Source organism: Bubalus kerabau, chromosome X (assembly GCF_029407905.1).
Source record: "Bubalus kerabau isolate K-KA32 ecotype Philippines breed swamp buffalo chromosome X, PCC_UOA_SB_1v2, whole genome shotgun sequence".
Classification (NCBI taxonomy): domain Eukaryota; kingdom Metazoa; phylum Chordata; class Mammalia; order Artiodactyla; family Bovidae; genus Bubalus; species Bubalus kerabau.
In genome coordinates, this window is record NC_073647.1 from 162,735,330 (window position 1) to 162,807,418 (window position 72,089).

At 42.5% G+C, this 72,089-nt stretch overlaps 1 protein-coding gene across 1 annotated transcript; it reads right to left on the reverse strand.

The window, feature by feature from the left end:
* Positions 1–26,002: 26,002 nt before the first annotated feature.
* On the reverse strand, positions 26,003–36,034 carry LOC129639361 (odorant-binding protein-like). The gene is made up of 7 exons (XM_055564467.1): positions 35,871–36,034; positions 35,263–35,402; positions 31,574–31,641; positions 29,783–29,893; positions 28,063–28,164; positions 27,807–27,847; positions 26,003–26,204 (listed from the first exon to the last, which is right to left on the reverse strand). Exons 1-6 carry the CDS (start codon positions 35,943–35,945, stop codon positions 27,828–27,830), a joined length of 516 nt encoding a protein of 171 aa, XP_055420442.1. The 5' UTR covers positions 35,946–36,034; the 3' UTR covers positions 26,003–26,204; positions 27,807–27,827.
* Positions 36,035–72,089: the final 36,055 nt, after the last annotated feature.

A 72,089-nucleotide genomic window follows, 5' to 3' on the forward strand; every position in this document is an offset into this window, starting at 1 on the left:
AGAACAAGACAAGGGTGCCCACTCTCACCACTACTATTCAACATAGTTTTGGGAGTTTTAGCCACAGCAATCAGAGAAGAAAAAGAAATAAAAGGAATCCACATTGGAAAAGAAGAAGTAAAACTCTCACCATTTGCAGATGACATGATCCTCTACATTAAAAACCCTAAAGACACCACCAGAAAATTACTAGAGCTAATTAATGAATATAGTAAATTTGCAGGATATAAAATTAATACAAAGAAATCCCTTGCATTCCTATACACTAGCAATTAGAAAACAGAAAGAGAAATTAAGGACACAACACCATTCACCATTGCAATGAAGAGAATAAAATACTTAGGAATATATCTACCTAAAGAGACAAAAGACCTATATATCAGTCAGTTCAGTCCAGTTCAGTCGCTCAGTCATGTCCGACTCTTTGCGACCCCATGAATCACAGCACGCCAGGCCTCCCTGTCCCTCCCCAACTCCCGGAGTTCACTCAGACTCACGTCCATCGAGTCAGTGATGCCATCCAGCCATCTCATCCTCTGTCGTCCCCTTCTCCTCCTGCCCCTAATCCCTCCCAGCATCAGAGTCTTTTCTAATGAGTCAACTCTTCGCATGAGGTGGCCAAAGTACTGGAGTTTCAGCCTCAGCATCATTCCTTCCAAAGAAATCCCAGGGCTGATCTCCTTCAGAATGGACTGGTTGGATCTCCTTGCAGTCCAAGGGACTCTCAAGAATCTTCTCCAACACCACAGCTCAAAAGCATCAATTCTTCGGCTCTCAGCCTTCTTCACAGTCCAACTCTCACATCCATACATGAACAGGAAAAACCATAGCCTTGACTAGACGAACCTTTGTTGGCAAAGTAATGTGTCTGCTTTTGAATATGCTATCTAGGTTGGTCATAACTTTCCTTCCAAGGAGTAAGTGTCTTCTAATTTCATGGCTGCAGTCTATATATAGAAAACTATAAAAACGGATGAAAAAAATCACAGATGACACAAATACATGGAGAAATATTCCCTGTTCTTGAATCAGAAGAATCAGTATAGTGAAAATGGAGTTTACTATGCAAAGCAGTCTGTAAAGTCAGTGCAATCCCTATCAAGCTACCAATGGTATTTTTCAGAGAACTAGAACAAATAATTTCACAATTTGTATGGAAACACAAAAAATCTTGACTAGGCAAAGCAATCTTCAGAAAGAAGAATGGAAGTGGAGGAATCAACCTGTCTGACATCAGACTATACTACAAAGCTACAGTCATCAAGACAATGTGATACTGGAACAAAGACAGAAATATAGATCAATGGAACTAAATAGAAAGTTCAGAGATAAATCCATGCACCTATGGACACCTTATCTTTGACAAAGGAGGCGAAACTATATAATAGAGAAAAGATAACCTCGTTAACAAGTGGTGCTGGGAAAACTGGTTAAACACATGTAGAGGAATGAAACTAGAACACTTTACAACATCATTCACAAAGATAAACTCAAAATGGATTGAAGATCTAAATGTAAGATCAGAAACTATAAAACTCCTAGAGAAACTATAAAACTCCTAGAGGAAAACATAGGTAGAACATTCGATGACATAAATCCCAGCAAGATCCTCTATGACCCACCTATAAGAATAATGGAAATAAAAGCAAAAGAAAACAAATGGGACCTAATTAAACTTAAAAACTTTTGAACAACGAAGGAATCTATAAGAAATCTGAAAAGACAGCCTTCAGAATGGGAAAAAATAATAGCAAGTGAAGTAACTGACAAAGAATTAATCTAAAAAGCATATAGCAGCTCATGCAGCTCAATACCAGAAAAATAAACGACTCAATCAAAATGTGGGCCAAAGAACTAAACAGACATTTCTGCAAAGAAGACATGCAGATGGCTAACAAACACACAAAAAGATGCTCAACACCACTCATTATCAGAGAAATGCAAATCAAAACCACAATGAGATGCCATCTCATGGTGGTCAGAATGGCTGCCATGAAAAAGTCTACAAAAAATAAATGCTGGAGAGGGTGTGGCGGAAAGGGAACCCTCTTACACTGTTGGTGGGAATGCAAACTAGTACAGCCACTATGGAGAACAGTGTGGAGATTCCTTAAAAAACTGGAAATAGAACTGCCTTATGACCCAGCAATCCCACTTCTGGGCATACACACCGAGGAAACCAGAATTGAAAGAGACACGTGTACCCCAGTGTTCATCGAAGCACTATTTACAATAGCCAGGACAGGGAAGCAACCTAGATGTCCATCAGCAGATGAATGGACAGGCAAGCTTTGGTACATAGATGAAAGGTTCTTGTTGAATCAAGCAAAGACGCCGGGATTCTTGGCCCCTGGAGGAGAAGAATTCAATTGGGGGCCAGAGATGAGGCTTGATCGCTCAGAACTTTTGTGTAATAAAGTTTTATTAAAGTATAAAGGAGATAAAAAAAGCTTCTGACATAGGCATCAGAAGGGGGCAGAAAGAGTGCCCCCCTGCTAGTCTTCAGCTGGATGTTATATAGTCACTAGCAGTCTGTTAATAAAAGAAAGGAATGTCTTAAAACTCAGAATGGCATCAGGCCTCTCACCCATAAGATGCATTTTTGGATAATCTTGGCACCAAATGGTTCATCCTGGGCCATAAAGTGATTAACCTGAATCTTAAAGAAGGGCAGATCACCATACAAATAGTTTCGTTTACATAGATTGGGGGAACAATATCTGAGTATAACATGCTGGTTTGTTAAGTAGGTTCTGAGCCAAGAGACGGAACCAACTTGAAGACAGAGTTTGGGGTAAATGCATAGTACATTAGCACAGCTTAAGAAACATTTCCATAAGAGAAATGCATTGGTTATCTCAAGGTTTGAGAATACTTAACTTCAGGTGAAACCAGGTGTCCTTATGGCAACACAGTATTTTAAGAGATCAGATCAGATCAGCTCAGTCGTGTCCGACTCTTTGTGACCCCATGAATCGCAGCACACCAGGCCTCCCTGTCCATCACAAACTCCCGGAGTTCACTCAGACTCACCTCCATTGAGTCAGTGATGCCACCTAGCCATCTCATCCTCTGTCATCCCCTTCTCCTCCTGCCCCCAATCCCTCCCAGCATCGGAGTCTTTTCCAATGAGTCAACTCTTCGCATGAGGTGGCCAAAGTACTGGAGTTTCAGCTTTAGCATCATTCCTTCCAAAGAAATCCCAGGGCTGATCTCCTTCAGAATGGACTGGTTGGATCTCCTTGCAGTCCAAGGGACTCTCAAGAGTCTTCTCCAACACCACAGTTCAAAAGCATCATTTCTTCAGCACTCAGACTTCTTCACAGAGAAACCTCCTTTTAATATCGCTAGTTTGTTTCCTCCTACTGCTGGAGATAAAAATTTCTGACACGTGCGGCCTATTTCCTCCGTTTGGAGACCCCTGGCCTTCCTGCCTGTTACCCTCTCATATACACAATGGAATCTTTCTCAGCTCTTAAAATTTGAATCAGTTCTAATGAGGTTGATGAAGTTGGAGCCTATTATACAGACTGAAGCAAATCAAAAAGAAAAACACCAACACAGTATATTAACACATATATATGGAATTTAGAAAGATGATAATGATGACCCTATATGAAAGACAGCAAAAGAGACACAGATGTAAAGAACAGACTTTTGGACTCTGTGGGAGAAGGCAAGGGTGGGATGATTTGAGAGAGTAGCACTGAAACATGTATATTACCGCATGTGAAGTAGATGACCCGTCCAAGTTCAATGCATGAGACAGAGCACTCAAAGCCAGTGCACTGGGACAACCCAGAGGGATCAAATGTGAAGGAAGGTGGGAGGGGGATTTGGGCCAGGGGGACACGTGTATACCCGTAGCTGAGTCATGTCAATGTATGGCAAAAAGCACTGCAATACTGTAAAGTAATTAGCCTCCAATTATAAAAAATTCATTAAGTTTAAAAAATAACAAGAAGAGGAAAGAAGAAACAAAAATGTCCTTACTAATATTGATATTACAAACATACTCAGGAGCACATATGTTTGTATTAATTATACATATGTGCATGTGTACATAGGTATATATACATATATATGTGTATGTGATATTTCACAGTTGTGACTTTGTTATGCTAGCTTTAGGGGCTTTAAAGTGTTCACCCTCTTACTCTATATGCAGTTGCTCCTGTATGTATCCACCCATCCAATCCAGCATTTCCACACACTGTGAGGACCACAGTCAGAACTCCAACTGCATAACACTCTGCTATACAAGGGAAGAACTAAGACATTGTCCTTGACCTCCACGACTCCAAAAAAAAGCCATGGAAACATTCATTGCTGCTGCCTCATTTGGCTCTCAAGTGTCAGCTGCCGCCCCATCTTTGATTACTTCTGTTTCACTTGTTCAGAAATATGAGTCCTTCAGCTCAACTGCAGAAGCCCTGGTGATGTCAGGCTACACATTTCCCATCAGTTATGGTAATGTCATCCTGTGCTTTCAATGCATATGCCTTAGTGAGTGGAACATACGTTCGTTTCTCAGAAATGAATAAGATGCTTTTTAGAGAATTTCCCTTAATCAGAATGCTCTCTTCCATACAGGAGACTGAAAGTGAAAATGTTAGTTGCTCATCCATGTCCAACTCTTCACAATCCTACGGACTGTAGCCAACCAGGCTCCTCTGTCCATGGCATTCTTCAGGCAAGAATATTGGAGTGGGTTAGCGTTTCCTCCTCCAGAGGATCTTCCTGACCCAAGGATAGAACCTGGGTCTTATGTATTGCAGGCAGATTCTTTACCATATGAGCCAGCAGGGAAGCCCCTACTGTAAGAGGATCCATAACCCTGCCCCATGCTGTTTTAGCCTATTTTCTCCCTCTTCCCTGGACAACTGAGGACATGTCTACCAAGTCTTCATAAGGATTGTCTCTGAGGATCGCCTGTCCTATGAAAGGCATTGTTTCCTGTATACTTAATGTGGACATTTGTGTGTTTTAAATGAGGTGACTTTTTCACAGACATGCATGTGCTGGGCAGATATTAAATCAATTTATTTAAACCCTCAGAAATCAAATAACACCAACCAGGACATAATTTAGTGACCAGGAGCAATGAGATAGGAGAGGGAGTGTGAGTGTGAAGAGAGCAGGATCATGTTAATCAGGAACCAGGAAAGTCATCTTCCTCTTGTTGGTCTTGATTCCATGGAGATGAGGACATGTTCTTTCTGTAGGAGAATAAAACAGAACCAGAGCTTTAGTAGAGTCGACTGTGTGACAGCTGACAGGGGTGAGCCTCAGGCAATAGGCTGTCCAGGGTACAGGGAGCTGGTAGCTCATCCAATGTCCAATGTCAGGTGGACCTCAACACTGCACATGTCTGTGATGGCAGGTTCCCTGGGGAATTGTCCCCAGGATGTACATATGGTTGAAGATTTCCCACTGGGGATCAACTCTAGGAGTAATGATTTCAGAACGCATGTACATGGTGGTGTTTCATCTAAAGATGAATTTCAGGGTCTGTAATTGGAGCAGAGAACTCTAATCCTGCAACTTTTGTCTTCTGAGTCCTCAAGAATTAACTTCTTTACTTTTTTTTAAATATTAGAGTATAGTTGATTATCAACATTGCATTAATTTCTGCTGTACAGCCAAGTGATTATACATATAAAAACTAGTATCTATTCTTTTTCAGATTCTTTTCCCATTTTGGTTTTACAGAGTATTGCATACAGTCTCCTGTGCTATGAAGTTGGACCTTGTTCTCTATCCATCTTGTACATAACAGTTTGCATCTACTAACCCCAAACTTCTCAGACAGTAAAGAGTCTGCCTGCAATTCAGGAGACCCAGGTTCGATCCCTGTGTTGGTGAGATCCTCTACAGAAGGGATGGATACCCATGCCACTATTTTTGCCTGGAGAATCCCATAGACAGAGGAGCCTGGAGGGCTATGTTCCATGGGGTCTCAGAGAGTCGGACGCGACTGAGCAATGAACCTTTCTTTCACTTTCTCTTTTCAACAGCAAACCTCCCAATCCTTCTCTTTCCAACGCCCTCCCACTTGGTAACCACAAGGCTGTTCTCCATGTCTGTGAGCCTGTTTCTGTTTTGTAAATAAGTTCCTCCATGTCGTGTTTTAGATTACAAGCAGAAGTGATATCTATGTGAAAGTGAAAGTTACCCAGTCATGTCCAACTCTTCGTGACCCCATGGACTAGAACCCACCAGGTTCCTTTGTCCATGGAGATGCTCCAGGCAAGAATACTGGAGTGTGTTGCCATTTCCTTCTCCAGGGGATCTCCCCTAAGCAGGGATTGAATGTGGGTCTCCTGCATAGTTGGCAGATTCTTCACCGTCTGAGCCATGACATTTACCTGCACTAAAGTGAGAGTTGAACTATAAAGAAAGCTGAGAGTTGAAAAATTGATCCTTTTGAACTGTGGTGTTGGAGAAGATTCTTGAGAGTCCCTTGGACTGCAAGGAGATCCAACCAGTCCATCCTAAAGGAAATAAATCCTGAATATTCATTGGAAGGATTGATTCTGAAGCTGAAACTCCAATCCTTTGGCCACCTGATGTGAAGAACTGACTCATTAGAAAAGACACTGATGCTGGGAAAGATTGAAGACAGTAGAAGGGGATGACAGTGGATGAGATGGTTGAATGACATCACCAACTCAATGGACATGAGTTTGAGTAAAACCTGGTGTACTGCAGTCCTTGGGGGTCACAAAGCATTGGACACAACTGAGCAACTGAACTGCAATGAAAACTATAAGTGACATTTATGGTATTTGTCTTTCTCTTTCTGGCTTAGTTCACTCGGCGAGACAAATATCTAGGTCCATCCATGTTGCTGTGAGGGGAATTATTTGCTTCTTTCTATGGCTGAGCAATGTTCCATTGAATATACATACCAGATCTTTGTTATCATATTCACCTTGAAGCTAGTGCTTTCAGATGCTTTTTTTTTTTCTTAATTTTCTTTCTCAACAAAAATGTAAAGGCCATACTTTAGATCAGCTTCCTGAAGTGGTCTTAGTTTAGAAAGTTTAAACATCTCATTTTTTGAAACATCTTCTGAGTAGGAATATAAAGCAAATGCATGTTTCAGACAGTGTGGTTGGAAGGCCTTTACTGGTTCTGTCAGAATCATATGAGATGAAACACTGGTCTTGCAGAAAGCGTGAACGTAGAAGTCGCTCAGTCGTATCCAACTCATTGCAATCCCATGGACCATGACAGTCCATGGAATTCTCCCGGCCAGAATACTGGAGAAGCCTTTCCCTTCTCCACGGAATCTTCCCAACCCAGGGATCAAACCCAGGTCTCCCCAGCTGAGCCACAAGGGCAAGAATACAGGAGTGGGTAACCTATCCCTTCTTCAGCAGATCTTCCCGACCCGGGAATCGAACCAGGGTCTCCTGCATTGCAGGCGGATGCTTTACCAACTGAGCTATCAGGGAGGCCCTGCTTCATGGAAGCAGAGCTCTGTTTAAGACCGATTCTCTTGGAGGAGGAAAGTGTAGGGACAACAACGAGGTCAGGACTGATAGGAAGACTAATAATTTCAATCAACTCATGGGGATTCCTGTTTCTCTCTGATGACTCTGGTCTGCAATATTCCTGCAAGGTAAGACTCTCTCACCACAGCTAGTCAGTGTTAATCAACCAAGGTGTTTGCAATTTTATATGGCTCAAGAGCAGCGAAATTATGGAACAAAACAATTTTTTAGTGACACATTTAAATTGTTGGAACAAACATTTCAAACATATGAAATAACAGTGTGACCTTATTGCTTCATCTGGAAGGGGTAGCATTAATAATGGACTGTGTTTACTTACAAAAGCGTCAGAGTAACTTTTTTTTCACTCCTCTGGACAGGTATCTAGGGAAAAACAAAATGGGAGAAATAATAGAACCACCGATTACTAACATTCCCCAGCATTTCCAATGTTTCGTTCTTTCTTTCTTTCTTTTTTTTTTTTTAAATAACAGTTCTTAAAAGAGATTACTTGTGGAAGAAGAAATTTTGAATAAGTTGGTTTGTTTCCTCATATTTACAAACCAGGTGAATGGTATGGGCAGGGAAAAAGTATAATTCCATTACCATTATCGATGAAGTTCAGGATATTTTCTTCTGGAATCCCTTTTTCTCTCAAGGTGTTGTAGAACTCCTCTATGCATTCTGATCCAACATCATCTCCTGTGCCTGTAAAATCACCGTGCAAAAAGAAGAATTGTTGACCCCTGGAAATCCATAGAAATTTCTGAATCTACAGAACAAGAAAGGGAACATGCCGATAAGATGTTAACTTGTATAATATAAGAGCTTTCAATCGTTCCCAGGACACAGACGTGTGCTTTCTGTCTTAAGAATTGAGCCCAGTCCAACTTGATGAGTAGGACACCCTACTCCTCAGCATCAGGAGCTGGATGACAAAGACTTGTCAGGATCTCCATGAATTTGGGGCTCAGTCCATCCTAATATGGAATCTACTTGCTTCTCTCACCTTCCTCATATGTGTACCTGCCATTCATATCTGTTTCTACACCAAGCTTAGTAGGAAACACCTTTGTCCCCTTCCATGGACACATTCACCTCATCACACATAATAACACAGGGAAATTTACTCTTTCATGAACCTACCATTCTACCCATAACCTTTGCTGAAATAGACCCCTGTTGTCTCCATGGAACACACAGTGCCTTGAGGGGGTGATGTCAGTGTTCATAAGACCAATGCATTTGAAACATGGAAAAGGACAAAGATTTATCTTATGAGTGTCTGTTCCAAGGCTTACAGTGCATCAGAAAAGTGATACCATATACTAACACAAACATATGGAATCTGCATACATCTGGAACCTAGAAAGATGGTACTGATAATGAATTGATTTGCAGGGCATCGGTGGAGAAACAGTCATAGAGTTATGGGCATGGGGAGAGAGGAGGAGATGATGAGATGTATGGAGAGAGTAACATGCAAACTGACATGTCCATATATAAGATAGATAGCCGATGGGAATTTGCTGTATGTCTCAGGGAACTCAAACAGGGGCTCTGTATCAACCTCAAGAAGTGGGAGGGAGATGGGAGGCAGTTTCAAAAGGGAGGGGACATATGTATACCCATGGCCTCCCTTGTGGCTCTGCTGCTAAAGAACCCTCCTGCAATGTGGGAGACGTGGGCTTGATCCGTGGATTGGGAAGTTACCCTGGAGAAGGGAAAGGCTACGCACTGCAGTATTCTGGCCTGAAGAATTCCATGGACTGTATAGTCCATGGGGTCACAAAGAATCAGACACGACTGAGCAACTTTCACACAAGCATATGTATACCTATGGCTGATTCATGTTGATGTTTGGCAGGAAAAAAACACATATTGATAAGGCAGTTATCCTTCAGTTAGAAAAAAAAAATAAAACTTTAAACATGAAATAAAGTCAGCCTCATTATAGACATGGCTTGAAATTTGTTGACATGTGTAAAATAAAATATTCTAGTAAAACTTCATTTTTAACATGTCAACAGATAGGAATCATTTTGAAATGTCTGACGATGTGATATTCTGGACCCTATGACCTCCTGTTTCTCGGTGGATTACCCTCCAGGGTCCTTAATTCGGTGAGCATAAAGATGCAGGCCTTACACCCTGAATACTGTCAGCAGCTCCTGATATTCTGAATGAAAGTCCCAAGAGTGGACGTGTTACATGAGCATGGCAATGGGAATTACAGGATGTCATACCTACCAAATAATTGCACCAGTTCTGTCTCCTTGCCATCTCCATCCACGTTGATAACATGTGCTATGAGAGCGATGTTGTTCGCTCTAACGACTCGAAATTCACTGTGACCCTCGTCTAGGAGAGAGAGAAAAGATACAAATAGCCCCACCTCAACATATGGTGAGTTAGATTATTGTGACACGGCAGGCGTGAAGAACGGTCCGTCGAGTATGGACCCACTCACTCTATGCGTGCACTGAGTGGTACTGTTAACCATGGCAAGGAAAGGATGCACGAGTTTTCCTCATCCCCACCTTTTCCTACCATTAGCCAGTCACTCCTTACTGTCTTACTAAGATGTTTTCTACAACGTGTGTTCTGATAAATCCAACAGATTCTTTTTCTGCTTATTTATTTATTTATTTTTCACTGGCTGAGTCTTCCCTGCTGCCCGTGGGCTTTCTCCACTTGTGGTGAGTCAGGAGTACAGTCTAGGTGTGGCGTGCGGGCTTCTCATTGCCGTGGCTTCTCTTGTTGCTGAGCACAAGCTCTGGGATGCGTGGGGTTCAGTACTTGCAGCTCAGGGTTCTAGACTGCAGGATCAGTAGTTGTGCTGCATGAGCTTAGATGCCCCATGGCGTGTGGGATCTTCTCGGATTAGGGATTGAACCTATGATTCCTGCCCTGGCAGGCAGATTCTTATCCCCTGGACCACCAGGGAAGTCCCCGAGAGTGTTTTAAAACATCACAAACGTGTTATCAAATCCAGATTCAAAAATTCTTTGTATTTCTGTTACCCCAGCCATGGAATTGGTTTCTCTGGACAAAAATTAACCCCACGTCCAAGGAGCCGTGGCTGCACGGGCGCAGGAGGGCCTAGAGGAGCTATCCCACGTTGAAGGTCAGGAAGGGTGGTGGTGAGGAGATACCCCTCATCCAAGGTAAGAAGCAATGGCTGCGCTTTGCTGGAGCAGCCGTGAAGAGATACCCCACGCCCAAGATAAGAGAAACCCAAGTAAGACGGTAGATGTTGCAAGAGGGCATCAGAGGGCAAACACACTGAAACCATACTCACAGAAAACTAATCAATCTAATCACACTAGGACCACAGCCTTGTCTAACTCAATGAAACTAAGCCATGCCCCTGGGGCAACCCAAGATGGGCAGGTCATGGTGGAGAGATCTGACAGAATTTGGTCCACTGGAGAAGGGAATGGCAAACCACTTCAGTATTCTTGCCTTGAGAACCTCATGAACAGTATGAAAAGGCAAAATGATAGGATACTGAAAGAGAAACTCCCCAGGTGTCGGACAGGGAGGCCTGGCGTGCTGCGATTCATGGGGTCGCAAAGAGTCGGACACGACTGAGCAACTGATCTGATCTGATCTGATCTGTGTTCATCACCTTCTGTTCCTGAGTGCCTCCACCAGGCCAGGCAACCTTTTGAACACTTGAAGTATTGTGTTTCCCAAGCCCCTCAGACTGGGGTATGACAACCCACTGCCCTGTCTGTTGGTGTGAAGACAGCTTACCTGCTGGGACTTGTAGGCAGTAACCACCTAGAGGTGACCTCCTTCCCCACCTGGAGCACTGCCCCTCCGCTCTGCCCTGCCCATGTGTCTGGACAAGAAGCATCTCTGAACTACTGCGTGTCACACTATACTCTCTAAGTCCATTATCTCTCTCCTGGCCTCCACCTCACCTTCCTGCAATCACTCAGCAACATGGAATGTAAAAATGCCCATCTGTGTCCCCAAAGCATGCAAACACCACTCTCAGTGTCTGAAACACTGAAAATTATTAGTGTGCTTGGAAAAAAAAAAAGGCAGCTGAAGCAGCTTCAGAGTCTCAGAGCCCTGATAAGATTATGCAATTTTCCCAAGGGCATGCTGAGTCCACCAGCCTTGCTCACGTTGGGACAGCTTAGTTCAGACTATGCATGTCCTCAGATTATCAGTGACCACCTGTGGTTCACCATGGCTTCACCAAGGTGGGCATAGCAACATCACTGAATTGACTGTGACGTTCATGAAGGGACGGGACACTGAGAGGAAACCTATCTTCTGGGCATCAGGTCACCATCAGGCCACTGCTGGTACTGGGCCCGATGTGGGTACACCTCACAGTCACTCAAACAAAGCTGAAGGCTGCAATGGCTGGCCCCCAAGAGACCTTCCAAGAAGTCTTGCACTTTTGTTTTCCCTTGTTTATTCACTGTGTAAAAATCAAGCTAAAAGCATTGCAAAAATGAAGAAGAGTAAAGACAGTGGAAGCATTCATGATTCAGCCAAAGGAAACCATATAGTGGGAATAAGAAAAAAATGAAGGCATAATTTAGAAAACCTCAAATATCAGAAGTTATCAATCAAAGTATAGGGAAATATTTCAGGCATGAATTTTACTAATTTGTGGCTATTGCATATGTAATGTGTGACTACTTAGTTTAGGCAAGGATTGTGATCACATATTGCTGTGTTTAAATTTTAATCAAATATGTTTCCCTTAAGCCATGTGAACATAATAATGTTATTTAGGGCCATTATAAAGAGCTCAGACATACAAAGCTAGCCAGCAAACCCATTGCTTTGTATAGAAGCTGCCTTTATGGTTGAACTCACGATGATTTCCTTGAGTTCAAGTTCATGCATCTCACCTTGAATGGACCAAGATATTATAAGATTGTTTTTAAAAAGTGAATGGCACTAATGTGCCACCTCAAGATAGACCCCAAGACCTCAGTTCATAAGCCTGTTATAAATTATCTGTGAGAACCCTACCAAATATAAATTATACACTCATGCTTGGTAACATTGTTTTTGTTGATATTTAATCACTATGTCATGTCTGACTCTCCATGAAACTATGAACTGTATCACACCAACTTCCTCAGTCCTCCACGATCTTCCAGAATTTGCTCAAATTCATGTCTTTTGAGTCGATGATGCCATCTGGCCATCTAATCCTCTGTCAACCCCTTCTCCTCCTGCCTTCAAACTTTCCCAACATCAGGGTCTTTTCCAATGTGTCAGTTCTTCACATTAGGTGGCCAATGTACTGGAACTTCAGCTTCAGCATCAGTCCTTCCAATGAATATTCAGAACTGATTTCCTTTAGAATGGACTGATTTGATCTCCTTGCAGTCCAAGGGACTCTCAAGAGTGTTCTCCAGCACCACCTTTCAAAAGCATAAGTTCTTGGTGCTCAGCCTTCTTTATGGTCCAACTCTCAAATCCATACATAACTAGGCAAAAAAAAAAAAATACTGTTGAGTAAATGGATCTTTGTGGGCAAAGTGATGTCTTTGCATTTTAATAAGCTTTCTTGGGTTGTCATAGCTTTCCTTCCAAATACAAATTATCTTTAATTTCGTGGATGCAATCACAATCCGCAGTGATATTCGAGCCCAAGAAGATAAACCCTGTCACTGCTTCCACTCTTTCCACTTTCTATTTGCCATAAAGTGAGGGGACCAGATGCCATGATCTTCGTGTTTTTGAATGTTGAGTTTCAGACCAGCTTTTTCAGTCTCCTCTTTCACCGTCATCATGAGACTCTTTCGTTCCTCCTCACTTTCTCCATTAAATTGGTATCACCTGCATATCTGATGCTGTTGATATTTCTGCCAGCAATCTTGATTCCAGCTTGTCATTCATCCAGTCTGGTGTTTAGCATGATATGCTCTGCATGTAAGTTATAGAAGCTGCAGGAGGATATCTTGTACTCTTTTCCCAATTTGGAACCAGTCTGTTGATCCACGTCCAGTTCTCACTGTTGCTGACTGATCCACATACAGGTTTCTCTGGAGCCAGGTAAGGCAATCTGGTATTCCCATACCTTTTAGAATTTTCCACATTTTGTTGTGATCCACACAGTCAAAAGCTTTACCATAGTCAATGAAGCAGAAAAAAAAAATTGTGTTTTTTTTTTTTTTTTTCCTAGAATTGCCTTGCTTTCTCCATGATCCATTGAATGTTGACAATTACATCCGGTTCATCTGCCTTTTCTAAGTCATGCTTATACGGCTGGAAGTTGTCCGATCGTGTACCGCTGAATCTTAACGTGTAGGATTTTGAGCACTACCTTGCTCACATGAGAAATGAGCACAATGGTGTGGTAGTTTGAATATTCTTTGTCATTGTCCTTCTTTGCGATTGAGACGGAAACTGATTTTTCCAGTTCTGTGGCCACTGCAGAATTTTCCAAAGTTGCTGACACATAGCTTGCAGCCCTTTAACAGCAATATTTTTTAGGATATTAAAGAGCACAGCTTCAATTCTCTCACCTCCACTAGCATTGTTCATATAATGCTTCCTAAGGTCCTCTTAACTTCACAGTCTAGGATGTCTGGATCTGGTCTCGTTTAGGTACACTCTGTTGAGGCGAGACATTCCAGTCCCTGACCTCAGATTTTTAGTAGGAGTAGAATTCAGGTGTATGATGTTATTGAAGAAAATTGAAACCAAGATTTCTACCTGCACGTACTCTTTCCAGCACAACATTCATACTTACAGTCAACAGCATAAAAGTTTTCTTCCTTTGTGCCTGAGACATATTTTTCTATGCATTCTCCATTCTCCCTTAAAAAAAAAATTCACGTTGGTTGATTAAGATAATAAAAAGTTGATGTATAATTAGGATTCTTTCTGTATGACACCCAAGAATATGTGTCAGGTATCACCTCAGTGCTGGTGAACAATCTGACCTTCAAAAGACAAAATATGTTGTCTCAGATCCAGTCACTTTCAAGTGACAAGGATGGTTTTTCTACACACTAAATCTGACGACTAGTAGCAAAGATCACCTGCAGATACAAACAGGTCATGTTTACAGCCAGTAAATATGGAGAAATCTAGAATTTTAGGAAGAAAGAAAAAGAGTGAACTTTTCCTTTATATATATATAGTTTCTGAAAACTGAGAGGCATAGCCGTATTGGCAAACCTTGGGGGTCGTCACAAGCCAGGCAGCGATTCATTAGACAATGAATGTGAAAGTGTTTCTCACTCAGTGGTGTCCGACTCTCTGCGACCCCATGGCCAGTAGCCCCCCAGTCTCCTCCTCTGTCCGTGGGATTCTCCAGGCAAGAAGACTGGAGTGGGTTGCTATTTCCTTCTCCTGGGGAATTTGCAAACCCAGAGATTGAATCTGGGTCTCCTGCATTGCATGTAGGTTTGTTTTTGTTGTTGTTGTTGTTGTTTTGTTTTTTACCAACTGAGCTATCAGGGAAGCCCTCTTAGTCATTAGGGAATTGAAATGCATTGAAATCACTGAAAAACAACCACAAAGTGGGAACACAACAATTATCCAATATAACTTCAAATACACAAAATTTTATCTGAGTAGACAAACTCTTTTCATTTGGCGTGAATATGTGATTCCTTGCATATGCAGACACTGATAACTGTTTTAAACATTGTGCTGAGTGATAGAAGGTGGGGGAAATGATTCACAGTGTATACTTTTCTCGCATGAAGAGCCAGAAAAGTTTGCAAAATGCAGATCTGCTCTTACCTATGGCTCTAGGGGTAGACATTTAATGATGAGTGAAGAAAAAGACAGTATGAAAAGGGAAAAACATAGGAGACTGAAAGATGAAAGCAAAATTCTGTCTGAGGAGGCCTACAAATAGCTGTGAAAAGAAGAGTGGCAAAGAGCAAAGGAGAAAAGGAAAGGTGTTCCCATTTGGATGCAGAGTTCCAGAGAATAGCAAGGAGAGATAAGAAAGCCTTCCCCAGCAACAGCAATCAATGCAAAGAAATAGAGGAAAACAGTACAATGGGAAAGGCTAGAGATTTCTTCAAGAAAATAAGGGCTCTCAAGGGAATATTTATGCAAAGATGGGCTCAATAAAGGACAGAAATGGTATGGGCATAACAGAAGCAGATGATATAAAGAAGACGTGGCAAGAATACACAGAAAAACTGTACAAATTAGATCCTTACGACCCAGATAATCACGATGGTGTGATCACTCACCTAGAGCCAGACATCCTGGAATGTGAAGTCAAGTGGGCCTTAGGAAACATCACTATGAACAAAGCTAGTGGAGGTGATGGGATTCCAGTTGAGCTATTTCAAATCCTAAAAGATGATACTGTGAAAGAACTGCACTCAATATGACAGAAAATTTGGAAGACTCGCCAGTGGCCACAGGACTAAAAAATGGCAATTTTCATTCCAATCCCAAAGAAAGGCAATGCCAAAGAATGTTCAAACTACTGCACAATTGCACTCATCTCACATGCTAGCAAAGTAATGCTCACAGTTCTCCAAGCCAGGCTTCAACTGTACATGAACTGTGAACTTCCAGATGATCCAGCTGGACTTTAAAAAGGCAGAGGAACCTGAGATCAAATGGCCAACATCCATTAGATCATCACAAAAGCAAGAGAGTTCCAGAAAAACATCTACTTCTGTTTTATTGACTATGCCAACACCCTTGACTGTGTGGATCACAATAAACTGTGGAAAATTCTGAAAGAGATGAGAATACCAGACCACCTGACTTGCCTCTTGAGAAATCCGTATGCAGGTCAGGAAGCAACAGTTAGAACTGGATGTGGAACAACAGACTGGTTCCAAATACAAATAGGAGTATGTCAAGCCTGCATATTGTCACCATGATAACTTAACTTATATGCAGAGTACATCATGAGAAACACTGGGTTGGAAGAAGCACAAGCTGGAATCAAGATTGCTGGGAGAAATATCAATGACCTCAGATATGCAACTGATACCACCCTTATGGCAGAAAGTGAAGAGGAACTAAACAGCCTCTTGATGAAAGTGAAAGAGGAGAGTGGAAAAAGTTGGCTTAAAGCTCAACATTCAGAAAACTAAGATCATGGCATTCAGTACCATCACTTCATGGCCAATAGAGGGGGAAACAGTGGAAACAGTGGCTGACTTTATTTTTTGGGGCTCCTAAATCATTGCAGATGGTGATTGCAGCTATGAAATTAAAAGATGGTTACTCCTTGGAAGGAAAGTTATGACCAACCTAGACAGCATATTGAAAAGCAGAGACATTGCTTGGCCAACAAAGGTCGATCTAGTCAAGGCTATGGTTTTTCCAGTAGTCATGCATGGATGTGAGGCTTGGACTCTAAAGAAAGCTGAGTGCCTAAGTATTCATGCTTTTGAAATGTGGTGCTGCAGAAGAGTCTTGCGAGTCCCTAGGACTGCAAGGAGACCCAAGCAGTCCATCCTAAAGGAAATCAGTCCTGAATATTCATTGGAAAGACTCATGCTGAAGCTGAAACTCGAATACTCTGGCCACCTGATGCAAAGAACTGACTCCTTGGAAAAGACCCTGAATCAGGAAAAGATTGAGGGCAGGAGGAAAAGGGAACAACGGAGGATGAGATGTTGGATTGCATCACGGACTCAATGGACATGAGTTTGAGCAGTTCCAGGAGTTGGTGATGGACAGGGAGGCCTGGCGTGCACCTCCTGTGCCTGAGGGCAGAGCTCACTGGGCGCACTCCCCTTGATGTCACTTCTGTGCTCAGTGGGAACCGTCTCTTACAAATTCTGCAGGAATGGGTCAAGCCCCTGGTGGGGTCTGTGGGCTCAAGGACATGAGCCTCTTCCCTCTGCCGTGTCCCTCATTACTTTAATGAGTTGAGGCCAGTGGTCCTTCTGGGTGCTCCCTCTAAGCAGAATTTTCAGGACATTCCCTGGAGGCTCATGGTGGAACTACCCTCCCCCAAGCTCACAGACCTTGCCCAGCCCCACAGCTCAGGGAGTCTTCCTCTACCACCCGGACAGCTCCCTGCAGACAGGGAAGAGACACCCTCCCTCAGGCTGGGGTTTACAGGTGTTTTCCTTTTGGGTGATTCCTACTTACTTGACATAAAAGTGCATCAGTATTGTGCCATTTTCTTCATCAAACTCAATGTAACGCATGAAAGCATGGAATGGCCCACCCTCAGTGATCTTCTCTATGTTATTGGCTGCCGTGTAATGGGTTAACCATCTTCCTGTGAACTAAAAGTAAATTCCCTTCAGAAATCTTAGTCCATCTCTGTAAATTCTGCCCGACATCATCCCTCAGGAGTTTCCCTGCCCTTTCACTTAGAAGAAGTTACCTATCTTTATGAACACAGCCCTAGGTATAAAATCATGTGAAAACTCATGTGAGATAAAGGAAATAATTGAGGTATTACTGAGATAGGATGAGCTATCTTGTCAAATGCAAGAGCCCTAATCCAACAGCTGTGAGATCTTCCTTCCATTTTGCAAGAGTAGTGAACATACATGAGAGCCAGTGAATGGATGGTAGAGATGATACAGACATCACAAACAGCAGGTGTAGAGTGAATTGCTCCAGTGAATGGAGCAATTTTTCAGTTGCAGAGAAATGGCTAGACTTAGCAGTCCACATGACCAAACCTCGAAAGCCACACTCACATCAATACATGCTAAGACCTCCTCCCAAGCCTGGACCACCATTCAAATGCCCTTGCTACCTGTGAGGCATCTCCTTGAGCTTCACCTTGACTGGCAACAAGCAGACCAAGGACAAGGCTGAACAGCAGAACCTCCATCTTGTTGGCTCTTGTGACCCTTATTCCGTAGAAGCTGAAGGTGTCCCAGTGGTCGGAGAGGATGCAAAATCGCTGCCACTTTTATAGCCTGCATGTGTTGGCATGACACAACATGAACCAATGGTTGTTCCTCATATGATCACAGTTACAACAGAAGGCACCTTCAGTATCCTGGTTGGCAGAGATACACTTTTCTGGCATTCTGTCATTTAATAATGATATTTGTTTTAAGAGAAGCATATGTGGATGCGGGCATTTGACCTTTAAAGTGAGAAATTGCAGTACATCCAATATTGCAAGGGGACAATTATTTATTTTCCTGTTTATCATAAGATCCAAAATAAGATGAGCTGTCCAAGGTACATAACCCTCACTTCTGCATGGTTCTGTTAACGTGGAGGAGACAGTGTAACATTTATTTTTTTAAAAGTCAAGATTGACTGTGTGCTTTAGCCAAGGGAACACTATTTCCTCAGAGACCCTTGGAAGAATCCTTTTATTCTGAGGTGGGGAGCAGGTCAGCACAAAGCTTTTATCACCTTCTGCTGCCCCAAAGTGGGCTTTTTCCTTCTAAGTACTAAGAGGACGATCTGGTAAAATGCTGCTTAAAGTCATCTGAAGAAGGCACATCAGTAGTTTATTTTCAGTGATTTCTCTCCAACACCCTTTTACCCATTTAATCTGTAATATAATATTTACTCACTAACTCAGTTGTTTCTCCCAGTGAGCAATAAAGCTGGACAGCAGTTCTTGCCATTTTTAGAATTTTGAAAGGAAAAAATAAATTTTGTAACTCGAGGTCACTGAGACAGTGAGTCATTTTTTTGGTTTTTTTTTTTTTATCGAATTTTACTCATTTTCATCTGCATTCATGGTAATTTATCAAATAAACACATTAAAAGATTAATTTTGTTCTGAGTATAGAAATGAAGAAATGATGAGATTCAGGGTTTCTGAGTCAGCTAAGTGAGAACTGATCCAGTGCTGCCTGCTCCTGGGACAGATCAGAGCTCAGAATCCTTCATTTGGGTTGAAGGCAGTGGCACCCCACTCCAGTTCTCTCGCCTGGAAAATCCCATGGATGGAGGAGCCTGGTAGGCTGCAGTCCATGGGGTCGCTAAGAGTCAGACACTACTGAGCGACTTCACTTTCCCTTTTCACTTTCATGATTGGAAAGAAATGGCAACCCACTCCAGTATTCTTGCCTGGACAATCCCAGGGACAGAGGAGCCTGTTGGGCTGCCGTCTATGGGATCGAACAGAGTCATACACGATGACGTGACTTAGCAGCAGCAGCAGCAGACGTTTGAGGAGAGCTTGTCGTCTCAAGGGTGTCTTCAGCTCACATCCTCAGAGGATCACTGCCCTTCATGTTCATATCTCTATTTTTTCCTTTTATTCTCTTTTGTGTCAGTGGCAATACCATGCTATCTCTTCTGTTCAAACATTCGTCTGTATATTATCCTGTCATATTTTCAGCTGTGAAGTCTGCATGATAGAAGGTTTTCATGTCTCAGAATATCCTGAAACCATTTCCTCTCTTTGGTCTTTGATCCAGATATTAATTTTCTTTTTTCTTTTTTTTGGTCTGTTTCTTTATCTTGGCTACACCATGCAGCATGCAGGTTCTTAGTTCTCCAACAGAGATGAAATACATATGGACCTTGTACTCTGTGCAGGGGAAGGTTAGCATCCTAACTACTGGACCCCCAGAGAAGTCCCTGGTTCAGATAAATTTGAGTAGTCATGTGAGCCCAGCTAACACCCCTTATCATCTCATCATCAGCCTTCCATCTCTACTTTTGTACCCCCAGCATTCCCAGGTTTTCCTTTTGGACTCTTACCAACATGTGTCCCCTGGGAGTGTTTCCTAGGACCATCCCAACTTAGGAAGATCTTTCTAACTGCCGATCAAGGGGAGATTAGACACTAGTTCTTCTAAGAGATATTGTAACAGTTGTAATAATCATGTTGGTTTCCACTGGTCTTAGCACTCTTCTTCCCTCACTGTGCTCACAAGTCTGTTCTCTATATCTGCATCTGTGTTCATTCCCTGCAAATAGTATGTAGCTGGTGAGAAGTTGCTGAAACACAGGGAGCCCAGAGAGGCACTCTGTGATAACCTGGAAGGGTGAGATGGAGTGAAGAGAGGGGGCTCAAAAAGGAGGTGATTAATGATAATTATGGCTGATTTGCATTGTTGTATGGCAGAACCCAAGAGAACATTGTAAAGCATTCTCCACCAATTAAAAGATAGGATAGAATGGAAAAAAGTTTTCATTCTTAAGGTCACTGATAAAAAGAAAAAAAATCCTATTGCTTTGTACTCAAAGGACTCATATGCCCTTTAATCCCATCTCTCATTAATATTGGTCAAAATGTAGGCAATAGAGTAATAAACAAAAACATCACCATCTTACAAAAACATTACAGCTGTAACTCCCTCCAAATAATGCCAAGTACTTCTTGCTACATTTTCCTGTTGTCTCCTCAAATTTATTCAGGTTTTTGTAACTGAGAAGTCTCTAACAACAGGTTATTAATTTTGTTTTACTAGTCTCTTTTTTTCTGTAACCACTGCTTTTACATCTTAGATTGCACAACTCCTAACTAAACAGTGCAAGGAGGCTATTGATCTTGGCCACTCAAAATTCCAGGTTCCCTCAAGGGTACATGACCAAGGTTGAAATGTAGTTAGAGTCTAAAGTTGAGACAATAAAACACAAGCCCAGTGTTTTAAAGAAAGTAACTGTGTATAGAACTTTTATTACAAAAATGATTTATTATATTTATGTATTTATCTGTCTGTGCTGGGTCTTAGTTGCAGCACACAAAATCTTTGTTTTGGCATAGCTGGGATCTTTAGTTATGGCATATGGACTCTTTAGTTGTGCAACTGACAGACCAGTGAATCCGAGAAAGGTGGGGAGGCAAGGAATATGACTTTCTTTGGACAGTCGGCTGAGAAGATGGCAGACTAATGTCTCAAAGGAACCATCTCGTCATGGTCTATAGGCCAGGTTCGTTTATAGAGCCAGAGGGAGAGAAGTTATGAGAAACTAAAGTCAAAAGGCAGAACAGAGAGCTAGAGACATTGAGGAAGTAGAGTAAAATGGATTTTCAGTCTTGCAGTACATCTCAATGGGCCAGCCTTTGGAATGTGTGTGTTAATTTCTTCTTTTCATAGCTGGGCAGGGTCAGTTTATCTCCCTGTGAGCTGAGAAAAGGCACATTAGCAATCAGGCTGAAGGGTAGGGTCTTCTGAGGCAGGCCATTATGTTCGATTATAATAACAATGGCAACAACAAGCAAGTCAAAGAAACAGTTCCAACATGGAGTCACCTTTGCTTCTTCGCTCCAGTTTCCCACTGTCAAAGGCCATTCCACAGTCTTGTGGAAAAAGAGGGCAGTGACCATTCTGCTTCATCAGAAGGATCGTTCTGGGAGTGTCAAGGGACAGGGGCTCTGAGTGTGGGTATGGCATAAGTCCTCTTGGAGGAGGTCGCCATTAACCCCATCATAGAGTTGCCAGAACATACAGAGGACTGGGAAATAGACTCTTGGAGTAATTTGTGCACCAGGACCCAGGAGAAAGGAACAGTGACACCACAGGAGACTGTCCTGGACTTGCCCGTGAGTGTAGAGAGTCTTCGGCAAGTGAGGGTGTGGGTCCGTGTTGGCCTGCTACATGGTTAAACACAGGGACTCTAGCAGTACATGCATGGGACCTTTTGAGGGAGGTCACCATTATCTTCCTTACTTCCACCTTAGTTTGGCCCCAGGTAAATATCAGGGAAGGAACACATCTCCACCCATCAACAGAAAACTGGATTAAAGATTTACTTAGCAGGGCCTCACCAATCAGAACAAGACCCAGTATCCCTTCAGTGAGTCTATCCCATCAGGAATCTTTCATAATAAGCCTCTGATCCTTCTCCATCAGAAGGCAGATAGACTAAAAATCACAACCATAGAAAACTAAATAATCTAATCTCATGGACCACAGCCTTGTCTATCTCAATGAAACCATGAGCCATGCCGTGTAGGGCCGCCCAAGATGGACAGGTCATGGTGGAGAGATAAGACAAAATGTGGTCCACTCAGCAGGGAATGGCAAACCACCGCAGTATTCCTGCCTAGAGAACCCCATGAACAGTATGAAAAGGCAAAAAGATACAGCACTGAAAGATGAACTCCCCAGGTCAGTAGTGCCCAATATGCTACTGGATTTCAATGGAGAAATGACTGCAGAAAGAATAAAGAGATGGAGCCAAAGCAAAAACAGCACCCTGTTGTGGATGTGACTGGTGATACTTGCAATGTCCAATGCTGCACAGAGCAATATTGCATAGGAACCTGAAATGATAGTTCCATGTATCAGGTACATTGGAAGTGATCAAACAGGAGGTGGCAAGAGTGAAGGTCGACAGTTTAGGAACCAGCAAACTAAAATAGACTGGATTGAGTGAATTTAACTCAGATGACCACGATGTCTACTACTGTGGGCAAAAATCCCTTAGGAGAAATGGAGCAGCCATCATAGTCAACAAGAGTATGAAATGCAGTACTTGGATGCAGTCTCAAAAATGACAGAATGATCTCTGTTCATTTCCAAGACAAACTATTCAATATCACGGTAATCCAAGTCTATGCCCAGACCAGTAATGCGGAAGAAGCTGAAGATGAACAGTTCCGTGAAGACCTACAAGACTTTCTGGAACTAACACTGTAAAAGGATGTCCTTTTCATTGTAGAGCCTGGAAGGCAAAGTACGAAGTCACGAAACACCTGGGGTAACAGGCAAATTTGGCCTTGGAGTACAGAATGAAGCAAGGCAAAGGTTAATAGAGTTCCCAAGGAATGCACTGGTCATAGAAAACACCCTCTTCCAACAATATGAGAAGACTCTACACATGGACATAATCGGATGGTCAACACCGAAATCAGACTGATTATATTCTTTGAGGCCAAAGATAGAGAAACTCTATGCAGTCAGCAAAAATAAATAAATAAATAAAGACTGGGAGCTGACTGAGGCTCAGATCATGAATTCCTGATTGCAAAATTGAGACTTAAATGAAGAAAGTAGGGAAACCACTAGACCATTCAGATATGACCTAAATCAAATCCCTAACGACTATACAGTGGAAGTGAGAAATAGATTTAAGGGACTAGATCTGATAGACAGAGTGCCTGAATAACAATGGACAGACGTTCATGACACTGTATGCCAGACAGAGTTCAAGACCATCCCCAAGAAAAAGAAATGAAAAAAGCAAAATGGCTGTCTGAGGAGGCCTTACAAATAGCTGTGAAAAGAAGAGACGTGAAAAGCAAAGGAGAAAAGGAAAGATATAAGCATCTGAATGAAGAGTTCCAAAGCATAGCAAGGAGTGATATAAAGCCTTCCTGAGCGATCAATGCAAAGAAATAGAGGAAAACAATAGAATGGGAAAGACTAGAGATCTGTTCAAGAAAATTAGAGATACCAAGGGAACACTTCATGCAAAGATGGGCTCGATAAAGGACAGAAATGGTATGGCCCTAAAGGAAGCAGAAGATATTAAGAAGAGGTGAGAAGAATACACAGAAAAAGTGTACAAAAAAGATCTTCATGACCCAGATAATCACGGTGGTGGGATCACTCACCTAGAGCCAGACATCCTGGAATGTGAACTCACGTGGGCCTTAGGAAGCATTATAGAACAAAGCTAGTGGAGGTGATGGAATTCCAGTTGAGCTATTTCAAATCCTGAAAGATGATGCTGTGAAAGTGCTGCAATCAATATGCCGGCAAATTTGGAAAGCTCAGCAGTGGCCACAGGACTGGAAAAGGTCAGTTTTCATTCCAATCCCAAAAAGGCAATGCCAAAGAATGCTCAAACTACCGCACAAATGAACTCATCTCACATGCTAGTAAAGTAAAGCTCAAAATTCTCCAGACCAGGCAGGCTTCAGTAATACGCGAACCGTGAACTTCCAGATGTTCAAGCTGGTGTTAGAAAAGGCAGAGGAACCAGAGATCAAGTTGCCAACATCTGCTGGATCATTGAAAAAGCAAGAGAGTTCCAGAAAAACATCTATTTCTGTTTTATTGACTATGTCAAAGCCTTTGACAATGTGGATCACAATAAACTGTGAAAATTCTGAAAGAGATGGGAATACAAGCCCGCCTGACCTGCCTCTTGAAAAACCTATATGCAGGTCAGGAAGCAACAGTTAGAACTGGACATGGAACAAAAGACTGGTTCCAAATAGGAAAAGAGTCCATCAAGGCTGTATATTGTCACCATTCTTATTTAACTTCTATGCAGAGTACATCATGAGAAATGCTGGGCTGGAAGAAGCACAAGCTGGAATCAAGATTGCTGGAAGAAATATCAATAACCTCAGATATGTAGATGACACCACCCTTATGGCAGAAAATGAAGAGGAACTCAAAAGCCTCTTGATGAAAGTGAAAGAGCAGAGTGGAGAAACTTGGCTTAAAGCTTAACATTCATAAAACTAAGATCATGGCATCTGGTCCCATCACTTCATGGGAAATGCGGAAACAGTGGAAACAGTGTCAGACGTTATTTCTGGGGGGCTCCAAAATACCTGCAGGTGGTGACTGCAGCCATGAAATTAAAAGACGCTTACTCCTTGGAAGCAAAGTTATGACCAACCTAAATAGCATATTAAAAAGCAGAGTCATTACTGTGCCAACATAGGTCCATCTAGTCAGTGCTATGGTTTTTCCAGTGGTCATGTATGGATGTGAGAGTTGGACTATAAAGAAGACTGAGCGCCGAAGAATTGATGCTTTTGAACCATGGTGTTGCAGAAGACTCTTGAGAGTCCCTTGGACTGCAAGGAGATCCAACCAGTCCATCCTAAAGGAGATCAGTCCTGGGTGTTCATTGGAAGGACTGATATTGAAGCAGAAACTCCAGTACTTTGGCCACCTCATGCGAAGAGTTGACTCACTGGAAAAGACCCTGATGCTGGGAGGGATTGGGGGCAGGAGGAGAAGAGGACAACAGAGGATGAGATGGCTGGATGGCATCACCAACTCAATGAACATGAGTTTGGGGAAATCCGGGAGTTGGTGATGGACAGGGAGGCCTGGCGTGCTGCGATTCAAGGGGTCGCAAAGAGTCAGACACGACTGAGCAACTGAACTGAACTGAGCAGTAATGTCATCCTGCGCTTTCCATGCATAAGCCTTCATGAGTGGAATGTACATTCCTTTCTTGGGAATGAATAAGATGCATGTTAGGGAATGTCTCTTCATCAGACTGTCCCCTTCCATACAGTAGACTGAAAGTGAAAGTGTTAGTTGCTCAGGCCTGTCCAACTCTTTAGGATCCTATGGATTGTAGCCAACCAGGCTCCTCTGTCCATAGCATTCTGCAGGAAATATTGGAGTGCGTTACCGTTTCCTCTTCCAGAGGATCGTCCTCACCCAAGGATAGAACTTGGGTCGTCTGCATTGCAGGCAGACTCTTTACCATCTGAGCCATCAGAGAAGCCCATACGGTGGAGGATCCATAACTCTGTCCCATGATGCTTTAGTCTATTTTCTCCCTCTTCCCTGGACACCTGAGGGCATGTCTACCAAACCTTCATAAAGATTGTCTCTGATGAACACCTGTCGTATGAAAGGCACAGTTTCCTGGACACTTAATGTGGACATTTGTGTGTTTTAAATGAGGTGATTTTGCACAGACATGCATGTGCAGGGCAGATATTTACCATTTATTTAAACCCTCAGCAATCAAATAACACAAACCAGGACATGATTTAGTGACAAGGAGCGATGAGATGGGAGAAGGAGTGTGAGTGTGAAGAGAGCAGGATCATGTTAATCAGGAGCCAGGAAAGTCATCTTCGTGTTGTGGATCTTGATTCCATGGAGACGAGGACGTGCCTGGTCTCAGTGACTCTTTCTATAGGTGAATAAAAGAGAACCAAAGGTTTAGTTGAGTCAACTGTGTGACGGTTGACAGGGGTGAGCCTCAGTAGGCTATCCAGGGAACGGGGACTTGGTAGCTGATCCAATATCCAATTCCAGGTGGACCTCAACACTGCACATTTCTGTGATGGCAGGTTCCCTGTGGAATTGTCCCCAGGATCTACATATGGTTGGAGATTTCCCATTTCGGATTGATTCTATGAGTAATGATTTCACAATGCATATGCATGGTGGTGCTTCATCTAAAGATGATGTTCAGGCTCTGTATTTGGAGCAGACAACTCTAACCCTGCAACTTTTGTCTTTTGGGTCCTCAAGAATATATATATATATATATATATATATATATTTTTTTTTTTTTTTTTTACTTTTTTTAGTATTAGAGTATAGCTCATTATCAACATTGCATTAATTTCAAGTGTACAGCCAAGTGATTATACATACAAAAATTAGTATCTATTGTCTTTCGATTCTTTTCCCATTTAGGTTTTATAGAGTATTGCGTATAGTCCACTGTGCTATGCAGTTGGACCCTGTTCTCTATCCATCCTGTGTATAACAGTTTCCATCTGCTAACCCCAAACTTCTCAGACGTGAAGGATCTGCCTTGTGTTGGTAAGATCCTGTACAGAAGGGAATGGACCCACGCCAGGATTTTTGCCTGGAGAATCCCATGGACAGAGGAGCCTGGAGGGCTATGTTCCAAGGGGTCGCAGAAACCCCGACATGACTGAGCAACGAACCTTTCTTTCACTTTTCAACCGCAAGCCTCCCAGTCCTTCTCTTCCCAACCCCCTCCCACTTGGCAACCACAAGTCTGTTCTCCACGTCTGTGAGTCTCTTTCTGTTTTGTAAATAAGTTCCTCCATGTCGTGTTTCAGATTCCAAACAGAAGTGATATCTATGCGAAAGTCAAAGTCACTCAGTCGTGTCCAACTCTTCGTGACCCCGTGGACTAGAGCCCACCAGGTTCCTCTGTCCATGGAGATGCTCCAGGCAAGAATACCGGAAAAGCTTTCCCCTTTTCCAAGGAACCTTCCCAACCCAGGAATCAAACCCAGGTCTCCCCAGCTGAGCCACAAGGGAAGCCCAAGAATACTGGAGTGGGTAGCCTTTCTCTTCTCCAGCAGATCTTCCCGACCCAGTAATCCAACTGGGTTCTCCCGCATTGCAGGCGGATTCTATACCAACTGAGTTATTAGGGAAGCCCTGCTTCTAGGACTCTCTTGAATACCGATTCTCCCAGAGGAGGTATGTATGGGGACAACTGCAAGGTCAGGATGGATGGGAACACTAATCATTTCCACCTACTCATGGGGATTCCTGCTTCTCTCTGATGATTCTGGTCTGCAAGATTCCTGCAGAAGAAGACTCTCTCACGACAGCTGCTCAATGTTAATAAACCAAACTGTTTGCACTTTAATATGGCTCGAGGGCAGCAAAATTGTGGAGAAAAAGATTCATTAGTGACATGTTTAAATTGTTGGGATAAACATTTCACACACATGAAATAACAGTGTGACCTTATTGCTTCATCTGGAACAGTCACCGTTAATAACAGACCATGTTTACTTACAAAAGTCAGAGTCACTGCTTCTCACTCCCTTGGACAGTTGTCTGGGGAAAAACAAAATTGGAGAAATAAAAGAGCCACCGATTACTAACATTCCCAGCATCGCCAACGTTTCGTTCTTTCTTCCTTTTTTTTTAAAATAATGGATCTTAAAAGAGATTACTTGTGCAAGAAGACATTTGGAATAAGTAGCTTTGTTTCCTGATACTTACACACCAGGTGAATGGTATGGTCAGGGAAAAAAATATAATTCCATTACCATTGTAGATGAAATTCAGGATATTTTCTTCCGGAATCCCTTTTTCTCTCACTGCGTTTTTGAACTCGTCTTCACGATTCGGATCAACATCATCGGATAAACCTGTAAAATCACCGTGCAAAAAGAAGAATTGTTGACCCCGGGAACCCATGGATATTCCTGAATCCACAGAACAAGGAATGGAACGTGCCAATCAGATGTTCACTTGTATAATCTAAGACCTTCAAACGGTTGCCACGACACAGACGTATGCTTTTTGTCTTAAGAATTGACCCCAGTCCAACTTGGTGAGTAGGACACCCTACCCCTCAGCATCAGGAGCTGGATGACAAAGACTTGCCAGGATCTCCAAGAATTTGGGGCTGAGTTCATCCTAATATGGAACCTACTTGCTTCTCACACCTTCCTCATATATATACCTTCCACTCATATCTGTTTCTAGACCCAGCTAATAGGAAACACGCTTCTCCCCTTCCACGGACACAATCACCACTTCACACTTAATGCTAGGGGGTGATTTACTCCTTCGTGAACCTACCGTTCTACCCAATAACCTTTTCTGAAATAGACACCCGTTGTCCCCATGGCACACACAGCTCTCAATGCTCTGCATGTTTACTTGAGGGACTGATGTCAGTGTTCATAAGAAGAATGCATTTGAAACATGGAAAAGGACAAAGATTTATCTTGTAAGCATCTGTTCCAAGACTTAGAGTATATCAGAAAACTGATATTGTATACAAACATACATATTGAATCTGCATATATATGGAATCTAGAAAGATGGTACTGATAATGAACTTATCTTCAGGGCATCAGTGGAAAAACCGTCATAGAGAACAGACTTATGGGCATGGGGAGAGGGGAGGAGACGGTGAGATGTATGGAGAGAGTGACATGGAAACTTACATGACCATATGTAAAATAGATAGAAAATGGGAAATTGCTGGATGTCTCAGGGAGCTCAAACAGGGGCTCTGTATCAACCTAGAGGGATGGGATGGGGAGGGAAATGGGAGGGAGGTTCAAAAGGGAGGGGACATATGTATACCTATGGGCTTCCCTTGCAGCTCTGCTGGTAAAGATTCCTCATGCAATGCGGGAGACCTGGGTTTGACCCCTGAGTTGGGAAGATACCCTGGAGAAGGGAAAGGCTACCCACTCCAGTTTTCTGGCCTGAAGAATTCCATGGACTGTATAGTCCATGGGGTCATAAAGAATCAGACACGACTGAGCAACTTTCACAGAAGCACATGTATACCTATGGCTGATTCATATTGATGTTTGACAGAAATTCAATAAATTCAAACAATTCAATACAGCTGTTATCCTTCAATTAAAAAATACATAAAAATTTAAAAATGAAGTCAAGTCAGTCTCACGATAGCCATGGCATGAAATTAGTTGAAATATTAAATATTTCAACATTTAATATTCAATATTCAACATGAAATATTAAGAAATGATTCTAGTATAACCTCATTTTTAAAATTTCAACAGATAGGAATCATTTTGAAATGTCTGATGATGTGATATTCCGCACCCTATGGCCTGCTGTTTCTTGGTAGATTACCTTCCAGGATCCTTAATTCGGTGAGCATAAAGATGCAAGCCTTACACCCTGAATACTGTCAGCAGCTCCTGATATTCTGAATGAAAGTCCTGTCCGTGGACAGGTAGCATTACCATATCAGTGGGAATTTTAGGATGTCATACCTACCAAATAATCCCACCATTTCTGTCTCACTGCCATCTTCATCCACATTGAGATTATGCGTGATGAGAGTGTTCTCGTCCCCACTAATGACTTGAAATTCATTGTGACCCGCGTCTGTGAGAGAGAGAGAAGATACAAACAGCCCTGCCTTAACTTGTTGTCAGTTACATTATTGTGGCGCACGCCGGGCATGAAGCACGGCCCATCGTGTGTGGACCCACTCACTCCATGCGTGCACGGAATGCTACCGTTAACCACGGCAAGGAGAGGAGGAACGAATCTTCCTCATCCCCACCTTTTCCTCCCATTCACCAGTCACTCCTTGCTGTCTTACCAAGATGCTTTCGAGAACGTGTGTTCTAATGAACCCCACAGATTCTTTTTCTGATTTGTTTTTTGACTTGCTGAGCCTTCCATGGTGCCCGCGGGCTTTCTCCACTTGTGGTGACTGTGGACTACAGTCTAGCTGTGGTGTGCGGGCTTCTCGTTGCCATGGTTCCTCTTGTTGCCGAGCACAGGCTCTGGGGTGCAGGGGCTTCTGTATTTGCAGCCCGGGGGTTCTAGAGTGCAGGACCAGTAGTTGCGTTGCATGAGCTTAGAGGCCCCATGGCGTGGGGGATTTTCTCAGACTAGGAATTGAACCTATGTCTCCTGCCATGGCAGGCAGAATTCTTATTCCCTGGACCACCGGGGAAGTTCCTGAGAGTGTTTTAAAACATCATGAACGTGTTATCAAATCCAGGTTCTAAAATTCTTTGTATGTCTGTTACCCCAGCCACAAAATTGATTTCTCTTGACCAACCTACCTTGTGTTCATCACCTTCTGTTCCTGAGTGCCTACGCCAGGCCAGGCAACCTTTTGAACACGTTAAGTATTGTGTTTCCCGAGCCCCTCAGTCTGGGCTATGACACAGCCCACTGCTGTGTCTGTTCATTCCAGCTTATAATTCATCCAGCCTGGCATTTAGCATGATGGACTCTGCATGTAAGTTATATAAGCAGCATGACAGTGCATACTAACTTATTGTACTCTTCTCCCAATTTTGAACCAGGCTGTTGTTCCACATCTCACTGTTGCTGACTGATCAACATACAGGTGTCTCAGGCGACAGGTAATCTGGTATTCCCATATCTTTAAGAATTCCCCACAGTTTGTTGTGATCCACACAGTCAAAGGCCTTAGCATAGTCAATGAAGCAGGAAAAAAATTTTTTTTTTTTTCTGGAATTGTCTCTCTTCCTCAATGATCCACTCAATGTTGACAATTTGATCTGGTTCATCTGCCTTTTCTAAATCAAGCCTATATTTGTGGAAGTTCTCAGATCACCTACCGCTGAATTCGAGCTTGAAGAATTTTGAGCACTACCTTGCTGGCATGTGAATTGAGCACAACGGTGAAGTAGTTTGAACATTCTTTGTCATTGCCCTTCTTAGGGACTGAAATGGAAACTCACCTTTTCCAGTTCTGCGGCCACTGCCGAGTTTTCGAAAGTTGCTGACTCATTGCTTACAGCCCCTTAACAGCATAATCTTTTAGGATTTTAAAGAGCTCAGCTTGAATTCTGTCCCCTCTACTCGCGTTGTTCATACTATGCTTGCTAAGGCCCACTTAACTTCACACCCTAGGATGCCGGGCTCTGGTCTCACTGATTAACACTGTGCTGAGGGGAGACTTTCCAGTCCCTGACCTCTGATTTTTACTAGGAGTAGTAAAGGTGTATGGGGTAACTGAAGAAAGTTGAGACCAAGATTTCTACCTGAACACTCTCTTTCCAGTGCAACGTTCATACTTACAGTCAATAACATAGATGTTTTCTTTCTTTAGGCCTGAGACATATTTTTCTATGCATTCTCCATTCTTCCTTAAAAACAAAATATATTCAAGTTGGTTAATTTAGACAATAAAAATTTGACGTATAATGAAGAGTCTTTCTTTGTGACACCCAAGAATATGTGTCCGGTATCATCTCAGTGCTGGTGAACATTTTGACCTTCGAAAGAGACAAAATATGTTGTCTCAGATCCAGTAACTCTCAAGCGGCAAGGATGGTTTGTCTTCACACCAAATCTGACTAGTAGTTCTGAAGATAACCTGCAGATTCAAAACAGGTCGTGTGTAAAGCCAATAAACACGGAGAAATCTAGAATTTTAGGAAAAAAGGAAAAGAGCGAACTTTTCCTTTATATATATAGTTTCTGAAAACAGAGAGGCATAAGCATCATGACAAAACCTTGGGCGTTGTCAGAACCCAGGCAGTGATTCATTAGACAATGAACGTGAAAGTGTTTGTCACTCAATTGTGTCCGACTCTCTGCGACCCCATGGATTGTAGCCTGCCAAGCCTCTCCACTGCCTATGGGATTCTCCATGCAAGAAGACTGGAAGTGGTTGCCATTTCCTTCTCCAGAGGAATTTCCCCACCCAGGGATCAAATCCGGGTCCTCTGCATTACAGGCAGATTCTTTATTCTCCGAAACACCAGGGGAGCCCTTATTAGATAATATGAGAGCCACCAGGCCTTATTACACAATAGGAGAGCCACCAGGGAAGCCTTCATTAGACGGTGTGAGAGCCAACAATCACAACATTTAAAAAAAGTTTAATTTTCTACAAACACACACTCTTCCTCCATCACAATGCCATATGAGGATTAAATCTGAAAGACTCATGTACTTATACAGACACATTTCACACTCACACAGACAGGAGCACAAGCAAACACTTAAGTCCACATGATGTGCTTATATGATATTATGAAGACCTTTATGTATATAATAGATGATTAGTATATATTATCACCTCTGTAACAAAAGAGTGAGTGACTTCATGTATGTCCTCTGTACATGTATGTGAAGAAAGGTGTCTTTGGCACATATAAAGAATGTCTATGAAACAAATACTAAAAAGGGAAATAATACTACAGGAACTGGATTACTTTTTGAACAGACACCTTGGAAAAGAATGTCCACAATAAAGCATGGTCAGTGCTTCTGGTCATTGAAAGTGAAAGTACAAGTCACTCAGTCGTGTCTGCCTCTTTGCAACCCCATGCAGTATACAATCCATGGACTTCTCCAGTCAGGATACTGGAGTGGGTAGCCTTTCTCATTTCCACCGGATCTTCCCAACCTAGGGATCAAACCCGGGTCTCCCGCATTGCAGGCAGATTCTTTACCAGCTGAGCCACAAGGGAAGCCCAAATATACTGGAGTGCATAGCCTATCTCTTCTCAAGCAGATCTTCCTGACCCAGGAATTGAACCGAGGTCTCCTGCATTGCACGCAGATTCTTTACCAACTGAGCTGTCAGGGAAGCCCTCTTAGTCATTAGGGAAATGGAATGCATTGAAATCACTGAAAAACAACCACAAAGTAGGACCACAACAATAATCCAATATACCTGCAAACACACAACATTTTATCTGAGCAGACAAACTCCTTTCATTTGGCTTGAAAAACTTGACTCCTTATGCAGACACTGCAATAACTGTTTAAAACATTGTGCTGACTGGCGGAAGGCAGGGAAAATGATTCAGAGTGCCTAATTTTGTTGCATGAAGAGCCAGAAAAGGTGAGAATATGCAGATCTTTTCTTACCTGTGGCTCCAGGGGTAGACATTTAATGATGAGTGAATAAAAGGAGGTGTGCTGGAGAAATTTTATGTCTTTCTTTTTAAAAACAAAACTGGTTTTTTTTTTTTTTTTTGAGTGTGCTGTGTCTTCTTGCCACTCAGGCTTCTCTCTATTGCCGAGGGCAAGGGTTATTACTCTTCAGTTGCAGTGCCCGGAATTCTCACTATGGTGGTTTCCCTTGTTTTAGAGGATATAGCCCACAGGCTTAGTCATCATAGCACATGGGCTTACTTGCTCCTGGGCACGTGGGGTCCATCCAGACCAGAGATGGAGCTCATGTCTCCTGCATTGGCAGATGGATTCTTAAGCACTGGGCCACCAGTTGAAGCCTGGAATTTTATATCTCGAATGTGTAGATGGGGAAACAATTGTGCACATGTGAAAGCTCATTGAACTGTGCATTCCACAAAGGTGCATTTAATTACACATTTAATTATGCCTCTTTGTGTGTGCAATTACTAAGTTTGGTCCAACTCTTTGGAGCCCCATGGACTGTAGCCTACCAGACTCCTCTGTCCATGGGATTCTCCAGGCAAGAATATTGGAGTGGGTTGCCATTTCCTACTCCAGGCAAAATTGACTTCAGAAAGAGTTGCCACATGAAAAATTACATATACGACACAAAAACTGTAAAATACGGCAAAGAGGATGATAACAGATGTTCTTAAAAAATTAATGAAAACAGACAACTGTTTCTCCTGAGATAAGATATTCGTGTCTGTGAGTCTGTTTCTGTGTGGGTGGTTCTAATTTGATTGCAAGTATACTATTAAATGCTGAAGCTGAAAGTCCAATATTTTGGCCACCTGATGCAAAGAACTGGCTCATTGGAAAAGACCCTGATGCTGGGAAAGATTGAGGGCAGGAGGAGAAGGGGACCACAGAGGAGGAGATGGTTGGATGGCATCACTGACTGAGTGGACATGAGTTTGAGCAAGATCCTGGAGATAATGAAGGACAGGGAAGCCTAGCCTAGCATGCTACAGTTCAAGGGGTTGCAACAAAACATGTTGTTTCTTCTCTTAATGTTCTTATTCCTCACAATGCATTGCCGACTCTGCATTTTCTTATTTTCTTTTGAGAGAGGGGGACAGTTGCTGAACAAGCTTGTGTTGGTTTCTGCCATGCTTGCATGTTGTTAGGAAACTGTGAGATATAGTGGGCATTCTATGAATGGTACTTGGGACTGTATGTGTGTGCTTGGTTGCTCAGTCCTGTCCGACTCTTTGCGACCCCTTGGGCTGTAGCCCACCAGGCATCTCTGTCCATCGGATTGTCCAGGCAAGAATACCGGAGGGGGTTGCCATTTCCTCCTCCAGGGCCTCTTCCCGACCGAGGGATCGAACTCCTGTCCCGTGCATTGGCAGGCGCCAGGGAAGGCACTTGGGAAAGTCACTAGGGGTTCTGACGGCTCTGGGAAACTCAGTGATGATGAAAGCTCCTCTGAGGAAGCCCCGAGGGCAGAGCTCACTGGGTGCTCTCCCCCGCCCTCACATCTGGGCTCAGTGGGAACCGTCTCTTACAAATTCTGCCAGAAGGGGTCAAGCCCCTGCTGGGGACTGTGGGCTCCAGGACGTGAGCCTCTTCCCTCTGCCGTGTCCCTTTTTCCTTTAATGAGTTGATGCCACTGGAGCTTCTGGGTTCCCCCTCTAACCAGAGTTTTCAGGACATTCCCTGGAGGTTCAAAGAGGAACTGATTTCCTCCCCCAGCTCAGAGACCCTGCTCAGCCCTACAGCACAGGGCATAATGCTCTCAACATCACCCAGAGAGCTCCCTGCAGAAGGGGAAGACACACCCTCCCTCGGGTCGGGGCTTATAGGTGTTCTCCTTCTGGGGGATTTTTACTTACTTGATATAAAAGTGGAAGTGTATCGTGCCGTTTTCTTCATCAAACTCCATGTAACGCATGAAAATGTGGAATGGCGCGCCCTCGGTGATCTTGTCTATGTTATCGGCTGCGATAAAATGGGTTAACCATTTTCCTGTGAACTAAAAGTAAAATTCCCTTCAGAAATCTTAGTCCGTCTCTGTAAATTCTGCCCGACATCATCCCTCAGGAGTTTCGCTGCCCTTTCACTTGAGCAGAAGTTACCTATCTTTATGAACACAGCCCTAGTTATAGAATCATGTGAAAACTCAAGTCAAGTAAACACTTGAGAAATTACTGAGATAGCTTGAGCTACCTTGTCAAACGCAAGAGCCCTAGTCTAAGACCTATGTGATGTTCCTCTGTTTCTACAAGAGCAGTGAACATACATGACAGCCAATGAATAGATGGCAAAGGTGATATAGCCAACACAAACAGCAGGCATAGAGCCAGTGAATGCAGCAATTTTGAATTGCACAGAGATGGCTAGACTTAGCGATCCACATGACTGGACCTCGAAAGGGACACTCACACGGATACACGCCAAGACTTCCTCCCAAGCTTAGACCATGTTCAAATACCCCTGGTACCTGAGAGGCATCTATCACATCGCCTTGACCGGCAGCAAGCAGACCAAGGACAAGAGTGAACAGCAGACCCTTCATCTTGTTGACTCTCCTGATCCTTCTTCTGTAGAAGCTGAGGGTGTCCCAGAGGTTGGAGTGGATGGAAAATCACTGCCACTTTTATAGCCTGCATCTGTTGGCGTGACACAACATGAACCAATGGTTGTTCCTCATATGATCACAGTTACAACAGAAGGCACCTTCGGTATCCTGGTTGGCAGAGATACACTTTTCTGACATTCTGTCATTTTGATAATGAGATTTGTTTGAAGAGAAGCATATGTGGATGTGGGCATTTGACCTTTAAAGTGAGAAATTGCAGTACATCCAGTATTGCAAGGGGATAATTATTTTCCTGTTTATCATGAGATGCAAAATGAGATGAGCTGTCCAAGGTACATCTCCGTCACTCCTGCTTTGTATCCTTAACATGGAGGTGAGAGTTTAACATTTATTTTCTAAAAGTAAAGACTGACTGTGTGGTTTAGCCAAGGGAGCACTATCTCCTCAGAGACCCTTGGAAAGATGCCTATTATTCTGAGGTGAGGAGCAGGTCAGCACATAGCATTTATCACCTTCTCCTGCCCCAATGTGGGCTTTTTCCTCTTAAGTACTAAGAGGATGATCCGTTCAAATGCCCCGTAACCTCATCTGAAGAAGGCACCTCAGTCGTTTATTTTCAGTGATTTCTTTCCAGACACCCTTTTACCCATTTGATCTGTAATATAATATTTACTCACTAAGCAGTTGTTTCTCCCAGTAAGCAAAAATGCTGGATAGCAGTTCTTGTAATTTTTAGAATTTTTAATGGAAAAAATAGATTTCCTAAGACAACGTCACTAAAAATGTGAGTCATTTTTTTTTTGTATTTTTTAATCCAATTTTACTTATTTTCATCTTCATTCATTGTAATTTAACAAATAAATACATTAAAAGATTTATTTCGTTCTGAGTATAGAAATGAAGAAACAAGGAGACTCAGGGTTCCCGGGTCAGCTAATTGAGAACACCTGGAGGGCTGACCCAGCGCTGCCCATTTCTGGGACAGATCAGAGCTCAGAATCCTTCATTTAGATTGAAGTCAGACCTTTGAGGAGAGCTTGGCATCTCAAGGGCATCCTCAGCTCACATCTTCAGAGGATCACTGCCCTTCATGTTCACGTGGACCGACAATATATCTATTTTTTTTCCTTTTATTCTCTTTTCTTTCAGTTGCAATATCATGCTATCTCTCTTGTTCATATATTCCTCTGTATATTATCCTGTTGTATTTTCAGCTGAAAAGTCTGCATGATAGAAGGTTTTCATGTCTCAGAATATCCTGAAACCTTTTCCTCTCTTTGGTCTTTGATCCAGATACTAATTTTATTTTCTTTATTTTTTCGTCTGTTTCTTTATCTTGGCTACACCATGCAGCATGCAGGTTCTTAGTTCTCCAACAGAGATGAAATCCATATGGACTCTGTACTCTGTGCAGGGGAAGGTTAGCATCCTAACCACTGGACCCCCAGAGAAGTCCCTGATTCTGATAAATTGGAGTAGTCATGTGATCCCAGCTAACACCCCTTATAATCAGCCTTCCATCTCTACTTTTGTACCCCCAGCAGTCCCAGGTTTTCCTTTTGGACTCTTACCAACATGTGTCCCCTGGGAGGGTATCCTAGGACCATCCCAACTTAGGAAAATCTGACTGCCGATCAAGGGGAGATTAGACGCTAGTTCTTCTAAGAGATATTGCAATGGTTGTAATAATCATGTTGGTTTCCACTGGTCTTAGCACTCTTCTTCCCTCACTGTGTTCACAAGTCTGTTCTCTATATCTGCATCTGTGTTCCTTCCCTGCAAATAATATGTAGCTGGTGAGAAGTTGCTGAAACACAGGGAGCCCAGAGAGGCACTCTGTGATGACCTGGAGAGGTGAGATGGGGTGAGGGGAGGGGGCTCAAAAAGGGAGGTGATTAATAATAATTATGGCTGATTTGCATTTTGTATGGCAGAAACCAAGAGAATATGGTAAAACATTCTCCATCAATTAAAAGATAAAATAGAAAGGAAAAAAGTTTTCATCATTAAGGAAATTGATGCCATAAAATAAAAGAAAATCCTATTGCTTTGTACTGAAAGGACTCATATGGGCTTTAATCCCAATTCTCATTAATATTGGTCAAAATGTAGTCAATAGAGTAATAAATAAAAACAGAACCATCTTACAAAAACATTTCTGTTGTAACTCCCTCTAAATAACGCTAAGCCCTGCTTGGTACATCTTCCTGTTGTCTACTTCTCAAATGTATTCAGATTTTTGTAACTGGGAAGTCTCTCTCATCAGGTTTATTAATTTTGCTCTACTTGTCTGTTTGCTCTGTAACCACGGTTTTTACATCTTAGATTGCACAACTCCTAACTAAACATTGCAAGGAAGCTATTGATCTTGGCCACTCAGAATTTCAGTTTCCCTCAAGGATACATGACCAAGGTTGCAGTGAAGTTAGAGTCTAAAGTTGAGATAATAAAATACAAGCCCACTATTTTAAAGAATGTAATTTTTTATGTAACTTTTATTACCAAAAAATGTATTATTATATTTATTTATTTATGCATGTATTTATTTGTCTGTGCTGGGTCTTAGTTGCAGGATGCAAAATCCTTGTTTCATCACAGCTGGGATCTTTAGTTATGGCACATGGGCTATCTAGCTGTGCTACTGAGAGACCAGTGAATCCGAGAAAGGAGGTAGAGAGGCAAGGAACACGACTTTCTTGGACAGTCGGCTGAGAAGATGGTAGACTAATGTCTCAAAGTAACCATGTAGTCAGGGTCTGGATGACAGGTTCTTTTATAGAGCCAGAGGGAGAGAAGTTATGAGAAACTAAAGTCAAAAGGCAGAATAGAGAGCTAGAGACACTGAGGAAGCAAAGTAAAAAAGGTCTTCAATTTTGCAGAACATGTCAGGATGGGCCAGCCTTTGGAATGTGTGTGTTAATTTCTTCTTTTCATAGCTGGGCAGAGTCAGTTCATCTCCCTGTGAACTGAGAAAAGGCACGTTAACAGTCAGGCAGAAGGGTAGGGTCTTCTGAGGCAGGCCGTTACGTTCGATTATAATAACAATGGCAACAAAAAGCAAGTCAAAGAAACAGTTGCAACACGGAGTCAGCGTTGGTTCGGTTCCGCACTGTCAAAGTCCATTCCATGGTCTTGTGGGAAAAGAGGGCAGTGACCATTCTGCTTCATCAGAAGGATCATTCTGGGCATGTTCACCATAGCTCTCAGTGTTCACCATATGCTGTTTCATATGTTCAGATTTTGCTTCTTATTTCCCTCTTTGGAAAATGTCTTCTGTACACCTGTAAACTTCAAAATACTGAACTCGAAATCCAGGAAACAATAACTCAAGTTAAGTAGTTGAGCACTTTTCTCTGTATGGGAAGACACAAGAGTCAGGGCTCATTAAAATTACTTCCTTGCACTTCAGCTCTCTGTGGTCCTGTAATCGTGTATTCTCAGCATTTCTTCAGGGTTCAGCGTAGGGAGTGGCTGTAGTCTGATGGCTCCTAGAGAGCAGCTATTCTCCTTCTAGTCTGACCAGGTCTTGTTGGAGGGTTGCAGTTGCTGGTTCCATTTCTCAGGTTTCCCCCTTTTGGCCATGAATGTGACCAATATTTGGAAGGCATCACATGATCAACTTTTGTCCCATGGCACTGGGAGGTTCCATCCAGTTTAGGCAAAAATTCTTGATGTACCACTCCAGGTATTAAGTTTTGGACCAGACCTCATCAGTCATTAAAAATACTCTTTGGATTCTAGCTAAGTAAAAACCAGGAGACAATTTCCCTTGTTGGTTCTTCCCGTAGTTAGAATGACAATGTTACATGCGTTTCATGTTATACATGTGATTTTTCTCAAGATGTTTAGCCACGGAAGTATTGTTGGAGGGCTGATTATGGTTTGGGTACTGCAAGAGGCAACAGTCCTTTAAATTAGACCGGGTATAAGTAACAAAGCTAGTCACAAAGACAATGACATAGTTCAGCAGAGAGATAGAAAGCACAATTTGAAAACAAAGAACAAATGTAAACTATGATTCGTGTAACTGCTTGTAATCCAGTTGCAGTAGTCAAGTGACGTGGGGGGGAATAAACAATTTAATGAACTACCTGCAGTTTCTTTGTACTGCCCATGCACCTTTATGCGTGGCTTAATGTTTGAGACAAGCGTATGTTAATGGCAGGATCAGGCAGGTAGGGAGAAAAAGATAAATGTTTCAATTTAACTCACGAAAGGTATAACTTACCAAGTTACTGTAAGTCATTATTAGGTTGAGGCGGGTTTTCTTACACCTGGGAAACACAGATTTAAACCAGCAAATTTTGGGGATAAAAGCCATAAACATTGTAACCAGGTTTGCTAGTTTTCAGTCCTATGCAACTAACTCTTTATGTTAGCAGCTTTATGAAACCATCAGGTTTCCCATTAGAATTATTTATTTATTTATTTTCACTCAGTTCAGCATTATGGTCTGAAAGTCAGCGACTTGCATTGATCCAAAGGCTTTTATTTTGCTTTTTAAGTCAATCTCCTTGAAGAGGAGGCATTTCTTCAAAGGGATCAGAGTGAAACGGTAACTATCTTTAATGACAAAGGACTTAAGAAGGCAAGTTTAAATCTGACTACATTGCAGTTGACAGAGAACCCGGTTAGTGCAGTGACATAGAACACTTTCAGATAATAACTGGAAATATGACTCACATTCTACTGTTGCAGAAAGCAGCACTCGAGAAACCAAGCACCACGCTCAGAGGGTTGGAGAATGCAAGTTTGTTTATTATGCCGGTAGGTCCAGATGGGTTACCACTCCAAGCTCTGAGCCCCAAACAAAGGGATTACAGAGTTTTTATAGACTGTAGTGGGCAACACTAGCAGTTAATAGGCTGGTTTAAACTAAGGGGTTTCGCACACGTGGAAACAGCAGTCAAGATGGGGAGGGGGATGTCTGACCTGGACAGGCATGATTAAGCAGGTTTGCAGGGGCTGGGCAATTGCAAACAGCAGGACAAGGGTGCATGAGGTAAACTCCAGTTCCTAGTATTGCAAGTCCCCGCTTTCCGAGACTACGTGACCGATGTGATCTAGAATTTGCAAGGGGCAAGCTGAGTTACAGAGGCAGAAGGGGAAGGAGGTCATGTAAAATTGCAACTTTTTTCTCTTCACTACCAGGACATATAATGTTTTTAGGAACTCCATATAATATCTAGAATATCTGTATCATTTCAAATATAACTAAAGATGTATTTCTCATCTGGCAACTCCTCCCATGTAATTCATCATACCACGTGAAGCTAATTAGCTTAACGTCTTTTTTGGGGGTTGTTTTAGGGACCCTTTCAAGCATTCCAAAGTCAGCTAGAGGTAATTTTAGTTTAGAAGTTTTGTTAAAAGAGCGTTCAGAAAAAAATGAAGTCTTTTAAAACACTGGGACAACCCAGAGGGATGGTACGGGGAGGGAGGAGGGAGGAGGGTTCAGGATGGGGAACACGTGTATACCTGTGGTGGATTCATGTTGATATATGGCAAAACCAATACAATATTTTAAAGTTAAAAAAAATTTTTTTAATAAAAAATAAACAAAAAAAATAAAACAATAGATTCCTAGGTCACTGTGAAAAATAGTTATTTACTTAGCCAAAATGAGAATAAAAATTTTCAAAGGCAAATACAGATCAATTAAAAAGGGGGGGGGGAAACTTAAAATACCTTATCAAAGGGAAAATACACCTTTTGAACGCTTGAGTTTTTTTAAAACAGAGAAAAGTTAAATTTACATTTTGCCTTGGCTTAGTTAAAGGTTCATTTATTCAGTTAAAGTGGTTTTAAACTTAGTACTGACTGATCATGTAGAAAACACTTTTGGGGGTCATTTCCTACAAATGTTTCATCACTTAAAGTATTTTATCACAATTTCAACTTTCAAGTTGTAGAATATTTAGAGAGATCCTAAAACACTTAATTATTTCTAAAAGTTCACCAAAAACTCATATCTCATTTGCACTCTTTCCTCAGAGGTTTTCTTCACACTGAGTTACTTTCCTTGCTAACAAATTTGTGACAGATATAAGAAGATCTTATTTAGCTTATATTAAACTTAGGCACAATGCAAGTATTATGCCTGATATTACGCTTTATGTTGTGACCTAAGACATGTATATATTACTTAGATCAACAAATTTAAACATTACTACCAGATACTAGTTTAATACTATTTCCCAGTTTACAGGAACCTGAAATTCATTTAGCTTAATTTCTCTTGTATTTAGAATCATTGGGTTTGAAAGTTTATAAGCACTTATCCCTTTTTAAGACAATTAGATAGAATTCTTTTACAAATCAACCATGACATTGTTATCCAAAGACAAAGATCCATACAAAGAGAGATCTGAATTCTCATTTCAAGATTTCAGTCCTAAGTCAGGTAAAGCAATGTGAAAGCCATCAGTTTTCAAAACAGGTTGGATTAAAATTGGGTTTCTGACAGGTGGAACAAGTCAAGCTCACTTGATGAGATGGCCAGATATTTGGTTTCTATTTACCTCGGACAAGCCAACTTCTAAATTACGTTACACTGTCTAAAAATCACATGTAAAAAAAAAGCATCACAGATGAGTGTTGCTGAAAAGACCAAGAGGACATTTTCATCTCAAAAATATAAGTGTGTCTGCCTAGGATGACTTCTTTCTCCGCTTTCTTTAATGTTCACAAGCATCTTAAGATAAATGGGGTAGGTTTTTGGAGTGGTAAAGGATTTTTGGAGCCACTCTTGTGGTGCTATAAAGACGGGTTGTAAAACAAGGATGGGCTTGTTTTGAATTTGGTGGCCACCTCAGTGAAACTGAAGGACTTGACATACCCGTTTACCTGTGTTGGAAAGCTTTACTTTTCCTCATTTAGCTTAGGAGAGAAGACCTCGTGGGAAGGCTCAGAGGCAACACCTTGGCTCCTGAAAGTCAGTCTGGAAAAAAGGGGACAGAGGTGAAGGTAACAGGAAAGAGAGACCTAGAAAAAAGAAAAAAATTAAACTATTTCCTCATGTTGATTCAAAAAAATATAAAAAAAATTAAAAAGAGAGAGAGACCTAGGAGTCTGCTTCGTTCTGCATGAGGGAAGTGGCCAGGGGGGAGTGGGCTGACTATTTTCTTGAACCAACATTTACCTGATTTGCTTTGAAGCTGTCTTGCTGGGGTCTACACTAATAGTCTGGTCTGTTTCCTTACGCCTTATCAGGTGGCAGGAACCTTCAAGTGGCAGATGGCCTAATGGCTTTTAAGTGCCTGACTCATGCCAGCGGAATATTAATTGACCTGGTTCTCTGCTGGAGGGAGGAAGAGGAAATGAGAGCCCTCGCTTGCTTGGGTGTCAGCTCCTACTGGGGCACTGTGGGCTACGTGGCTCGGAACACACGAGAGAGTAACCCTGGCCAGATGCCCTCAATTGCTTCCCTTGTCAATAGCCTGTTCGCAGAGGATTCAAGGAGAGAGAAGTGCAAGAGTGCGGGCCGGGGGGACGTTAGAAGAAACACTTCTCATTGCAGCACGAGCAGTTATAACCAGATGCCTGCGCGTTACCAAAGTAGCCAGAATAAACCCAAGCCTAGGCACCTGGAAAGTAACAGAAACATGACCTCCCAGCTCCTTAAGACCTTTGAACTTTGTCCAAAAGGTTGGAGTTTTCCTTCGCAGGGGGTGCTCCCCAAACTGGAGTTGAAGCTTCCCACTGTCAACGTTACCTGGGGCTTCTCTAGGGAAATTAGAATCAGACACCTCAATTCGTGGGAGTTATGTGGGAGTCCCTGGGCCTCTTCATTTATTACCAGTGTAAAGCGCTTCAAAGTGCCAAATTGTCTAATTGTGAGTCATTCAGGGGCTATTGTCCTTTTGGTCTTAACCTATGTTATGTACGTCCCAAAGAACCGTCCTTTGGAATTAATTAAATATTTCCCATTTTTTTATAAGTTTGATAACACCAAGACACAAAAGAACGTAGGCAAATTCCAACAGGGAAGGCACAGGCAAACTCCCACACCAATGCACAGATGAGCAAGTGTTGTGTCAATCAGTCAGTTGAGTCTGACTCTCTGTGACCCTGTGAACTGTTGCACACCAGGCTCCCCTGTCCGTGGGATTCTCCAGGCAAGAATACTGGAGTGGGTTGCCATTCGCTTCTACAGGAGATCTTCCCAAACCAGGGATCAAACCTGGGACTTCTGCTTTGCAGGCAAGTCCTTTACTGTATAAGCCACCAAGGAGGCCCTTTTAATAAAGTGAAGTGTTTGTCACTCAGTCGTGCCCAACTCTCTGTGACCCCATGATTTGTAGCCCACCCATCTCTTCTGTCCATTGGATTCTCCAGCCAAGAATACTGGAGTGGGTTGCCAAACCACTTCACAAATTATGTAAATAAATTTACCCTACAAAACATGAACTAACTCCAACTAGGCTACCCACCTCCACCAGAACTATTTCCCTAGCGAACCAATTCCAATTGAACCAGTTCTCAAATGAGGTAAATAAACTTTGCCCTAAGAAAACAAATGAGGAGGGGAGCCCTCCACTCCTGGGTGACAGATTGGTCTCAGGGTGGCTAGCAGCGGCAGTGAGGCCAGGGAGCTCTCCGCTCCAGGGCGTCCTACAACCGTGGCTCCAGCCTTCCCCAGACCCCCTTCCTGGTGACTCCAGCCCCCGGGCAACACATTGATTGACACTCAGCGGCCAGTGAAGCTTCCCATGCTCAACGAAGACCAGCTGTGGGACATCCAGGGTGCCTGGCATGTCGGCTGGCTATGTAGAGTGGCTGAAGAGCATGTTCCTTATAGTCAGCACCTGATAAAACATGGTTAACTCGAAGAGGGAATGACAAACCACTTCAGTATTCTTGCGTTGAGAACCCCATGAACAGTATGAAAAGGCAAACAGATATGACACTGGAAGATGGAGCCTGCCAAGTTAGTAGGTGTCCAATATGCTACTATGGAAGAGTGAGTGGAGAAACAGCTCCATAAAGAATCAAGAGGCTGGGCTAAAGCAGAACCATTGCTCAGTTCTGTGTGGGTCTGGTGCTGAAAGTAAAGTCCAATTTTGTAAAGAACAATATTGCATTGGAACCTGGACTGTTAAGTCCATGAATCAAGGTAAATTGGAAGTGGTTAAATAGGAGTTGGCAAGAGTGAGCATCGACATTTTAGGAATCAGTGAACTTAAATAGACTGGAATGGGTGAACTTAATTCAGATGACCATTATATCCACTGCTGTGGGCAAGAGTCCCTTAGAAGAAATGCAGTAACCCTCACAGTCCACAAGTCGAAAATGCAGTATTGGGGTGCAGTCTCAAAAATGACAGAATGATCTCTGTTTGCTTCAAAGGCAAATCATTCAACATCACAGTTATCCAAGTCTGTGCCCCAACCATGAATGCCAAAGAAGCTGAAGTTGAATGAATCTATGACGATCTACAAGACCTTTTAGAACTAACAATATGAAAGGTGTCCTTTTTGTCATAGGGGACTACAATGCAAAATTAGGAAGTCAAGACATATCTGGAGTAGCAGACAAGTTTGGCCTTGGAGTACAAAATGAAGCAAGGCAAAGGCTAACAGAATTTTGCCAAGAGGCTGCATAGCAAACAGCCCCTTCTAACAGAAGAGCTGACTCTACACATGGATGTCACTAGACGGTCAGTACTGAAATCAGATTGGCTATATTCTTTGCAGTTGATGACGGAGAAGCCTTAAATTGAATAAAGTAGGGAAAACCACCAGACCATTCAGGTATGACCTAAATCAAATCCCCTATATGCGGGGCTTCCCTGATAGCTCAGTTTGTGAAGAATCTGCCTGTATTACAGGAGGCCCCAGTTTGACTACTGGGTCAGAAAGATCCACTGGAGAAGGGATAGGCTACCCACTCCAGTATTTTTGGGCTTCCCTTGTGGCTCAGCTGATAAAGAATCTGCCTGCAAGGTGGGAAACTGGGTTTCGATCCCTGGGTTGGAAAGATCCCCTGGAGAAGGGACAGGCTCCCCACTCCAGGATTCTGGCCTGGAGAATTCTGTATAGTCCATGGGGTCACAAATAGTTGGGTACCACTTAGCAACTTTCACTTTCACTTCACTTTAATGATTGTACAGTGGACGTGACAAATTCAAGGGATTCGATCTGGTAGACAAAGCTCCTGAAAAACTCTGGATGTTGGCTCATAACACTGTACAGGAGGTGGCGAACAAAACCCCCTCCATGAAGAAGGAATGCAAATAAGCAAAGTGGTTGTCTGAGGAGGTCTTACAAATAGCTGAGACAAGAAAAGAAGCAAAAGGCAAAGGAGAAAGGTAAAGATATACTCAACTGAATGCAGAGTTCCAGAGAATAGCAAGGATATAATTTAAAAAAAAAAAAAAAGTAGAAACAGGGAAAAAAATAAATAAAAGAAAACGTGAAAATGGCAGTAATAAATATTAAATCCTTTGTGGAAAAAAATATGAAGTATAATTTTCTCAAGAATAAAAAAAAAAAAAAAAGAAAGCCTTCTTACAGGACCATTGCAAAGAAATAGAGGAAAACAATCGAGTGGAAAAGACTAGAGATCTCTACAGGAAAGTTAGAGATACCAAGGGAATATTTCATGCAAAGATGGGCACAATAAAAGAAAGAAATGGCCAAGTCCTAACAGAAGCATAGGATATTAAGAAGAGGTGGCAAGAATGCAAAGAAGAACTATCCAAAAAAGATGATAATAACCCAGATAACTTACTATGACATGGTCACTCCACTAAAGCCAGACACCTGGAGTACAAGGTCAAGTGAGTCTTAGGAAGCATAACTACAAACAAAGCTAATGGACATGATGGAATTCCAGCTGAGTTAGTTCAAATCCTAAAAGATAATGCTGTTAAAATACTGCACTCAAATGCCAGCAAATTTGGAAAACTCAGCAGTGGCCACACGACTGGAAAAGATCACTGCTGAAGAAAAACGGTGCCAAAAAATTCAAGTTACTGTACAATGCATTCATGTCATATGCTAGCAAGAGTATCCTCAAAATCCTTCAAGCTAAGCTTTAGTAGTACGTGAACCAAGAACCTCCACACATACAAGCTGGTTTTAGAAGAGGCAGAGGAACCAGAGATTAAATTGCCAGCATCTGCTGGATCATAGACAAAGCAAGGGACTTCCAGAAAACATCTACTTCTGTTTTATTGACTACGCCAAAGCCTTTGACTCTGTCGACTGCAACAAACTGTGGAAAATGCTTAAAAAGTTGGGAATACCAGACCACCTTATCTGCCTGTTGCAAAACCTGTATGCAGATCAAGAAGCAACAGTTAGAACCAGACATGGAAAAATGGACTGGTTCCAAATAAGGAAAGGAGTACATCAGGACTATATATTGTTACCCTGCTTATTTAATTTCTATGCAGAATACATCATGCAAAATGCGAGGCTGAATGACTCACAGGCTGGAATCAAAATTTCCAGGAGAAATATCAACAACCTCAGATATGAATAAAGATTGCCAGGAGAAATATCAGCAGCCTCAGATATGCAGATGATACCACTTTGGCAGAAAGTGAAGAGGAACTAAAGTGCCTCTTGATGAAGGTGAAAGAGGAGCATGAAAAAGCTGGCTTAAAACTTACCATTCAAAAAACACAGATCATCACAAGTGGTCCCATCACTTCATCAATTCAGTTCAATTCAATTCAGTCCTGTTCGATCCTTTGATACCCCATGGACTGCAGCACACCAGGCCTCCCTATCCATCACCAACTCCCGGAGTTTACTCAAACTCATGTCCATTGAGTCTGTGATGCCATCCAACCATCTCATCCTCTGTCATCCCCTTCTCCTCCTGCCTTCAATCTTGCCCAGCATCAGGGTCTTCTCAAGTGAGTCAGCTCTTTGAATCAGGTGGCCAAAGTATTGGAGTTTCAGCTTCAGCATCAGTCCTTTCACTGAATATTCAGGGCTGATATCCTTTAGGATGGACTGGTTGGATCTCCTTGCAGTCCAAGGGACTCTCAAGAGTTCTCCAACACCACAGATCAAAAGCATCAATTCTTCGGCACTCAACTTTCTTTATATTCCAACTCTCACATCCATACATGACCACAAATGGACCTTTGTTGGCAAAGTTTTTAATATGTTGTCTAGGTTGGTCATGACTTTTCTTCCAAGGAGTAAGCGTCTTTTAATTTCATGGTTGCAGCCACCATCAGCAGTTATTTTTGATCCCCAAATAAAAAATCACTTCATGGCAAATAAAAAATGGGGGAAAAGTGGAAACAATGACAGTTTTTATTTTATGGGGCTCCCAAATCACTGTGGAAGGTGATTGCAACCACAAAATTAAAAGATGCTCGCTTCTTGGAAGAAAAGCGATGACAAAACTGAACAGCATATTAAAAAGCAGAGATATCACTTTGCTGACAGTGGTCCATATAGTCAAAGCTGTGGTTTTTCCAGGAGTCATGTACCGATGTGAGAGTTGGGGCACAAAGAAGGCTGCGTGCCAAAGAATTGATGCCTTCAAACTGTGGTGCTGGAGAAGAATTTTGAGGATCCCTTGGACAGCAAGGAGATCAAACCAGTCAGTCATAAAGGAAATCAACCCTGAATAGTTATTGGAAGGACTGATGCTGAAGCTGAAGCTCCAATACTTTGGCCCCCTGATGCAAGAGCTGATTCATTGGAAAAGACCCTGATAGGTGGGAAAGATTGAGGTCAAGAGGAGAAGGGGGTGACAGAGGGTGAGATGATGGTTGAATGGCATCTCTGCCACACCATACATGAGCTTGAACAAACTCAGAAAGATAGTGAAGGACAGGGAAGCCTGGTGTTCTGCATGTAGTTCATGGAGTCACAGAGAATTGGACATGACTTAACAACTGAACAACAATAACAACAAAACAGATGAACTCATTCCAATTTGGATATGTTTGCCCCACAAGACGGAGAAGGCAATGGCACCCCACTCCAGTACTCTTGCCTGGAAAACCCCATGGATGGAGGAGCCTGGTAGGCTGCAGTCCATGGGGTCGCTAAGTCGGACATGACTGAGCAACTTCACTTTCACTTTTCACTTCCATGCATTGGAGAAGGAAATGGCAACGCACTCCAGTGTTCTTGCCTGGAGAATCCCAGGGACGGGGGAGCCTGGTGGGCTGCCGTCTATGGGGTCACACAGAGTCGGACATGACTGAAGCGACTTAGCAGCAGCAGCAGCCCCACAAGAACTACTTCTCCGATGAAGTGGCTCAAGGTAGAGCACAACAGAACTTCCCCTCTGCAACAGGGTCCCCCAACCAAATTGGTTTCTCTCATAAAGAAAAAGTCCAAACTGAGTGGGGAATATGTTCCCGGTGTGTATAGCAATGCAGCTCACCCTCCAAATCCGAGCCCGTTGGCTCATAACATATAACACAAAAGGGCACATAAAACCACAAACAAATAAACCTACTGAGTTCAGTTCAGTCGCTCAGTCATGTTCGACTCTTTGCGACCCCATGAACCAAAGCACGCCAGGCCTCCCTGTCCTTCACCAACTCCCGGAGTTCACTCAAACTCATGTCCATGGAGTCGGTGATGCCATCCATCCATCTCATCCTCTGTCGTCCCCTTCTCCTCCTGCCCCCAACCCCTCCCAGCATCAGAGTCTTTTCCAATGAGTCAACTCTTCGCATGAGGTGGCCAAAGTATTGGAGTTTCTGCTTCAGCATCAGTCCTTCCAAAGAACACCCAGGACTGATCTCCTTTAGAATGGACTGGTTGGACCTCCTTGCAGTCCAAGGGACTCTTAGAAGTCGTCTCCAACACCACAGCTCAAAAGCATCAAATCTTTGGTGCTCAGCTTTCTTCACAGTCCAACTTTCAAATCCATACATGATCACTGGAAAAACCATAGCCTTGACTAGACAGATCTTTGTTGGCAAGGTAATGTCTCTGCTTTTCAATATACTATCTAGGTTGCTCATAACTTTCCTTCCATGAAGTAAGCGTCTTTTAATTTCATGGCTGCAATTACCATCTGCAGTGATTTTGGAGCCCCCCCAAAATAAAGTCTGACACTGTTTCCCCATCTATTTCCCATGAAGCAATGGGACCGGATGCCATGATCTTAGTTTTCTGAATGTTGAACTGGCTATCAAATTGGGTAGACTTACAGTACAAAATGGGTCCACTGACTCACAAGTTTCTCAGTTCCTTGCTTCATCTGCCACATGCTGGCATAGCTGGTGCTTCCTCAGGGAATCTTGAAGAAAAGATCCTCAGGGCATGGTGTCTGCAGCTACTGGGGCCTTCCCCCCATATTCCCTGACTGGGGCTGGCTATTCACAAGAAGCAAGGCTTTGGGACTGGCTTCTCCAATTTGTTACTGAGTCCAAGCTTGCTCTTCTCTCTGCCTTACAGGCTAATGAATCCAAGAGATGAGCTGTTGAGACAAGGAATATGACTGTATTCAGAAAGCAGGCTGATAAAGTAGATAACTGAATAATGTCGCAACATTACCATCTTACTGGGCTGTGGGTGGGTGCCAGGTTCTTTTATAGAACCAGAAGAAGAAGCGATGAGGAACTAATCCCCAACCAGGGATTGACCTCGCGCGCCCTATATTCTTAGACAGATTCCTAACCCCTGGACCACCAGGAAAGTGTCACGAGCACATTTTTTTGAGATCTGACCTTGATGATGTTCTCTACACAGTGGCTCTTGAAGGGGAAGATGCTCAGTGACCCCCAGACAAGATGATGGCCACCACTAATTCTAATGCAGCATGTTTGATTTTGAGCCTAGAATCTGCATTTTAAACAAGCACAACCAGGATGTCGTTGCTTCTGGTTCCAGATCACAATTTTCATCAGGGAGGTCTCCTCAAAGCTTATCCTGTTTTAAGAGTTCCCTGCAGTACTTGCTGCCTATGTAGATTTCTCTGTCCTTGAGGCAGCAGCTTTGGTTTGACCAGACCTGGGGAGCCATTCTAAGACTGCTGGTAGGGTATCCCTTCTCAACTAGAAGCACTGTCCCTCCCAGGAGAGGCACTTGTCAAATATGGTGATGTTTCTCATTGTCACCATGGGAGAGGTAGGTGGTGATACCTTCCAACTGGTCATTGGAGATGAAGCAGGCTGTCAAACAGCCTACTGTGTGCAAGACAGCACCTCAAAGACAATTATCCAGTCATGCCCATCATGGGGAGGTGAGAAATCCTGGATCACCTGAATTAACCTGCTATTCTGACCCAGACTTCCCTGGTGGCTCAGATGGTAAAGCATCTGTCTACAATGAGGGACATCTGGGTTCCATCCCTGTGTTGGGAAGATCCCCTGGAGAAGGAAATGGCAACCCACTCCAGTACTATTGCCTGGAAAATCCGTGGACGGAGGAGCCTGATAGACTACAGTCCATGGGGTCGCAAAGAGTCAGACACGACTGAGCGACTTCACTCACTCACTCTGACCCAGAATGAAGCCTCAGTTGTTGTAGGAACCTGTTGATTTCTACAGGACATGGTCCCGCCAGGACAGTGCCACAGGCCCACGCTCCCTAGCTCCTTCCCACTTCATCATCTCTGTTCTTTTTATAAACAGTCTTCATTCCTTGATGCATGACTTCCACCCTGTCATGGTCCTGGGCTTTGGTGTTGCTGAGTCCTCAGTGCTAGAGTGGTGAGTGATTAAGTCTTGGTGCTTTGTGGGAATTTTGGATTTTGACTGACAAACTTTATCAACCACGTGTATAACAGTGACATTTATTGGTGATAACAAAGATCAAAGAACCTGTTAAGGACTAGAATCCAGAGCCATGTGCAAAGAACATTGGTCACATATATGGGAGTAGTATGGCTTCAGAAGATGGGGTCCTGATCAGCACTGTGCAGTGGACAAGGAAGAAAGCTCTAGAAGGTCAGGGGACACAGGCCCAGGTATGTCTTAAACTCACCCAGCACCCTGCCTCTGTGACTGTTTGTCCTGAGAACTGTGACATCACGGAACAACGGCCATCAAGGTTCAGTATGAAAAACAGGACTTTAGAAAGATGGAAGGAAGACACGCACGGAGTTCTTAGTGAGTCCGTACCAAGAAGCAGATAACACAACCCAGGGGCTCCTCTAAATAATCACCCAGGTTGTACAATTTAGATATATTTCAAGGGTGCCCCGTTAGTCTGTTAGGAAAGACTGATCATTTTTTCAACCAAACGTCAGGGAAACACTTTGAGGTGCACACAGCCCAAGTTAAGAACTGATAAACACAATCAATGTGAGTAGAGGAGGTAACAACTATTCTTTTTCTTGACTTTTCCTGCTAGAAATCCTCACCCTTGAAGCTGCTTTAGAGCCATTGCTTGTCCTTTGACAGCCTCATGAAGCTCTCCAGGTGGAGAGGGGCAGAGCAATGTTAAAACAAAAGTAAGTGACATACTCCATGACCTTTCTAATACTCGTGGCGAGTTTTGGGCTTGTAGGGAGGTGTTCACAAGACTAAATTTCCCACAGCTCTCAGAGAGGACTGGTGAAAGGTCCTATTCTGTCTTGCCACTGTGTACCTTTGGTTTTATGTTCCTCTCTTGCTGTTTGTCATTTGGAGTCTGTTTTCATTGCAGCATGCCTGTTTGTTTTTCAATAATGGATACTTAATTCTTTTGTGGGTGTTTCAGCCAGTCAGCCTCTAGACATTTCTCCTGGATCAAAAACTTTCAGTTCAGTTCAGTTCAGTCGCTCAGTCGTGTCCAACTCTTTGCGACCCCATGAATCGCAGCACACCAGGTCTCCCTGTCCATCACCAACTCCCAGAGTTCACCCAAACTCATGTCCATCGAGTCAGTGATGCCATCCAGCCATCTCATCCTCTGTCATCCCCTTCTCCTCTAGCCCCCAACCCCTCCAGCATCAGGGTCTTTTCCAATGAGTCAACTCTTTGCATGAGGTGGCCAAAGTATTGGAGTTTCTGCTTCAGCACCAGTCCTTCCAATGAACACCCAGGACTGATCTCCTTTAGGATGGACTGGTTGCATCTCCTTGCAGTCCAAGGGACTCTCAAGAGTCTTCTCCAACACCACAGTTCAAAAGCATCAATTCTTCAGTGCTCAGCCTTCTTCACAGTCCAACTCTCACATCTATACCTGACCACTGGAAAAACCATAGCCTTGACCAAATGGACTTTTGTTGGCAAAGTAATGTCTCTGCTTTTCAATATGCTATCTAGGTTGGTCATAACTTTCCTTCCAAGGAGTAAGCGTCTTTTAATTTCATGGCTGCAATCACCATCTGCAGTGATTTTGGAGCCCAGAAAAATAAAGTCTGACACTGTTTCCACTGTTTCCCCATCTATTTCCCATGAAGTGATGGGACCAGATGCCATGATCTTCGTTTTCTGAATGTTGAGCTTTAAGCCAACTTTCTCAATTTCCTCTTGCATCAAGAGGCTTTTTAGTTCCTCTTCACTTTCTGCCATCAGGGTGCTGTCATCTGCATATCTGAGGTTATTGATATTTCTCCCAGTAATCTTGATTCCAGCTTGTGTGTCTTCCAGCCCAATATTTCTCATGATGTACTCTGTATATAAGTTAAATAAGCAGGGTGACAATATACATCCTTGACGTACTCCTTTTCCTATTTGGAACCAGTCTGTTGTTTCGTGTCCAGTTCTAAGTGCTGCTTCCTGACCTACACATACATTTCTCAAGAGGCAGGTCAGGTGGTCTGGTATTCCCATCTCTTGAAGAATTTCCCACAGTTTATTGTGATCCACACAGTCAAAGACTTTGGCATAGTCAATAAAGCAGAAATAGATGTTTTTCTGGAACTCTCTTGCTTTTTCCATGATCCAGTGGGTGTTGGCAATTGGATCTCTGGTTCCTCTGCCTTTTCTAAAACCAGCTTGAACATCTGGAAGTTTGCAGTTCACGTATTACCAAAGCCTGGCTTGGATAATTCTGAGCATTTCTTTACTAGCGTGTGAGATGAGTGCAATCGTGTGGTAGTTTGAACATTCTTTGGCATTGCCTTTCTTTGGGATTGGAATGAAAACTGACCTTTTCCAGTCCTGTGGCCACTGCTGAGTTTTCCAAATTTGCTGGCATATTGAGTGCAGCACTTTCACAACATCATCTTTCAGGATTTGAAATAGCTCAACTGGAATTCCATCACCTCCACTAGCTTTGTTCATAGTGATGCTTTCTAAGGCCCACCTGACTTCACATTCCAGGATGTCTGGCTCTAGGTCAGTGATCACACCATTGTGATTATCTGGGTCGTGAAGCTCATTTTTGTAGAGTTCTGTGTATTCTTGCCATCTCTTCTTAATATCTTCTGCTTCTGTTAAGTGCATACCATTTCTGTCCTTTATCAAGCCCATCTTTGCATGAAATGTTCCCTTGGTATCTCTAATTTTCTTGAAGAGATCTCTAGTCTTTCCCATTTTGTTGTTTTCCTCTATTTCTTTGCATTGATCGCTAAGGAAGGCTTTCTTATCTCTTCTTGCTATTCTTTGGAACTCTGCATTCAGATGCTTATATCTTTCCTTTTCTCCTTTGCTTTTCACTTCTCTTCTTTTCACAGCTATTTGTAAGGCCTCCGCAGACAGCCATTTTGCTTTTTTGCATTTCTTTTCCATGGGGATGGTCTTGATCCCTGTCTCTTATACAATGTCATGAACCTCTGTCCAGACTTCATCAGGCACTCTGTCTATCAGATCTAGTCCCTTAAATCTATTTCTCACTTCCACTGTATAATCATAATTGATTTGATTTAGGTCATACCTGAATGGTCTAGTGGCTTTCCCCACTGTTTTCAATTTCAGTCTGAATTTGGCAATAAGGAGTTCATGATCTGAGCCACAGTCAGCTCCTGGTCTTGTTTTTGCTGACTGTATAGAGCTTCTCCATCTTTGGCTGCAAAGAATATAATCAATCTGATTTCAGTGTTGACCATCTGGTGATGTCCATGTGTAGAGTCTTCTCTTGTGTTGTTGGAAGAGGGTGTTTTCTATGACCAGTGCATTCTCTTGGCAAAACTCTATTAGCCTTTGCCCTGCTTCATTCCATACTCCAAGGCAAAATTTGCCTGTTACTCCAGGTGTTTCTTGACTTCGTATTTTTGCATTCCAGTCCCCGATAATGAAAAGGACATCTATTTTGGGTGTTAGTTCTAAAAGGTCTTGTACGTCTTATTATCAATTAAATAGGAATTGGCATATGATATTGTAGCTACCTGACAAGGGATCAAACCCCCATCCTGTGCATTGGAAGTAAAGCCTTAACCACTGGACCACCAGGAAAGTCTAGAAGTTCAGTCGCTTCGATAATCATTCCCTAAGATATTATAAAACAGTTGATACACAAAAGACCATTAACTGGTTTGTTGATTGCAGTGTTGAAACAGAGATAATTTTAACAGTCTAGTAGCTACAACAAATTCATAGGGGGAAATATAAGAAGTGGACTCATGATTAGATCTGTTTAAATCAACACAGTCTTTAGAAATACTACTCCTTGGAATAAGCAGACACAGAAATATGATTCCCTTTATGTTGTAATTCTCATGTATGTGTAGCACAAAGGCTGCTCTCCTATATATTCATATGTTTGTGGGTTAATGAAAAAGTATGAGTATTTATACAGTGTTTAAACAAATCTTTCAGAAGAACCTAATTTTGTCTAGGGAATTTAGGACCAAATTAGGATGGAAAATACCTCAATATGAACTCTTATGATCATGTATTTTTTCTAACTTTAGTGAAATTTTTTTTATTTCTTGGAAAATCTTCAGTTAAATCTTATTGACCTGAATCTTTATGAAATATTGTAATCAATGTCTTTAATAAAGGACAGTAGACATTTTCTGTTATATCACATGTCAATTTTAGTTCCTCATCTTTCAAGTAATGTGTACATTTCATCAGCAGTATTAACTCCAGGATAATAAATCTGTATATAAATTCTTCATACTTTTCATCTGTTCAATTTGTGGTGATAATTTGGTGTTCTCCTTAATAATACTGGTATCACAAATACACACAGGAACACACATGTATCTCTACATGTGTATATATATCTATGTATTCTCATAGCACTAACACTTCTGATTGACCTAAAGGACTGGTATTTCTTCATGACTGGAAGAGAAGGAATCAAAGACAGGGCAGCAGTGGACACTCGGGAGCACAATGAGGCAGCTGTAACCGAACTGCAAAGTTCACAAGGCCTAAAGATGGTCTTCTAGCCTCTTATACTTCAAAGAGTAGTAGACACTTGCATTTCCAAGGATGATCATGTATATATTTATATACACACATATATACACACACATGTATATGATATTTCATGGTTTTTGACTTCTTTATGCCAGGTTTTGCCTTTTGCACCCCTGAAAGATTCACCCCCCTGCCCTGATTCTGTGTTCAGTTGCCTCTGTGTATCCACTCATCCAGTCTAGCATTTCCAGATGTAGGTGAAGACCAGAGTCTGAACTCCGAGTGCATATGCTCTGCTATACAAGTGGGAGAATGTAAATCTTGTCCTTGACCCCCATGGAAAAGAAATGCAGAAAAGCAAAATGGCTGTCTGAAGAGGCCTTACAAATAGCTATGAAAAGAAGAGACGTGAAAAGCAAAGGAGAAAAGGACAGATATAAGCGTCTGAATGCAGAGTTCCAAAGAATAGCAAGGAGAGATAAGAAAGCCTTCCTCAGCAATCAATGCAAAGAAATAGAGGAAAACAACAGAATGGGAAAGACTAGAGATAGGTATCTTCTAATTCAAGAAAATTAGAGATACCAAGGGAACATTTCATGCAAAGATGGGCTCGATAAATGACAGAAATCGTATAGACCTAACAGAAGCAGAAGATATTAAGAAGAGGTGGCAAATACACAGAACTGTACAAAAAAGAGCTTCCCGACCCAGATAATCACGATGGTGTGATCACTGACCTAGAGCCAGACATCCTGGAGTGTGAAGTCAAGGGGGCCTTAGAAAACATCACTACTAACAAAGCGAGTGGAGGTGATGGAATTCCAGTTGAGCTATTTCAAATCCTGAAAGATGGTGCTGTGAAAGTGCTGCACTCAATATGCCAGCAAATTTGGAAAACTCAGCAGTGGCCACAGGACTGGAAAAGGTCAGTTTTCATTCCAATCCCAAAGAAAGGCAATGCCAAAGAATGCTCAAACTACCGCACGATTGCACTCATCTCACATTCTAGTAAAGTAATGCTCAGAATTATCCAAGACAGGCTTCAGCAATACGTGAACCGTGAACTTCCAGGTGTTCAAGCTGGTTTTAGAAAAGGCAGAGGAACCAGAGATCAAATTGTCAACATCCACTGGATCATGGAAAAAGCAAGAGAGTTCCAGAAAAACATCTATTTCTGCTTTATTGACTATGCCAAAGCCTTTGACTGTGTGGATCACAATAAACTGTGGGAAATTCTTCAAGAGATGGGAATACCAGACCACCTGACCTGCCTCTTGAGAAATGTATACACAGGTCAGGAAGCAACACTTAGAACTGGACATGGAACATCGGGACTGGTTCCAAACAGGAAAATAATTATGTCAAGGCTATATATTGTCACACTGCTAATTTAACTTATATGCAGAGTACATCATGAGAAACGCTGGGCTGGAAGATGCACAAGCTGGAATCAAGATTGCCGAGAGAAATATAAAAAACCTCAGATATGCAGATGACACCACCCCATAGCAGAAAGTGAAGAGGAACTAAAAAGCCTCTTGATGAAAGAGGAGAGTGAATAAGTTGGCTTAAAGCTCAACATTCAGAAAACGAAGATCATGGCATCTGGTCCCATCACTTCATGGGAAATAGATGGGGAAACAGTGGAAACAGTGTCAGACTTATTTTTTGGGGGGCTCCAAAATCACTGCAGATGGTGACTGCAGCCATGAAATTAAAAGATGCCTACTCCTTGGAAGGAAAGTTATGAGCAACCTAGATAGCATATTGAAAAGCAGAGACATTACTTTGCCAACAAAGGTCTGTCTAGTCAAGGCTATGGTTTTTCCAGTGGTCATGTATGGATGTGAGAGTTGGACTGGGAAGAAAGCTGGGCACTGAAGAATTGATGCTTTTGAACTGTGGTGTTGGAGAAGACTCTTGAGAGTCCCTTGGACTGCAAGGAGATCCAACCAGTCCATCCTAAAGGAGTCTAGTCCTTGGTGTTCATTGGGATGACTGATGCTGAAGCAGAAACTCCAATACTTTGGCCACCTCATGGGAAGAGTTGACTCATTGGAAAAATCTCTGATGCTGGGAAGGGTTGGGGGCAGAAGGAGAAGGGGACGACAGAGGATGAGATGGCTGGATGGCGTCACCGACTCGATGGACATGAGTTTGGATGAACTCCGGGAGTTGGCGATGGACAGGGAGGCCTGGCGTGCTGCGATCCATGGGTTCGCAAAGAGTTGGATATGACTGAGTGACTGAACTGAACCAAACTGAACTGAAGCCATGAAAACATTCACTACTGGTGCCTTTGACATTGGCCAGCTGTAGCCCATTTGGAGGCCATGTCTGTGTGTAGGAACTAAAATATTTATTCTGTTACTATACTTAGGTCTAGTTTTATTTTCCTAGCACTTGGGCCAGATCTCTAAATGTTTGCAGAACCCTTGATTAAGTTCTCTATCTTTTTTTAAAAAATTAATGTTTGTTTATTTTTGGCTGTGCTGGGTCTTGTTTGTTGCACATAGGCTTTCTCTAATTGTGGTGAGTGGGGGCTACTGTCTAATTGTGGTGGGGGGACTTCTCATTGCAGTGGCTTGTCTTGTTGTGGAGCATGGGCTCTGGAGTGTGGGCTCAGTTGTTGTATTGCACCAGCTTGTTGGATCTTCCTGGACCAGGAATCGAATCTCTGTCCCCTGTACTAACAGAAGGATTGTTAACCACTGGGCCACCAGGGAAGCCCCATAAATCTTATATCTTGAGGGTGTCAGATCTTTTACATTATGAACACCTCGAACACCATGGGGAGGTGGTAAGCATGCTCTGCCCATGACAGCGGGGATGTGCAGTCCTTGGAAATGCTAGTGTCCAATGATGTTTGAAGCATAAGAGTCTAGAAGACCAAATTTAGGTCCTGTGAACTGTGCAGTTCAGTTACAGCTGCCTCATTGTGCTCCCGAGTCTCAGCTGCTGCCCCATCTTTGGTTCCTTCTTTTCCAATCATGAAGAAATACCAATCCCTCAGGTCAATCAGAAGTCTTGGTGTTATCAGAATACATATGAACCCTCAGCCACAGCTCATGGCATTTCACACTTTCTCTCTAGGAAGTTTAGTGAGTCCAACACAAGTTCCTTTCCCTGTACTGAACAAGGTGCTTTCTAGGGACTTTTCCCCCCTCCCCTACAAAAACAAGATCCTGTCCCCTGTCTCCTGTCCAGTGTTGGCTTAGTCATTTTTCTGCCTCTCTCCTGGACACCTGAGGGCATCTCTATCTAATCCTCCTCAGATTGCCTCTGATGAACACCTGTCTTATTAACGGCACAGTTTCCTGGATATTTAAAGTGGAAAATTGTGTGTTCAATCAAGAGAACACAGACTTCAAGTGACTTTTGCACAGACGCAGATTTGCAGAGCAGATATTAAATCAATGTATTTAAACCCTCAGAAATTCAACACCACCAAACAGGATGTGATTAGTGACCAGGAGAGATGAGATGGGAAAGGGAGTGAGCATGTGAAGGGAGAAGGATCATGTTAATCAGGAACCAGGAAAGTTGTTTCAATCAATGTTGTTGATCTTGATTCCATGGAGATGTGTCTGGTATCAGTGACTCTTTCTGTAGGTGAATAAAACAGAACCAAAGGTTTAGTACAGTTGAGTGTGTGACCGCTGGCAGGGATGAGCCTCAGGCAGTAGGATGTCCAGGGTACAGGAGCTGGTAGCTGATCCAATGTCAGAATCCTGGTGGACCTCAGCACTCCACATTTCTGTAATGTGTGGGAGGTCCATGTGGAATTTTCCCCAGGATGTATATATTGGGAAATCTTTCCCATTGGGGATCGATTCTGGGAGTAATGGGTTCAGAATGCATGTTCATGGGAATTGTTCATCTAAAGATGGTTTAAATCTCTGTTTTAAAGTCTCTGAATTACACTCTTCTTCTAATTCCAAATGTTTTGTCTTTGGGGTCTTCAAGAATTAATCATTTAATTTTAGTTTCATTTTGAAGTAGTGGGGATTAACAATGTTGTGTTAGTTTCAACTGTACAGAAAAGTGATTTGTTTATACATGTAGATGTGAGGGTCTATTATTTTTTTCAGGTTCATACCCCATTTAGATTTTTGCAGAGTATTGCATATATAGCTCCCTGGGCTCTACAGGATGATCTTTTTTGTCTCTCCATCCTGTGCATCATATTTTGCATCTGCTAATCTCAAAAGCCTAATCCTTCTCTTCCCCAACGGCCTTCTCCTCTGCAACCACAAGTCTCTTCTCCACGTCTGTGAGTCTGTTTCTGCTTTGTAAATAAGTTCCTCCAGGCCTCATTTTAGATTCCACATATGAGTGTAATGTAATATATGTGTCTTTCTCTTTCTGGCTAACCTCACTCAGTATGACAAGCTGTAGGTCCTTTCATTCTGCTGCAAATGCCATGCTTTCATTCTTTTTTATGGCTGGGTAATAATCCATTGAATATTTGCAGGATATCTTTTTTTTTTTTATCATAGTTACCTGCCAGCTGCTGTTTCTTCTTGCTTTTTTTCTTTCATTTTTTTTTTTTTTCTCAACAGAAAATTAAAGCCACACTTTAGCCTAGATCAGGGTCACTCTGAGTCTGTCATACTGTAGAAGGCTTAAAGATATTACAAACAGAAATTACCTTCTGGAGGATAATATAATTCAAATGCGTATTTAAGACAATTTGGTTAGAATACCTTTACTGGTTCTGCCAGAATCATGTGAGATTAATCACTAGTCTTAAAGGAAAGGTGAGCTCTCTTAAATCCTGGTTCTTTTGGAGGAGGATCTTTGTGGACAACAGTGAGGTCAGTACTGATGGGAACTGTAATTAGTTTCCATCAACTTGTGGGGATTCCTGCTTCTCTCTAATGACTCTGGTCTGCAAGATTCCTGCAGATTAAGGCTTTCTCATCAAAACTGCTCAGCATGAATCAAGCAGTTTGAAATAATATGCCTCAAAGAGAAATTACCTTATATAACAAAGTTCTCTAGTGATAGAATGTGTTATTGGAACAAGAAATTATCACCTGCAAAACTTGACATGTATGAAATATGAGGTAGCGGTTAAGAACCTGCATGCCCATGCAGAAGTTGTAAGAGACATGGGTTTGATCCCTGGCTCAGGAAGATCCCCTGGAGAAGGAAATGGCAACCCACTCCAGTATTCTTGCCTGGAGAATCCCATGGACCGAGGTTCCTGGTGGGCTACAGTCCACCGGGTCGCAAAGAGTCAGACACGACTGAAGTTAGTAGGTATTAGGGATGAAATAATGATGTGTCCTTATTGATTTATCCGGGGGGGGCAGCATTAATAAAGGACCTTGTTTACTTACAAAAGTGTCCAGGTCACTTTTATTCACTCCTCTGGACAGTCATCTATGGCAAAACAAAATGGGAGAACTAAAAGAGCCACCGATTACTACCATTCCCCAGTATTTCCAAGGTTTCTTTCTTTGTGTGTGTGTGTGTGTAATTAATTTTATAAGAGAGTACTTATGGAAGAAGAAAGTTTAAATAAGTTGATTTGTTTCCTGATATTTACATACCAGGTGAACGATATAGTCAGGAAAAAATATAATTTCATTACCATTATCGATGAAATTCACGATATTTTCTTCTGGAATCTCTCTCCATCTTGTCTCCTCTTTGAATCTCTCAAAGTCAGTGTCTGAAAGTCTATCATCTCTGCCTGAAAATCAACATGCAAAGAGGATAGTGTTTTCACTCAGAACACACAGAAATGTCTGAATATACACAACAAGAAATTGAATGTGCCAATCAGATCTTCACTTGGATGATTTAGGAGAGCCTTAAACAATTCCCATGTCCCAGGATACAGATGTCAGCTGTCCTAAGAATTAATTTCCACCCACCTCTAACTAACTCTAACCCTGACAGCATCAGCAGCAGGACCCCCAAAGACTTGCAGGAACTCCCTGAATTTGGGACTCAACCCATCCCAGGAGGCAACTGACTTGTTTCTTTATTAACTTCTTAGAACCTGTATGCGACACTCCTGTTTTGTTCTGAACCCAGATTAATAGGAAACAGGGTTCTCCCCTTCCAGAGACACATTAACCCCATCACATACCACATGGCACACGATCTACTCTTTAATCCACCATTCTACCCAATACCTTTTCTGAAATAGACATCTACTCTTGCACATAGAGACAGCCTACTGTTTAATCCACCATTCTACCCAATACCTATTCTGAAATAGACATCTACTCTTGCAGTGGTACACACACCTCAGTGCTTCTCTGCAGTCATTTGGGCTCATGTCACTGTTCATAAGAAAACAGTACTTTGTGATAACTGAACAGGAAAAAAGATTTCTTTTACCAGTTTCTGTTCCATGGGTTAGAATGCATGGGAAAACTGACATAAAATGAAGTAATTAAGGTCAGCCTCAATATAGCCATGGCATGAGCTTGATTACTTCACATGGTAAAAAAAAAAAAAAAAAAAACCCACACACAATCCTCTATAAAATTAGTTTTTTAATTTGAACAGGTGGAGATCATTTTCAAATGTTCAAAAATTGTTTTTGGCCCCTGCTTCTTGGTAGATTACCTTCCAGTATCCTTAACTCAGTGAACATAAATACACAGACCTTGTACACTGAGTAGTAAATATTGTCAACAACTCCCGATTTTCTAAATGGAAGTACTGATCGTGCATATGTTCCATGACCGAGACAATGGGAATTTTAGGATGCCATACGCGTGTTTGTGTAAATCCCTCGGTCGTGTCCCCACTCTTGCGACCCCATGAACCATAGCCTGCCAGGCTCCTCTGTCCACGGGATTCTCCAGGCAAGAATCCTGGAGTGGGTAGCCATTCCCTTCTCCAAGTTACGATGCCATATGTACCAATTATTCCAACCAAGTCAGTCTCCTTTCCTTCTTCATCCACATTTCTCATATGTCTTATGATACTGTTCTCGGACACGTGAAGAATTTGAACTTCATTTTGACCCGCATCTGTGAGAGAGAGAAAAGATCCGTACATAGAACCCTACATTAATGTCTTGTCCGTTAGATGTATTGTGACAAGTTGAGAGCACTAAGAACAGTTCATGCAATATTCATGCGTGTCTCAGTCCATGGATACACCGTGGAGATGACAGCAAGGGAAGCGGGCAAGACATTCCCTCATTCCCACCTTTTCTTAGTCACTCCTTGCTGTCTTACTAAGATGCTTTCTAGAACCTGTGTCTTAATGAACGTCACAGTTTTTTTTTTTTTAACAGTTTATTTATTTGGGGAGGGCTGCTTTGAGTCTTTGTCGCTGTCCGTGGACTTTGTCTACTCGTGGTGACGGGGGACTACTCTCTAGATGTGGTGCCCAGGCTTCTCCCTGTCTTCTCTGTTGTGAAGCACAGACTCTAGGGTGTGTAGGGTCAGTAGTTGCAGCTTGCAAGCTCTAGGGGGCCAGCTTAGAAGTGGTGGAACACAAGGTTAGTTGCCCCATGGTGGGTGGGATCTTCCCGGACCAGGGATCCAACCCATGTGTCCTTCACTGGCAGACTGGTTCTTATCCACTGAACCACCAGGTCGTCCCCAACAAGTGTTTTAAACAGCATGAGGCAGGATGATGATCCTATATGGATATATTCTAATTTTAATCAAATATGCACCTCTTAGGCCATTTAAAATTAGGAATGTTGTTTAGAGCCCTCATGAAGATCTTAAGACTAGAAATCTTAGCCAGCACCCCATTGCTTGTAACAGAAATCTGTTTTTATCATCAGCATAGTTTCCTTGGATTTAAATTCTTCCACCATACCTTGGGTGGATTAGGATGTTCCAAGATGGTTTTTAAAAAGTGAATGATGCTGATGTGAAAACTCAAGATAGACTCAAGTGCCATCCGTTCATAAAGCTGTTGTAAACTTTCTGTGAGAACCAATACGAAATACAAATTCTACACCCATGCTCAGTCTTATTATTCTTGTTGTTCAGTCACTAAATCACACTGAATCTTTGCAACCTCATGGACTGTATCACCCCAGGCTCCTCTATCCTCCACTGAATCCCAGAGTTTCCTTAAATCCATGTCCATTGAGTCAGTGACGCTATGTAACTATCTCATCCTTTGTCATCCCCTTTCCTCCTGCCGTCAGTCATTTATAGCATCAGGGTCTTTTCCACTGTGTTAGTTCTTCACATCTGGTGGCCAAAGGACTGGAGCTTCAGCTTCAGCAGCAGTCCTTCCAATGAATATTCAGGATTGATTTCCTTTAGGGTTGACTTGTTTGATCTCCTTGCAGTCCAAGGGACTCCCAAGAGTTTTCTCCAGCACGATAATTCAAAAGCATCAATTCTTCAGCAATCAGCCTTCTTTATGGTTCAACTCTCACATTTATGCATGACTACTGGAAGAACCATAGATTTGACTTTATGGACCTTTGTCAGCAAAGTGATCTCTCTGATTTTTAATATGCTGCTAGGTTGGTCATAGCTTTTCTTCCAAGGAGAAAACGTCTTTTAATTTCATGGCTGCAGTCACCATCTGCAGTGATTTTGAAGTCCAAGAAAATAAAATCTGCCACTGCTTCCACTTTTTCCCCTTTCTATTGGCTGTGATGTGGCCAGATGCCACCATTTTCAGTTTTTGAATACTGAGTTTCAAGCCTGCTTTTTCAGTCTCCTCTTTCACTCTCATTGAGAGGCTCTTTAGTTCCTCTTCACTCTCTGCCATTAGAGTTGTATTATCTGCATAGCTGAGGCTGTTGATATTTCTCCTGTAAACCTTGATTCTAGTTTATGATTCATCTAGCCTGGAATTTCACACAACGTACTCTGCAAACAGTTTAAGTAAGAAGGGTGACAGTTTACAGCTTTGAAATACTTGCCCAATTTGGAACTAATCCATTTTTCCATGCCCAGTTCTCACTGTTGCTTCTTGATCCACACACAGGTTTCTCAGGAGACAAGTAATGTGGTTTGGTACTCCCATCTCATCTCTTTAAGAATTTTCCACAGTTTCTGGCGATTCACTGTGAAAGGCTTTAGCATCATCAATGAAGGAGAAGTTAATATTTTTTCTGGAATTCACTTACTTTCTCCATGATCCAGTGGATGTTGGCAATTGGTTCTCTGGTTCCTCTGCCTCTTCAAAACGCAGCTTGTCCATCTGGAAGTTCTTGGTTCATGTGCTACTGAAGCCTAGCTTGAAGGATTTTGAGCAAAAACTGACTAGCATGTAAAATTAACACAATTGTATGGTAGTTGGAACATTCTTTGACATTGCTGTTCTCTGGGATTGAAATGAAAATGACCTTTTGCAGTTCTGTGGCCACTGCTCAGTTTTCCAAATTTGCTGACATACTGAGTGCAGCATTTTAACAGCAGTATCTTTTAGGATTTTAAGTTGCTCAGGCTGAATTTCATCAGCTCTATTAGCTTTGTTCATAGCAATGCTTCCTAAGGCCCACTTGGTTTCACACTCTAGGATGTCTGGCTCTAGTCTTGCTGAGTAACACTCAGTCATGTGGAGATGTTCCAGTCCTTGAACTCTAATTGTTAGTAGGAGTAGAATGCAGGTGTATGGAGTAATTGAAGGAAGTTGAGACCAAGATTTCCACTGGAACACACTCTTCCCAGTAAAACACTAATACTTACATTCAACAGTAAAAACGAAATTTTCTTGCCTTTCTCCTGTGATGTTTTTTTTTTAATGCATTCTCCATCTGACCTTAAAGACAAGACATATTCAGGTTGGTTGATTAAAATAACAAAAATGTGATGCATAATTAGCATTTTTTTAAATCACACCCCAGATTGGGCTTGTATCACCTTAGTACCTGTGAACAATGTGAACTTCTAAACTTCTTGACTGTGCAGGTCATGAAACAGTTAAGGATATATGAAACCTCACTGAATTAAGACCTCGACAAAGGTGCATTTATATAGAAATACACTTCAGTAAAGCCAATTTCAGAAAGGGCAGCCACACATAAAGTCAAACACGGGGTACAAAAATTGTAAAACCGGCAGAGGATGACAATAGATATTCTTAAAATATTAGTGACAGCCCATGTGTATCTCCTGGGATAGGATATACACGTGTGTGCTTTTGTGAGTCACTTTCTGTATGTGTGGTTGTCATCTGATTGTTTGTATACAACCTCAGCTGAGTGGTAAACAATCAGCCTGCAATCCAGGAGACCCGGGTTCCAACCTGGGGTCAGGAAGATGCCCTAGAGAAGGTAAAAGCTTCCCACTCCAGAATTCTTGCCTGGAGAAATCCATGGATAGAGGATACTCATGGGCTACAGTCCATGTGCTAGAAAGAGTTAACACAACTGAGCGACTCACAGCATGCGTGCTATACTATCAAATGTATGCATATATAATGATAATTATTCATATATATTTATAAATCAATTTCTCCAGGCATAAATCTTTTAGTTGTTTTTTTTTTCCTTAATGATTATATTCCTGATAATACATATCTGGGTTATCATGTTCCCTTTTTGTTTTCTTGGGGGATAATTGCTCAAGAAACTTGTGTTGGATTCTGCTATACATACATGTTCTTAAAAAGTCTGCAGTATAGTGGACGCTTCATGAATGGTACTTGGGAGTGTGTGTGTGTGCTCAGTTGCTCACTCACACCCAACTCTGTGACCCCATGGACTGTAGCTCGCTAGGCGCCTCTGTCCATGGGATTCTCTAGGCAATAATACTAGAGTAGGTTGCCATGCCTTGCTCCAGGGGATCTTCCCAGCCTAGGGATTGAACTCATGTCTTATGTGGCCTTCCTTGGCAGGCATGTTCTTTATCCCAGTACCACCGGGGAAGCTCATCTGGGACTGTGAGGCTTTAGTAAATTCAGTGGTGATGAAATATTCCATGAGGAAGCCCCAAGGGCAGAGCTCACTGTATGCTCCCCCACCACCCTCAGCTTCTGAGCTCAGTGGGAACCGTCTCTTACAAATTCCACAGGAAGGGGTCAAGCCCCTGGTGGGGACTGTGGGTTCCAGGACACGAGCCTGTTCCCACTGCTGTGCCCCTCGTTCCTTCAATGAGTTGATGCCAGTGGACCTTCTGGGACTCCTCGCCCCCCCAAGTTAAGGCTCCATGACATTCCCTGGAGGCTCTCAGGGGAACTGCCCTCCCCCCACTTCAGAAACCTTGCTCAGCCCCACAGATCAGGGCGTCATGCTCTCAACATCACCCAGAGAGCTCTCTGAAAACAAGGAAGACACACCCTCCCTCAGACTTGGGGTTCATAGGTGTTTTCCTTCTGGGTTATTTTTACTTACTTTAAATAAAAGTCGGCCTCTAATGTGTCACTGTCTTCATCAAAGTCAACACAACGGAAATACATGTGGAATGGCCCATTCTCAGTGACCTTCTCTTTGTTACTGGCTGCGATGTAATGGGTTCTCCGTTCTCCTGAAAACTGACATCACAATACTGTCATGAGTCTCAGTCCATCTCTTAATTCTGCCCAGCATCTTCTCTCAGGAGTTTCTCTGCGCTTTCACTTGGGCAGAAGTTACCTATCTTTATGAACACAGGCCTACATATAAAATCATGTGAAAAGTCAAGTGAAGGAAGGGAAGGGATTCAGGTATTTCTGTGAAAAGTCAAGTGAAGTAAAGGAAGGAATTCAGGTATTTCTGAACTTGAGCTGTCTTGTCAAATGCTAGAGCTCCAGTCCAACAGGTGTGTGACCTTCCTTCTGTTTTATAAGAGCAGCAAACATGCATGAGAGCCAATCAGTAGATGGTAGAGATGATACACACATCACAAACATCAGGCATAGAGCCAGTGAATGAAGCAGTTTTGAGTTGCAGGGAGATGGCTAGACTTAGCGATCCACATGAGCAAACCTCAAAAGGGACACTCACAAACATACACCCTTAGACCTCCTCCAAAGCTTGGACCACACCTGGTACCTGTGAGAGAATTTCCTGAGCTTCACTTTGGCCAGCAAGAAGCAGGCTGAAGGACAAGACTGAGCAGCAGGATCTTCATCTTGTTGACTCTCGTGGTCCTGCTTCTGTAGAAGCTGAGAGTGTCCCAGTGGTTGGAAAGGATGTGAAATTCCTGCCACTTTTACAGGCTGTACCTGTTGGCGTGACATGTCATGAACCAACGGTGGTTCCTCATGCAACCACAGTTACACAGAAGTCATCTTCAGTATCCTGGTTGGCAGAGATAAGTTTTTCTGGCATTCTGTTATTTTAATAACGAGATTTGTTTTAAGAGAAACTTACGTAGGTTGTGGGTATTTGACCTTTCAGATTAGCGAGAAATCTCAGTACACATCTGATATTCCAAGGTCAGGAGTATTTATTTTTCTCTGTGTCCTGAGATGCAAAATGGGATGAGCAGTCCAAGGTACATTACCCCTACTCCTATATTGTTTCCTTAACATGTAGTAGAGTGCTTAAAATTTGGTATTTAAATGTAAAGGTTGACTGTGTGGATGGGCCAAGGAAGATCTGTTTCCTAAGAGGCTCTTTGAAATCTTCCTATTTCTTCGAGTTGAGGAACATGTCAGCACAAAGCATTTGTCCCCAAAGCAGGCTCTTTCCTCCTTGCAACTGCAAGGACAATCTGTTCAAATGACCTTTAAGCTCATCTGAAGAAGGTATGTCTACAATTCATTTCCATTACTCCTTTTCCAGACACTATTTACCCACCTAATCTCTAATGTAGCCCTTACTCACTGACTCAGTTGTTTCTCTGGGCATGCAAGACAGCAGGATAGCAGTTATCATAATTTTTAGAATTTTGAATGGAAAAAATCTATTTCCTAACTTTATAGGTCTGTAACTCCTTTCTTTCAAGGTCACTGAAAGACAAGGAGAATCGGTTTTGGGGGTTCTTTTTGTATTTTTTAATCAAATATTTACTTATGTTCATCTTCATTGATAGTAATTTATCAATAAATACATTAAAACATTAATTTTGTTCTCAGTCTAGAAATGGAAAAACAGTGAGATTCAGCATTCCCAAGTCAGCTGAGCAAGAACCCCTGAGCACTGACCAAGTATTGGCTGCTCCTGGGACAAATCAGAGTTCAGAATCCCTTTCTTAGATTGAAGTCAGACCTTTGAGAAGAACGTGTCTCAAGGATATCTTCAGCTCATATCTTCAGTTGATCCCTTCCCTTCATGGTCACATGGACCCAACAGTACTATCCATTTTTTTCTTTTTTTCTTTTTTCCCTTCGGTCACAATATCATTTTTTCTCTTTTATGCACACGTTATCCTGTTATTATCGTGTTGTATTTTTGACTGTGAAATCTGTGTGGTAGAAGGGTTTCAATTCACAAAATATCCTGAAAGTGTTTCCTCTTTTTGGTCTTTGATCCAGATGATCATTTGGCTTATTGTCTGTTTGTGAATTTTGGCTGCACCAAGCAGCATGTGGGTTCTTAGTTCTCCAACCAGGAATAGAACCCATATCCAGTGTAGGGAAAGCGCAGAATTCTAACCATTGGACCACTAGAAAAGTCCCCAGTTCAAATAATGTCCAACAGGCATTTGATCCCAGCTAACTGGAGAAGGCAAGTCCAGTACTCTTGCCTGGAAAATCCATGAACGGAGGAGCCTGGTGGGCTGCAGTCCATGGGGTTGCTAGGAGTCGGACACGACTGAGTGACTTCACTTTCACTTTTCTCTTTCATGCATTGGAGAAGGAAATGGCAACCCACTCCAGTCTTCTTGCCTGGAGAATCTCAGGGATGGCGGAGCCTGGTGGGCTTCCGTCTATGGGGTTGCACAGAGTCGGACACGACTGAAGTGACTTAGTAGCAGCAGCAGCAACACCCCTTAGCCTCCCATCATAACCCTTCCATCTCTACCTCTGTTCCTCCAACACTTGCAGTTTCCTTTTGAATTCTAACCAACATGCGTCCTGTGGGAATGTTTCCTAGACCATTCAATCTTAGGAAGACTTTACTAACTGCGAACTAAGGGGAGGGAAATCAAACAGAGTTACTCTAAGAGGTTATTGCAACAGTTGTGATAATCCCGACTTTTTTCCAACTGTCTCACTTTCTCCTTCCTTCTCTGTGTTCAAAAGTCGGTTCTCTATACCTGTGTCACCATTCCTTCCCTGCAGATAATAGGTAGCTGTGAGAAATTGCTGAAACACTGGGAGCCCAACTAGGTAATCTATCATGACCTAGAGGGGGTGGGATGGAGTAAGGGGAGGGGGCTCAAAAGGAAGGTGACATATGTATAATTATGGTGTATTTGTATTGTTGTAGTGGACAGAAACCATGAGAACATTGTAAAGCAATTCTTCTATTAAAAAACAAATAAAAAAAAAAAGAAAATTTGACATTCATCAGGTAACTCATGCAAAAAAAAAAAATCCTGTTGCTTTCTATGAAAAGGAAGTCATATGGCCTTTGATACAAACTGTTTCATTAATAGTGGTCAAAATATGGGTAATCTAATGATAAATAAAAGGACAACCATCTTACCCTAATATTACTCTTGTAACCACCCAAAGATAATGCCAAACTATGCTTGGTATATCTTCCTTGTTTCCCCTTTTCAAATTTATCTAGGTTCCTATAACTATGAAGCCTCTCTCTCCCAGTTTATTAATTTTGCATTACTTATCTGTTTCCTCTGTTTTCACACCTTAGATTGCACAACCGCTGTCTAAACAGTGCAAAGGAGCTATTGACTTTGGCTACCAAAACCTCTGGGTTCGCTCTCGGATTCAAGAGCAAGGTTCCAATGCAGTTAGAATTTAAGTTAAGATGACAAACCACAAGTCCTCTGGTTTTAAAGGAAATAATTGCATACGTAACTTGGATTACCAAAAAGCTCTTTTGAAATGTTTATTTCTTTATCTGTCTGCATCGGCTCTTAGTTGCAGAATCTTTGTCTCATTCTAGGGAGGTCTTTAGTTACAGCTCACAGGCTCTCTAGTTGTGTTACCAACAGGCCAGTGAATCCAAGAGACGAGCTACTGAGGCAAGGAATACAACTTTATTCCGAATGCTGGCTGAGTGAGAAGATGGCAGACTAATGTCTCAACGTAAGCATCTTGTCAAAGTCTGGATGTCAGGTCCTTATACAGAGCCAGATGAAGAGAAGCAATGAGGAACTAAAGTCAAAAGGCAGAATGGAGAATGGAAGACAGTGAGGAAGTCGAGTAAAAAGTGTCTTCGGTCTTGTAAAACATCTCCAGGAAGGGCCAACCTTTGGAAGGGGCGTGTTCATCTCGTCTTTTCAGAGGTAGGAAAGGTCAGATTATCTTCCCGTGAGCTCAACAAAGTCACTTCGGTTAAATAGTAGGGAAGAGTGGCAGGGTCCTCTGAGGCAAGCCATCACGTATGATTATAAGAGCAACAGAAATGAAAAGCAAGTCAAAGAAACAGTTCCAACATGGAATCGAAGAAAGTGTTCCAACATGGAATCAGAACTGCTTATTCTCTATAAGATTTCCCTACTGAGGGGGCTCTCCAAAGACGGCATGAGGAATAGGATGAGGAGACCACTTTCTCCCCCACAAATTCATCAAAAGATCAACTGAACACTGAGCAACTTCTACAAAACAACTTCTGAACGCTGGCAGAGGACACCAGGCAGCCAGAAAGGCAGCCCTTTTTCTTGGAAAGAAGGTAGGGCAAAATATTAAAGGCATAAAGAGAGACAAGAGAGTTAGGGATGGAGACCCATCCCGGGGAGGGAATCGTGAAGAAGGAGAAGTTGCCAAACACCAGAACACCCTCTCACCGGCAGGTCTGTGCGGAGTTTTGGAATCTCAGAGGGCAACATAACCAGGAAGGGGGGAGAAAAAAAACCCACAGAATACATGCCTAACTGCAACTCCCAGTGGAGAAGTAGCCCAGATGCTCTGTCAACCAACAGAGAGCAGGGGCTGAACAGGGAGTTGTGGGTTGCATGCTTGGGGCAAGGACAGGGCTGAATGCCCTGTGGACAATCTGA

Coding starts and splice junctions, on each gene's coding strand:
- LOC129639361 (XM_055564467.1), bottom strand. CDS start 35,945: ATGAAGGGTCTGCTGTTCACTCTTGTCCTTGGTCTGCTTGCTGCCGGT. Junction 35,403..35,870: donor ATGTGATAGATGCCTCTCAG/GTACCAGGGGTA, acceptor TTTTACTTTTAG/TTCACAGGAAAATGGTTAAC. Junction 31,642..35,262: donor CACTTCCACTTTTATATCAA/GTAAGTAAAAAT, acceptor TTTGTTTTTAAG/GAAGAATGGAGAATGCATAG.